The sequence below is a fragment of the Hordeum vulgare genome, chromosome 3H (assembly GCF_904849725.1).
Source record: "Hordeum vulgare subsp. vulgare chromosome 3H, MorexV3_pseudomolecules_assembly, whole genome shotgun sequence".
NCBI classification, from domain to species: Eukaryota; Viridiplantae; Streptophyta; class Magnoliopsida; order Poales; family Poaceae; genus Hordeum; species Hordeum vulgare.
In genome coordinates, this window is record NC_058520.1 from 81,113,942 (window position 1) to 81,186,030 (window position 72,089).

At 44.1% G+C, this 72,089-nt stretch overlaps 1 protein-coding gene across 2 annotated transcripts; it reads right to left on the reverse strand.

The window, feature by feature from the left end:
* Window positions 1-26,465: 26,465 nt before the first annotated feature.
* LOC123443057 (NADPH:adrenodoxin oxidoreductase, mitochondrial-like) lies at window positions 26,466-32,980 on the reverse strand. 2 transcript variants are annotated; one of them, XM_045119296.1, is made up of 14 exons: window positions 32,569-32,980; window positions 32,382-32,405; window positions 32,186-32,290; window positions 31,790-31,903; window positions 31,620-31,673; window positions 30,110-30,226; window positions 29,548-29,657; window positions 29,373-29,446; window positions 29,134-29,195; window positions 28,018-28,213; window positions 27,883-27,946; window positions 27,722-27,789; window positions 27,488-27,630; window positions 26,466-27,027 (listed from the first exon to the last, which is right to left on the reverse strand). In XM_045119296.1, exons 1-14 carry the CDS (start codon window positions 32,716-32,718, stop codon window positions 26,791-26,793), a joined length of 1,518 nt encoding a protein of 505 aa, XP_044975231.1. In that variant the 5' UTR covers window positions 32,719-32,980; the 3' UTR covers window positions 26,466-26,790. The 2 variants fall into 2 exon arrangements, with proteins under 2 accessions (XP_044975231.1, XP_044975232.1); XM_045119297.1 differs by lacking the exon at window positions 32,382-32,405.
* Window positions 32,981-72,089: the final 39,109 nt, after the last annotated feature.

The following is a 72,089-nucleotide window of genomic DNA, read 5'->3' on the forward strand; positions in this document are numbered from 1 at the left end:
CCTATTGGGCCAAAGCTTAAATCATCAAAGGATGAGTCGCCCACTTGGTGACCCGGCCCAACTAGGGCGGGTCACACCGCAGATAATATCCCCAACACACGGGAATTTCTGTCATGCTAGTTCCATCATGTTCATATGATTCGCGTTCGTTACTTTGATAGTTTGATATGTGGGTGGACCGGCGCTTGGGTACTGCCCTTACTTGGACAAGCATCCCACTTATGATTAACCCCTCTCGCAACCATCCGCAACTACGAAAGAAGAATTAAGACAACGTCTAACCATAGCATTAAACTAGTGGATCCAAATCAGCTCCTTACGAAGTAATGCATAGACTGGGGTTTAAGCTTCTGTCACTCCAGCAACCCATCATCTAGTTACTACTTCCCAATACCTTCCTCTAGGCCCAAATATGGTGAAGTGTTATGTAGTCGACGTTCACATAACACCACTAGAGGAAAAGACAACATACAGCATATCAAAATACCGAACGAATATCAAATTCACATGACTATTATTAGCATGACTTATCCCATGTCCTCACGAACAAAAGTAACTACTCACAAAGCATAATCATAATCATGATCAGAGGTGTCATGAATAGCATCAAGGATCTGAACATAAACTCTTCCACCAAGTAATCCAACTAGCATCAACTACAAAGAGTAATCAATACTACTAGCAACCTTACAAGTACCAATCGGAGTCGCTAGACGAAGATTGGTTACAAGAGATGAACTAGGGATTGGAGAGGAGATGGTGCTGATGAATATGTTGATGAAGATGCCTTCCCTCCGACGAGAGGAGTGTTGGTGATGACGAAGGCGACGATTTCCCCCTCCGAGAGGGAAGTTTCCCCGGCAGGATCGTCCTGCCGGAGCTCTAGATTGGATCTGCTCAAGTTCCGCCTCGTGGCGGCGACGAAACCACCAAAAAGCTCCCGAATGATTTTTTTTCTGGAACGAAACCCTTCATATAGCAAAAGAGGGGGGCCAGTGGGCCGCCAGGGTGCCCACAAGCCTTGTTGCCGCGGCTAGAGGGTAGGCCACGGCAACCAGGCTTGTGGGCCCCTGGTTGCTCCCCTCTCACACTTCTTTCGCCCAGTATTTTTTATAAAATCCAAAAAAAATCCACGTTGATTTTCAGGGCATTTGGAGTTGCGCAGAATAGAGCACTCAGACTTGCTCCTTTTCAAGTCCAGAATTCCAACTGCCGGTGTTCTCCCTCTTCAAATAAACCTTGCAAAATAAGAGAGAAAAGGCATGAGTAAGGTTCCACAAAGTATAATAACAGCCCAAAAGGCGATAAATATGAACATGAAAGCATGATGCAAAATGGACGTATCAACTCCCCCAAGCTTAGACCTCGCTTGTCCTCAAGCGAAAACCAAGACCCAAAACATGTCCACATGTTTAGGGATGAAGGTGTCGATAAAACAAAATACGGACATGAGGGCATCATGATCACACATAGAATAGCAATACATCATAGAGATTCTTATGGGAAAGTAACAATTCCTTCACAAAGCAAAGTATGAAACAAAAACCTTACCGAGAAGTAGCCAACAACAGTCCATAGTCATTGAAGCAATTGCAATTTATCATAATATCAGAAAGAGTCAAATAAGAGCTTGTAAAGCAAATCCACATACTCAATCATCTCTTTTGTTTCCCACAATTGTTACAACTCACGTGGTACTCATGGTAACGAAGTTTCAATTGGACACAGAGAAAGATAGGGGCTTATAGTTTGCCTCCCAACCATTTACCTCAAGGGTAAAGTAAACAACAATAAAACATTAGTACTCAGCTCCAAGTTGATATATGAATATAGATCTTTCCCAAGAATATGACGTTCACCAAGAAAAAGGCTAAATAAGGAATTGGTGAAGACCACCATGACTCTTACAAGGGGAAAAGTAAAGGTACAAGATAGGCCCTTCGCAGAGGGAAGCAGAGGTTGTCATGCGCTTTTGAGGTTTGGATGTGTGTCCTCTTAGTGCGGAGGAACGTCACTTTATATTGCCTCCTGTGATACAGAACTTTATTATGCAGTCTGTCGCTTTTATGTCTTCCTCATCACAGGTTCGTACAAAGCTTATTTTCCACACACTAATAGATCATACATATTAGGGAGAAATTTGTATTGCTTGCACCGATGACAACTTACTTGAGGGATCTTATTCAATCCATAGGTAGGTATGGTGGACACTCATGGCAAAACTGGGTTGAAGGTTTATGGATGCACAAGTAGTATCTCTACTTGGTGCAGGAGTTTTGGCTAATATGAGGTGGAAGCAATCATCACATGCTAAGGGATCTCTAATCATATAACATTGTTTGGAACCAAGCAAACACAATTCATTATGTTGTCTTCCTTGTCCAACATCTACTTCTAAGCATGTAATAGTTTGGTGAGTGCTCACAATTATAGAAAGTGTCTAAGATGATGTATTTATATGTGAACCTCTCTTTCCTTATTACTTCTTATTAATTGCAACAATGACTCAGGTCTATGTTGGTCTACTCTCAACAAGTTTCAATCATCATACTTGTTATATGTGAAGCTATACTTTCCATAGGATCATCTCATGATCTTTCATGCTATTGTTCTTTTCATACTTTTGATCACGGCACAAAACAAAGCCCTTGACTAAGATACTCTTTATTGTATAGCTCGCAATCTCGAATACATCGGGGGAGAGACAAAAGTAAAAGACTCAAACTAAAACACTAAAGACTTATTCCACTAAGAGAAGAAATAAAAACTAAAAAGGAAAAAACTAAAACAAAGGTAAAAGCAAAAGATATAACGGTGATATGATACCAGGGAAACTCCCCCAAGCTTGGCAGAAGCCAAGGGGATTGCCCATACCAATGCTTACTTGTCTTCCTTTGGTGGTGATGGTGGTGGTGTTGTTGGAGTAGTCTGATCCTCCGTCTTTGATTCCAAGAGAGCTATCAGTCTTTGATTTATGCCTTTGAGATCTGCGACATGGTTTTCTAGCAAAACAACTTCACGAGAAAGGGAAATATTGCGAGCACGAGTTGTTTCACAAAACCTCAAGAGTTCAATCAAGGATGGAGACACCACATGGAGGAAAGGTTGGAGAAAATCTACTCCTTCAACGTCTTCAATGTTGAACCTAGGTTGAGCTTCCTCCCTAGCTTGGGTTTTCTCCTTAGTTTTGTCCCTGACTTCCGTGACTTCTAATCTTCTTCATGAACTTGAGGAAGATTATTCTCCCCAACAGATTCCTGAGACATCTTTGCTCTAAATCTGCGGCACACAACAGGCTCGAAACGAAAACAGAGGAAAACTGCGTGATACGGAGATCAAAACCCTCGGGCGTATATATAATGATTTTTTCTGGACCAGAAGGAGTGCTCTGCAAGAAAACAGAGTCCGGGAGGCACACGAGCTGCCCACAAGCCCTGTTGCCGCGGCAACCAAGCTTGTGGCCGCCTCGTGCGCTCTCCGGACTGCTTTTTATTTTTCTAATTTTCCATAAATTCCAAAACGGAGAAAAATTCCTATTGGAAAAGTTTCGGAGTCCAATTACTTACCGAAACAGATACCTCTTGGTTTTCAGGGTCTGAAACAGGCTGATAAACATCCCTTATGTACTCCTCTGGAGTTATGATATTGATGATATTGGTCTCAACATTTATGGGAGTACCAGAGATATAATGCTTGATTCTTTGCCCGTTCACCACTCTAGGAAAATTTCCTTCCGTGTTATTGATTTTGATGGCACCGGAACGATATACTTCCTCGACAACGTAGGGACCTTCCCATTTAGAGAGGAGCTTGCCTGCGAAGAATCTCAAACGAGAATTGTATAGTAGGACATAGTCAGCTACATTGAACTCTTGTTTTTGTATTCTTTTATCGTGCCATCTCTTAACCTTTTCCTTGAACAACTTGGCATTCTCATATGCCTGGGCCCTCCATTCATCTAATGAGCTGATATCAAACAACCACTTCTCACCGGCAAGTTTGAAATCAAAGTTGAGCTCTTTGATTGCCCAATAAGCTTTGTGTTCCAGCTCAAGAGGTAGATGACGGGCCTTACCGTAAACCATTTTATATGGCGACATGCCCATGGGATTCTTATAAGCAGTCCTATAAGCCCATAGCACATCGTCAAGTTTGCTAGACCAATTCTTCCGAGATCTATTGACGGTCTTTTGTAAGATCAATTTGATCTCCCTATTACTCAACTCCACTTGACCACTAGACTGAGGATGATAATGAGATGCAACTCTATGGTTGACATCGTACTTAGCGAGCATCTTGCGGAGAACACCATGAATGAAATGTGAACCACCATCAGTCATCAGATATCTAGGGACTCCAAATCTTGGGAAAATGACTTCTTTAAGCATCTTGATAGAGGTGTGGTGATCGGCATTTTTAGTGGGGATAGCCTCTACCCACTTAGTGACATAATCCACAGCAACTAAGATGTGAGTGTACCCATTGGAACTCGGGAAGGGTCCCATATAATCAAAGCCCCAGACATCAAATGGTCCAATGACAAGTGAATAGTTCATAGGCATTTCCTAACGCTTACTGATGTTCCCTATTCTTTGACATTCGTCACATGAAAAGACAAACTTACGGGCATCCTTGAAGAGAGTGGGCCAATAGAAACCTGATTGCAATACCTTATGAGTAGTTCTGTCTCCAGCATGGTGTCCTCCGTAGGCCTCGGAATGACACTTCTGTAGGATTTGTCCCTGTTCATGTTCAGGCACACAACGTCTGATATCACCATCTACTCCTTCCTTATAAAGGTGAGGATCATCCCAAAAGTAGTGTCTCAAATCAAAAAAATAATTTCTTCTTTTGCTGGTAGGTGAAACTGGGTGGTATGTATTTGGCTACAATATAGTTTGCATAATCAACATACCACAGTGCACTATGTGAAGTGCGGATGACATTCAATTGCTCATCAGGAAAGCTGTCATCAATAGGTCGTGGGTCATCAAGGACATTCTCCAGCCTAGACAAGTTATCTGCCACAGGGTTATCAGCACCCTTTCGGTCAACGACGTGCAAATCAAATTCTTGTAGTAGGAGAACCCATCTGATTAGCCTAGGCTTAGCGTCCTTCTTCTCCATAAGGTACTTAATAGGAGCATGATCAGAGTGAATAGTGACTTTGGAGTCAACTATATAAGATCTGAACTTTTCACATGCAAACACGACTGCTAAAAACTCCTTCTCTGTAGTGGCATAGTTTCTTTGGGCAATATCTAGAGTTTTACTAGCGTAGTGAATGACATTCAACTTCTTGTCAACTCTTTGTCCTAGAACAGCACCAACAGCATAATCACTAGCATCGCACATGATTTCAAAGGGCAAGTTCCAGTCTGGTAGTTGAACAATAGGTGCGGTTTGTTGGAAATATGCCCTAGAGGCAATAATAAATTAGTTATTATTGTATTTCTTAGTTCATGATAATCGTTTATTATCCATGCTATAATTGTATTGATTGGAAACACAATACTTGTGTGGATACATACACAAAACACTGTCCCTAGTAAGCCTCTAGTTGACTAGCTCGTTGATCAAAGATGGCCAAGGTTTCCTGGCCATAGGCAAGTGTTGTTACTTGATAACAGGATCACATCATTAGGAGATGCTTTGTGTGTATCAAACGTCGCAACGTAACTGGGTGACTATAAAGATGCTCTACAGGTATCTCCGAAGGTGTTCGTTGAGTTAGTCTGGATCGAGACTGGGATTTGTCACTCCGTGTGACGGAGAGGTATCTCGGGGCCCACTCGGTAATACAACATCACACACAAGCCTTGCAAGCAATGTGACTTAGTGTAAGTTGCGGGATCTTGTATTACGGAACGAGTAAAGGGACTTGCCGGTAAACGAGATTAAAATAGGTATGCGGATACTGACGATCGAATCTCGGGCAAGTAACATACCGAAGGACAAAGGGAATGACAAACGGGATTATATGAATCCTTGGCACTGAGGTTCAAACGATAAGATCTTCGTAGAATATGTGGGATCCAATATGGGCATCCAGGTCCCGCTATTGGATATTGATCGAGGAGTCACTCGGGTCATGTCTGCATAGTTCTCGAACCCGCAGGGTCTGCACACTTAAGGTTCGACATTGTTTTATGCGTATTTGAGTTATATGGTTGGTTACCGAATGTTGTTCGGAGTCCCGGATGAGATCAAGGACGTCATGAGGGTTTCCGGAATGGTCCGGAAACGAAGATTGATATATAGGATGACCTCATTTGATTACCCGAAGGTTTTCGGAGTTACCGGGAATGTACCGGGAATGACGAATGGGTTCCGGGTGTTCACCGGGGGGGCAACCCACCCCGGGGAAGCCCATAGGCCTTGGGGGTGGCGCACCAGCCCTTAGTTGGCTGGTGGGACAGCCCAAGAAGGCCCTATGTGCCATAGGAAGAAAATCAAAGAGAAAAGAAAAAAAAGGAGGAGGTGGGAAAAAGGGGAAGGACTCCTCCTTCCAAACCTAGTTGGATTCGGTTTGGAAGGGGAGGGCTCCCCCCCTTAGCTCGGCCGACCCCCTTGGGGCTCCTTGAGCCCCAAGGCAAGGCCCCCCCTCTCCCACCTATATATACAGAGGTTTTAGGGCTGATTTGAGACAACTTTGCCACGGCAGCCCGACCACATATCTCCACGGTTTTACCTCTAGATCGCGTTTCTGCGGTGCTCGGGCGGAGCCCTGCTGAGATTAGATCACCACCAACCTCCGGAGCGCCGTCACGCTGCCGGAGAACTCATCTACCTCTCCGTCTCTCTTGCTGGATCAAGAAGGCCGAGATCATCGTCGAGCTGTACGTGTGCTGAATGCGGAGGTGTCGTCCGTTCGGCACTAGATCGTGGGACTGGTCGCGGGATGGTTCGCGGGGCGGATCGAGGGACGTAAGGACGTTCCACTACATCAACCGCGTTCACTAACCTGTGCGATCTACAAGGGTACATAGATCAAATATCCCCTCTCGTAGATGGACATCACCATGATAGGTCTTCGTGCGCGTAGGAAAATTTTTGTTTCCCATGCGACGTTCCCCAACAGTGGCATCATGAGCTAGGTTCATGCGTAGATGTCTTCTCAAGTAGAACACAAAAGTTTTGTGGGCGGTGATGTGCGTTTTGCTGCCCTCCTTAGTCTTTTCTTGATTCCGCAGTATTGTTGGATTGAAGCGGCTTGGACCGACATTACTCGTACGCTTAGGAGAGACTGGTTTCATCGCTACGAGTAACCCCGTTGCTCAAAGATGACTGGCAAGTGTCAGTTTCTCCAACTTTAGTTGAATCGGATTTGACCGAGGAGGGCGTCTAACTTGTAAAACATGCAAAAACAAAATTCATATATCTCCGTTGTGGTGTTTGCGTAAGTAAGATGCGATCCTACTAGATACCCATGGTCACCACGTAAAACATGCAACAACAAAATTAGAGGGCGTCTAACTTGTTTTTGCAGGGTATGCTTGTGATGTGATATGGCCAACGATGTGATGTGATATATTGGATGTATGAGATGATCATGTTGTAATAGATAATATCGACTTGCACGTCGATGGTACGACAACCGGCAGGAGCCATAGGGTTGTCTTTAAACTAACGTTTGTGCTTGCAGATGCGTTTACTATTTTGCTAGGATGTAGCTTTAGTAGTAATAACATGAGTAGCATGAAAACCCCGATGGCGACACGTTGATGGAGATCATGGTGTGGCGTCGGTGACAAGAAGATCATGCCGGTGCTTTGGTGATGGAGATCAAGGAGCACGTGATGATGGCCATATCATGTCACTTATGAATTGCATGTGATGTTAATCCTTTTATGCACCTTATTTTGCTTAGAACGACGCTAGCATTATGAGGTGATCTCTCACTAAAATTTCAAGACGAAATTGTGTTCTCCCCGACTGTGCACCGTTGCTACAGTTCATCGTTTTGAGACACCACGTGATGATCGGGTGTGATAGACTCAACGTTCACATACAACGGGTGCAAAACAGTTGCACACGCGGAACACTCGGGTTAAGCTTGACGAGCCTAGCATGTGCAGACATGGCCTCGGAACACATGAGACCCAAAGGTCGAGCATGAATCGTATAGTTGATATGATTAGCATAGAGATGCTTACCACTGAAACTATTCTCGACTCACGTGATGATCGGACTTGAGATAGTGGATTTGGATCATGTACCACTCAAATGACTAGAGAGATGTACTTTTTGAGTGGGAGTTCTTAAGTAATATGATTAATTGAACTAATTGTCATGCACATAGTCTAATGGTCTTTGCGAATTACGATGTAGCTTGCGCTATAGCTCTACTGTTTTTTATATGTTCCTAGAGAAAATTTAGTCGAAAGTTGATAGTAGCAAACTTTGCAGACTAAGTCTGTAAAACCAAGGATTGTCCTCGTTGCTGCGCGGAAGGCTTATGTCCTTAATGCACCACTCGGTGTGCTGCACCTCGAGCATCGTCTGTGGATGCTGTGAACATCCGACATACACGTTTCTGATGACCACACAATAGTTCAGTGCAAAATACTTAATGGCTTAGAAGCAAGGCGCCGAGAACGTTTTGAAACGTCACAGAACATAAGTGATGTTTTGAACAGATGAAATTGTGATTTCATGCTTGTGCCCTTGTTAATAGGTACGAGACCTCCAACAAGATTCTTTGTCCACAAAGTAAAGGAGAAAAGCTCAATCATTGAGCGTGTGCTCAGATTGTCTGAGTACGACAATCGCTTGAATCAAGTGGGAGTTGATCTTCCAGAAGAGATAGTGATGGTTCTCCAAAGTCACTGCCACCAAGCTATGAAGAGCTTCGTGATGAACTATAACATATCAAGGATAGATACAATGATCCTTGAGCGATTCGCGATGTTTGACACTGCGAAAGTAGAAATCAAGAAGGAGCATCAATAGTTGATGGTTAGTAAAACCACTAAAGTTTCAAGAAAGGCAAGGGCTAGAAGGGATACTTCGTGAAACGGCAAAACAGTTGTTGCACTAATGAAGAGACCCAAGATTAAACCCAAACCCGAGACTAAGTGCTTCTGTAATGAGGGGAATAGTCACTGAGGCGGAGCAACTCTAGATACTTGGTAGATAAGAAGGCTGGCAAAAGTCGAAAGAAGTATATTTGATATACATGATGTTGATGTGTACTTTACTAGTACTCCTAGTAGCATGAGGGTATTGGATACTGGTTCGGTTGCTAAGTGATTAGTAACATGAAATGATAGCTACGGCGTAAACGGAGACTAGCTAAAGGCGAGGTGACGATACGTGTTGGAAGTGTTTCCAAGATTGATATGATTAAAACGTCGCACGCTCCCTCTACCATCGGGATTGGTGTTAAACCGAAATAATTGTTATTTGGTGCTTGCGTTAAGCATGAACATGATTGGATCGTGTTTATTACAATATGATTATTCATTTAAAGAGAATAATGGTTACTCTATTTGCTTGAATAATCACCTTCAATGGTTTATTGAATGTCGATCGTAGTGTTACACATGTTCATAATATTGGTGCCAAAAGATACGAGGTAATGATGATAGTACCACTTACTTGTGGCACTGCCGCTTGAGTAATGTTGGTATAAATTGCATGAAGAGGCTCCATGCTGATGGATCTTTGTACTCACTTGATTTTGAATCACTAGTGACATGCAAATCATACCACATGAGCAAGGCCTTGTTTTCATTGAGATGAAACAAGATAGTAACTTGTTGGAAGTGATACATTTTGATGTATGCAGTCCAATGGGTGCTGAGGCACGCAGTGGATATCATTATGTTCTTACTTCAATGACGATTTGAGCTGATACAAGAGTACTTACTTAATGAATCACAAGTCTGAAATATTGAAAAGTTCAATTCTGTTTCGGAGTGAAGTTCGTCGTAACAAGAAGATAAACTGTCTACGATATGATCATAGAAATGAATATCTGAGTTACGAGTTTTGGTACGCAGTTAAGACAATGTGGAAATTGTTTCGCAGTTCATGCCACCTGGAACATCATAGTGTGATGATGTGTCTGAACGTCATAGCCACACACTATTTGGTATGGTGCATGCTATGATGTCTCTTGTCGAATTACCGTTATCGTTTATGGGTTATGCATTAGAGACAACCGCATTCACTTTAAATAGGGCACCACGTATTTCCGTTGAGATGACACAGTATAGACTGAGGTTTAGAGAAATCTAAACTGTCGTTTCTTGAATGTTTGGGGCTTCGACACTTATGTGAAAAAGTTTCAGTCTGATAAGCTCGAACCCAAAGCGGATAAATGCATCTTCATAGGATATCCAAAACAGTTGGGTACATCTCCTATCTCAGATCCGGAAGCAAAGTGTTTGTTTCTAGAAACGGATCCTTTCTCGAGGAAAGGTTTCTCTCGAAAGAATTGAGTGGGAGGGTGGTAGAACTTGATGAGGTTACTGAACCATCACTTCAACCAGTGTGTAGCAGGGCGCAGGAAATTGTTCCTGTGGCGCCTACACCAATTGAAGTGAAAGCTGATGATGGTGATCATCGAGCATCGGATCAAGTTACTACAAGCCTCATAGGTTGACAAGGTCGCGTACTACTGTAGAGTGGTACAATAACCCTGTCTTGGAGGTCATGTTGTTGAGCAACAATGAACCTACGAGTTATGAAGAAAGCAATGGCGGGCCCGGATTCCGACAAATGGCTGGAAGCCATGAAATCCGAGAGAGGATCCATGTATGAAAACAAAGTGTAGACTTTGGAAGAACTACTTGATGGTCATAGGACTATTGAGTAAAGATGGATCTTTAAAAGGAAGACAGACGATGATAGTGATAAGTCACTATTAAGAAAAGCTCGACTTGTCGCAAAGATGTTTCCGACAAGATCAAACAGTTGACTATGATGAGACTTTCTCACTCATAGCGATGCTAAAAGTCTGTTAGAATTATGTTAGTAGTTGCTGCATTATTTATGAAATATTGCACGTAGGATGTCAAAACATTGTTTCCTCGACGGTTTCCTTGAGCAAACATTGTATGTGATACAACCAGAAGGTTTTGTCGATCCTAAAGATACTAACAAGTATGCAAGCTCCAGCGATCCTTCAAATGGACTGGTGCAAGCATCTCGGAGTTGGCATATACACTTTGATGAGATGATCAAAGATTTTGGGTTTGTACAAGGTTTATGAGAAACTTGTATTTCCAAAGAAGTGAGTGGGAGCACTATAGAATTTCTGATAAGTATATGTGGTTGACATATTGTTGATCAGAACTAATGTAGAATTTCTGTGAAGCATAAAAGGTTGTTTGAAAGGAGTTTTTCAAAGGAATACCTGGATTGAGTTACTTGAACGTTGAGCATCAAGATCTATGGAGATAGATCAAAACGCTTAATAGAAGTTTCAACAAGATGCATGCCTTGACAAGTTTTTGAAGGAGTTCAAAATAGATCAACAAAGAATGAGTTCTTGGTTGCGTTGTAAGGTGTGAATTTGAGTAAGACTCAAAACACGACCCCGGCAGAATAAAGAGAATAGACGAAGGTCGTCTTCTATGCCTTAGCCGTAGACTCTAAAGTATGCCATGCTGAGTACCGCACCTGATGTGTGCCTTGCAGCAAGTCTGTTAAGAGGTACACAGAGTGATCCAGGATTGAATCACTGATCAGCGGTCAAAGTTATCCTTAGTAACTAAATAGACTAAGGAATTTTTCTCGATTATGGAGGTGGTTAAAGAGTTCTTCGTAAAGGGTTACGTCGATGCAAGCTTTGACACTAATCCGAATAACTTTGAGTAGTGAAACGGATTCGTATAGTAGAGTAGATATTTGGAGTATTTCCGAATAGCACATAGTAGCAGCATCTATAAGATGACATAAAGATTTGTAAAGAACACACAGATCTGGAAGTTTCAGGACCGTTGACTAAAACCTCTCTCATGAGCAAGACGTGATCAGACCCCATAACTATATGGGTGTTGGATTCGTTGGAATCACATGGTGATGTGAACTGGATTATTGACTCTAGTGCAAGTGGGAGACTCTTAGAAATATGCCCTAGAGACAATAATAAATTAGTTACTATTATATTTCTTAGTTCATGATAATCGTTTATTATCCATGCTATAATTGTATTGATTGGAAACACAATACTTGTGTGAATACATAGACAAAACACTGTCCCTAGTAAGCCTCTAGTTGACTAGCTCATTGATCAAAGATGGCCAAGGTTTCCTGGCCATAGGCAAGTGTTGTTACTTGATAACGAGATCACATCATTAGGAGAATCATGTGATGGACTAGACCCAAACTAATAGACGTAGCATGTTGATCGTGTCATTTTGTTGCTACTGTTTTCTGCGTGTCAAGTATTTGTTCCTATGACCATGAGATCATATAACTCACTGACACCGGAGGAATGCTTTGTGTGTATCAAATGTCGCAACGTAACTGGGTTACTATAAAGATGCTCTACAGGTATCTCTGAAGGTGTTCGTTGAGTTAGTATGGATGGAGACTGGGATTTGTCACTCCGTGTGACGAAGAGGTATCTCGGGGCCCACTCGGTAATACAACATCACACACAAGCCTTGCAAGCAGTGTGACTTAGTGTAAGTTGCGGGACCTTGTATTACGGAATGAGTAAAGAGACTTGCCGTTAAACGAGATTAAAATAGGTATGCGGATACTGACGATCGAATCTCGGGCAAGTAACATACCGAAGGATAAAGGGAATGACATACGGGATTATATGAATCCTTGGCACTGAGGTTCAAACGATAAGATCTTCGTAGAATATGTGGGATCCAATATGGGCATCCAGGTCCCGCTATTGGATATTGACCGAGGAGTCACTCGGGTCATGTCTGCATAGTTCTCGAACCCGCAGGGTCTGCACACTTAAGGTTCGACGTTGTTTTATGCGTATTTGAGTTATATGGTTGGTTACCGAATGTTGTTCGGAGTCCCGGATGAGATCATGGACGTCACGAGGGTTTCCGGAATGGTTCGGAAATGAAGATTGATATATAGGATGACCTCATTTGATTACCGGAAAGTTTTCGAAGTTACCGGGAATGTACTGGGAATGATGAATGGGTTCCGGGTATTCACCGGGGGGGCAACCTACCCCGGGGAAGCCCATAGGCCTTGGGGGTGGCGCACCAGCCCTTAGTTGGCTGGTGGGACAGCCCAAGAAGGCCCTATGTGCCATAGGAAGAAAATCAAAGAGAAAAGAAAAAAAAGGAGGAGGTGGGAAAAAGGGGAAGGACTCCTCCTTCCAAACCTAGTTGGATTCGGTTTGGAAGGGGAGGGCTCCCCCCCTTGGCTCGGCCGACCCCCTTGGGGCTCCTTGAGCCCCAAGGCAAGGCCCCCCCTCTCCCACCTATATATACGGAGGTTTTAGGGCTGATTTGAGACAACTTTGCCACGGCAGCCCGACCACATATCTCCACGGTTTTACCTCTAGATCGCGTTTCTGCGGAGCTCGGGCGGAGCCCTGCTGAGATTAGATCACCACCAACCTCCGGAGCGCCGTCACGCTGCCGGATAACTCATCTACCTCTCCGTCTCTCTTGCTAGATCAAGCAGGCCGAGATCATCGTCGAGTTGTACGTGTGCTGAACGCGGAGGTGCCGTCCGTTCGGCACTAGATCGTGGGACTGATCACGGGACGGTTCGCGGGGCGGATCGAGGGACGTGAGGACATTCCACTGCATCAACCGCGTTCACTAACGCTTCTGCTGTGCGATCTATAAGGGTACGTAGATCGAATATCCCCTCTCGTAGATGGACATCACCATGATAGGTCTTCGTGCGCGTAGGAAATTTTTTGTTTCCCATGCGACGTTCCCCAACACGGTTATCAAGGCCTTCTTAAGTATTTCGAAAGCTTACTCACAATCTTCATCAAAAATAAAAGGAACATCCTTCTGCAAGAGGTTGGTAAGAGGCCTAGAAATCTTAGAAAAGTCTTTAATGAACCTTCTATAGAAACCAGCATGACCTAGGAAACTTCGTATACTTGTGATATCTGTGGGGCAAGGCATTTTCTCAATTGCATCAACCTTAGCCTTGTCAACTTCAATGACTCTATCAGAGATTTTGTGTCCTAAGACGATGCCTTCATTAACCATGAAGTGGCACTTCTCCCAGTTCAAGACGAGGTTGGTATCTTTGCATCTCTGTAAGACTCGATCAAGGTTGCTGAGGCAATCGTCAAAGGAAGAACCATAGACGGAGAAATCATCCATGAAAACCTCAGCAATCTTTTCACAAAAGTCAGAGAATATAGCCATCATACATCTTTGAAAGGTGGCAGGTGCATTGCACAAGCCAAAAGGCATGCGTCTATAAGCGAAGGTACCGAAGGGGCATGTGAAGGTGGGTTTCTCTTGATCAGATTGTGCAACTGGTATTTGCGAGAAACCTGAATAACCATCTAGAAAGCAAAAGTGTGTGTGTTTAGATAGCCTTTCTAGCATCTGGTCAATAAACGGCAAAGGATAATGGTCTTTCCTAGTTGCCTTGTTCAGTTTCCGGAAGTCTATCACCATCCTATAGCCTGTAATAATCCTTTGTGGGATTAATTCATTCTTATCATTAGGAACGATGGTGATACCTCCCTTGTTAGGTACGCAATGTACTGGACTTACCCAATCACTATGAGCAATAGGATAAATGATTCCTGCTTCCAGAAGCTTTAATATTTCTTTTCTCAGAACCTCTTTCATCCTAGGATTTAATCTCCTTTGATGATCAGCAACTGGCTTAGAATCAGGATCGTTTTTAAACTTGTGCTGACATAGAGTGGGACTAATATCCTTAAGATCATCAAGAGTATATCCAATAGCCTCACGGTGCTTCCTCAAAGTTTTTAATAACTTCTTCTCTTCGTGATTCGAGAGGTGAGCACTAATAATAACAGGATATATCTCCTCATCAAGATAGGCATACTTAAGAGTATCTGGTAACTGTTTCAGCTCGAACACACGATCACCCTTTGGTGGGGGAGGATCCCCAAGCAGTTCAACAGGCAGATTATTCTTGAGAATAGGACATTGGTCTAAGACAATTTTATCTATCTCATCTCTTTCTTCCATATGCATATCATTTTCATTCTCAAGCAGATATTGCTCTAAAGGATCCGTAGGAGATAAGGCAATAGAGGCAAGAGCTATGATTTCATCCCTACCAGACGACTCTTTTTCATGAGGTTGTCTTCCAAACTTGGAGAAGTTAAATTCATGAGACACACCCTCGAAACTAACAGTGACAATCTGTTTAATGCAATCAATGTGAGCATTGACAGTGTTGAGAAAGGGTCTATCAAATATGATGGGACAAAAGCTATCTTGTGCAGTACCAAGGACGAGGAAGTCAGTAGGATACTTCGTCTTACCACACAGGACTTCTACGTCTCTCACAATTCCCAGAAGGCAAATAGTGTCTCTATTAGCTAGCGTAATAGTGACATCAATGGGTTCTAACTCAGCAGGTGCAATCTCATCTTTGATTTTATCATATAGGGAACGGGGTATTGCACTAACACTAGCACCCATATCACATAAACCATGGTAACAGTGGTCTCCTATCTTGACAGAAACAACGGGCAGGCCAACTACAGGTTTGTATTTGTCTTTCACGTGAGGTTTAGCAATTCTAGCAGAGTCCTCACAGAATTTGATAACATGCCCATCTATGTCTTCAGCTAAGAGATCTTTGATAATAGAAACACTAGGTTCGACTCTAATTTCCTCAGGGGGTGCAAGTGGTCTAATGTAACCCCTACGTATCACAGTTGGAGCTTTAGAATAATCCTTTATCCTAGAAGGGTAAGGTGGTTTCTCAGCGTAGGCACAAGGAACAACAGGATCACTAAAAGCAATGACTTTCTCCTCAACTAGATTGGTTTTGGCTATGTTGCTTTCTATAGAAGGATGATATTTAAACCACTTCTCTTTGGGAAGATTAACATGAGCAGCAAAAGATTCACATAGAGAAGCTACTATCTCAGAGTCAAGTCCATACTTAGCGCTAAAATCTCTAGAAGTGTTTGTTTCAACAAAATATTTAACGCAATCAAACTGGAAATTCATACCTGACTCCTTACCTTCTTCCAGCTCCCAATCTTTAGAGTTATGTTTGATTATTTCCAATAAATTCCACTTGTGGTCAATATCGTTCTTCATAAAAGAACCTGTACAAGAAGTGTCAAGCATGGTACGATCTTCATGGGAAAGCCGAGCATAAAAGTTTTGAGTGATAATTTCTCTCGAGAGCTCATGATTGGGGCATGAATATAGCATTGATTTAAGCCTCCCCAAGCTTGAGCAATGCTTTCCCTGTCACGAGGCCAAAAGTTATAAATATAATTCCGATCACGATGTACTAAATGCATAGGATAGAACTTTTGATGAAATTCCAATTTCAACCGATTGTAGTCCCATGATGCAGTATCATCACATAGCCTATACCATGTCAACGCCTTAGCCTTCAAAGATAAAGGAAATACTTTCTTCTTTACTTCATCCTCGGGCAAACCTGCAAGCTTAAATAAACCACAAACTTCATCTACATAGATTAGATGCAAGTCTGGATGTGAAGATCCATCTCCTGTAAAAGGATTAGCCAGCAGTTTCTCAAGCATACCCGAACGGATTTCATAAAAGATATTTTCAGTAGGTACCTCAGATTGAGGAACAACTCCTCGTGCTTCCGTTCGTGGTGAAGATACCCCGAACAAACTCCTCAAAGGAACAGTTTCCATAGTGACAAGTGACAATGAATTTCAGCACCGTATATAAACGTTTCCTTACCAAATTCCACTTACCAAAGGCGCTACCTCCCCGGCAACGGCGCCAGAAAAGAGTCTTGATGACCCACAAGTATAGGGGATCAAACGTAGTCCTTTCGATAAGTAAGAGTGTCGAACCCAACGAGGAGGAGAAGGCTCTGATAAACGGTTTTCAGCAAGGTAATAACTGCAAGCACTGAAAGTAGCGGTAACAAGTGATGGTGTAGTGAGGTGAGTCGTAGCGAGCGAAAAGTAACAAGTAACAAGTAGTAGCAATGGTGCAGCAAGTGGCCCAATCCCTCTTGTAGCAAGGGACAAGCCTGAACAAAGTCTTATAAGAGGAAAAGCGCTCCCGAGGACACACGGGAATTTCTGTCATGCTAGTTTCATCATGTTCATATGATTCGTGTTCGTTACTTTGATAGTTTGATATGTGGGTGGACCGGCGCTTGGGTACTGCCCTTACTTGGACAAGAATCCCACTTATGATTAACCCCTCTCGCAAGCATCCGCAACTACGAAAGAAGAATTAAGACAACGTCTAACCATAGCATTAAACTAGTGGATCCAAATCAGCCCCTTACGAAGCAACGCATAGACTGGGGTTTAAGCTTCTGTCACTCCAGCAACCCATCATCTAGTTACTACTCCCCAATGCCTTCCTCTAGGCCCAAATATGGTGAAGTGTTATGTAGTCGACGTTCACATAACACCACTAGAGGAAAAGACAACATACAGCATATCAAAATACCGAACGAATATCTAATTCACATGACTATTATTAGCATGACTTATCCCATGTCCTCAGGAACAAAAGTAACTACTCACAAAGCATAATCATAATCATGATCAGAGGTGTAATGAATAGCATCAAGGATCTGAACATAAACTCTTCCACCAAGTAATCCAACTAGCATCAACTACAAAGAGTAATCAACACTACTAGCAACCTTACAAGTACCAATCGGAGTCGCTAGACGAAGATTGTTTACAAGAGATGAACTACGGACTGGAGAGGAGATGGTGCTGATGAAGATGCCTCCCCTCCGGCGAGAGGAGTGTTGGTGATGACGAAGGCGACGATTTCCCCCTCCGGGAGGGAAGTTTCCCCGGCAGGATCGTCCTGCTGGAGCTCTAGATTGGATGTGCTCAAGTTCCGCCTCGTGGCGGTGGCGAAACCACGAAAAAAGCTCCCGAATGATTTTTCTGGAACGAAACCCTTCATATAGCAAAAGAGGGGGGGCAGTGGGCCGCCAGGGTGCCCACAAGCCATGTTGCCGCGGCCAGGGGATAGGTCGCGGCAACCAGGCTTGTGGGCCGCTGGTTGCTCCCCTCTGACACTTCTTTCGCCCAGTATTTTTTATAAAATCCAAAAAAATCCACGTTGATTTTCAGGGCATTTGGAGTTGCGCAGAATAGAGCACTCAGACTTGCTCCTTTGCCAGTCCAGAATTCCAGTTGCCGGTGTTCTCCCTCTTCAAATAAACCTTGCCAAATAAGAGAGAAAAGGCATAATTAAGGTTCCACAAAGTATAATAACAACCCAAAAAGCGATAAATATCAACATGAAAGCATGATGCAAAATGGACGTATCAGGATGCACCAGTGGGCCACAAGCCCAAGAGGCGCGTCCACCCCCCCCCCTGGCCGCGCCTGACAGGCTTGTGGGCCCCACATGGCCCCCTCCACTTATTCCAGCTCCCATCTCCTTCTCCTACCTCCAGAAAAAAATCATTCCACAGCTCAAACCCGTGTTCTTGCTCTTCTTGCTGCGTTTTTTGATCTCCTTGTGCAAAGCCCCATTCAGCAAACTGTTTTGGGGGAATTGTTCCTTGGTATGTGACTCCTCCATTGGTCCAATTAGTTTTTTCTCTAGTGCCTTATTCGTTGCGTATTTTTGCTGCCTTGGTGACCCTGTTCTTGAGCTTTGCATGTTAATTTTAGTTGGTCCCAGGTAGTTTTGATGCATGATATGGCCTCTAGGCACTTGAAGGAGTAGTTGCTATGAGTTTTGTTGAGCCTTGTTCACTTTTTTTTTATTCACTAAAAATTTCAGAAATTTTCAAAGAAAGAAAAAGGAAAAGATGAGGAGGTTCCTAAGAGGCTCTTCAAGCCGTGACCCCAAAGAAGATGACAATGAGAAGAAGAAACCCAAGTATCCGGTCCCCCGAATTGCAGAAGTTTGAGCGTGCGAGTGGCCAAGCGATGTGTTCTTACGTGCCACCGGTCTTTATGAGGATTTTTATTACTTGGTGGAGAACGCAGGCCTTACCGCATTTGTTGAAGATAAGTGTCCACAATACCTCCTCCTCACTAATATTTTCGTGCAAAGCTTTAATTTCTATCCAAGGAAGAGTCCTCCTATGGTTGAGTTCAAGTTATATGATATCCCCCAGCGCATGTCACTTCAGGATTTTTGCAATGTTTGCAAATTACCTTATGTTGGGGATATTCATGAACCTCGTCCACGGGACTTGGAGGCTTTCATTGATACTATTGTTGTAGGAGAGGAGAGAGGAGTGTCTTGCGCTAGAGTTGCTAGTGTACATTTTCCCGTGCTTCGGTATTTCTCTTTATTCATGGGAAAATGTTTGATTGGTCGTGGGAAAGCTGGGGCTCTTAGCTCCCCAGATCTTGCGGTATTGCGCGAAGCTCTTTATAATGATAAAACTTATAGCTTGGGCGCTATAGTGGCTCAACGGTTGAACACGAACCGTACTAAAGGTGCTATTTATGGAGGTATATATGCTACCCGTCTTGCTAAACATTTTGAGATACCTATTAGACTGTACGAGGAAGAAGAGATGCTTCTTCCTGAGAGATATCTAGATTATCATAGCATGGTTCGCCATGACTTTCTTGATAAAGATATAAATAAGAGGATGATTTTTAACTTGGTATTTAGTCAGGGTACTCGTGAGACTATTACTTTGCATGCACCTTCTTTGTTCAATCTTCATCTACGCAGGTACATTATTATGCCCTCGGACATCTACGCATATTGGGGCATAGCTCCACCGCAGGCGCCCATGTCCGAGCTACGAGTCGAGTACCAGACGCCAGTTTATCAGTGGGAGCCAGAGGAGCTCACCCAGCAGTGGCACCCTCAGTACACTCCGGAGTACCCCGGAGACGGTTATTTCCCTCCATGGGAGTAGACCAACTTAGGCAAAAAGCCTAAGCTTGCGGGAGTACGTGTTCCTCACCGACTTTATATTCATGCTCACGCTTTCACTTTGATAGTCGGTGTTCACACCTTGCCATTGTATCATCCATGCTAGTTTATTTCTTTTTCTCGCTTTCTTCTCGTGTGTTTGTTTAGATTGAGAAAAACAAAAAATAGTTGTAAGTTTGCTTTCCAGCTTGCTTAGTGGTGTTTAAAAAATAAAACCCAAAAAGATTTCCCGTTCTTCTTTTGGCCTAAGTGGTGTTTAGTGGTGTTTAAAAAAGAAAACCTGAAATTATTTATCTCTGTTTTAAAAGCTTGAGCTCTGGCACCTCTGCAAATCAATGCTTCCCTCTGCGAAGGGCCTATCTATTTATGTTTCTGTTGAGTCATCCTCTTCTTTCAAAAAGCACCAATTAGAGAGCACCTCCATCATTTCTATGCTTTGATTTTAATTGATATTAAGTATGATTGTGACTGGATCTTCTTTGCCATGAATTACAATGTTCAGTCGGCCCTTGGTCTTTGAAGAAGCTCTGCATTTATGTTTTGCGGTCTCAGAAAGAGCTAGCGAGATACCATCTGTTCATATTGCTTAATGATTGTTTTGATTGAAGTGTTGACGTTTGAAACTTATTATTGCTCGTTAGTTGATTATGCCATTGATACGAGAACATCTTGAGACCTAAATGTCATTGCTTATGTGGTTAGCTTATGATCTTGCTGAAAATCTGAATATGAGTTAGACATAATTACAGCAACAAGATCAAACAGAGGACAGGCAAGACTTTAAGCTTGGGGGAGTTGATACGTCTCCATCGTATCTACTTTTCCAAATCTTTTGCCCTTGTTTTGGACTCTAATTTGCATGATTTGAATGGAACTAACCCGGACTGACGCTGTTTTCAGCAGAATTGCCATGGTGTTGTTTTTGCGCAGAAATAAAAGTTCTCGGAATGACCTGGAAATTTACGAGGATTTTTTGTGGAATATATAAAAAATACTCGCGCAAGAATCACCGAGAGACGTGGAGCCAGGAGCCCACAAGCCCAGGAGGCGCGACCCCCCTGGTCACGCCTGGCAGGCTTGTCAGCCCCTCATGGCTCCGCCGCCTCCAATTCCAGCTCTATATATTCTCTCTCGCCCGGAAAAAAAATCAGAGAGAAGAGTTCATCGCGTTTTACGATATAGAGCCGCCGCCACCACATGTTCTTCCTCTGGAGGGCAGATCTGGAGTCCGTTCTGGGCTCCAAAGAGGGGGAATCGACGCCATCGTCATCATCAACCATCCTTCATCGCCAATTCCATGATGCTCTTCATCGTTCATGAGTAATCTCATCGTAGGCTTGCTGGACGGTGATGGGTTGGATGAGATCTATCATGTAATCGAGTTAGTTTTGATGGGGATTGATCCCTAGTATCCACTATGTTCTGAGATTGATGTTGCTACTACTTTGCTATGCTTAATGCTTGTCACTAGGGCCCGAGTGCCATGATTTCAGATCTGAACCTATTATGTTTTCATCAATATATGTGTGTTCTTGATCCTATCTTGCAAGTTGTAGTCACCTACTATGGTTTATGACCCGGCAACCCCGGAGTGACAATAGCCGGTACCACTCCCGGAGATGACCATAGTATGAGGAATTCATGTATTCACTATGTGCTAATGCTTTGTTTCGGTTCTCTATTAAAAGGAGAACCTTAATATCCCTTAGTTTCCATTAGGGGCCCGTTGCCACGGGAGGGATGGACAATAGATGTCATGCAAGTTCTTTTCCATAAGCACGTATGACTATATATGGAATGCATGCCTACATTACATTGACGAACTGGAGCTAGTTACATATCTCCCCATGTTATAACTGTTACATGATGAATGTCATCCGGCATAATTATCCATCACCGATCCAATGCCTACGAGTTTTTCCTACTGGTCCTTGCTACGTTACTTTGTCGCTACTGTTGTCACTTCTGCTACTGTTACCGCTACTGATGTCACTGTTGTTACTGTTACCGTTGCTACCGTTGCTATCACACTACTTTGATACTGAAACTTTGCTGCAGATACTAAGTCTTTCAGGTGTGGTTGAATTGACAACTCAATTGCTAATACTCGAGAATATTCTTATGCTTCCCCTTGTGTCGAATCAACAAATTTGGGTTGAATACTCTACCCTCGAAAACGGTTGCGATCCCCTATACTTGTGGGTTATCACTAACATCAAAGGACCCATTCAAAAATGGGTACCTAAAACCAAGCCTTGATCTATTGCAGGAGTTTGCTTCCAGTGGGGTGTCATGGTTGCTCGATAGTGGAGCAACAAATCATATGACCAGAAGCAAGGACTTAGTGGTGGACGTGCATCCTTCCCCATCTATGCCCACCCATGTCCAATTTGCTGATGCTTCAACGTCCAAGATATTGGGATTTGGTAAGGTGGTCATCTCTCAAGAGTTATCTATTGAGAAGGGCGTGCTTGTTGAATCTCTTGCTTAAAATTTACTTTCTGTTCGTCAACTTGCAATTATGGGCTTTGCCACATTCTTTAATCTTGATACTGTGGTCCTTTTGTGGAGCAAGACTCCTAAAGTAGCCTATGTTGGATATGTCGAAAATGCTCTCTATGTGGTGAACTTTTCACAACGACCCACTAAGATTGCGACTTGTCTAATGGCTAAAGTTGATGTGGGCTGGCTTTGACATAGCCGAGTAGCTCATGTCAATATGAGATCTTTGCAAAGTCTCCTCAAAGGGGACCATGTTCGTGGACTGGCGAATGTGAGTTTTGCCAGTGCTCATGCTTGCAGTGCCTGTATTGAAGGGAAGATTCACGAGACTGCTCATTGTCCCACGACTCTCATTTACACTAAGAGGCCTTTGGAGCTCCTTCATATGGATCTCTTTGGCCCTCCATCTTTTGATAGTCTTGGGGGCAGAAAGTATTGTTTGGTGATTGTTGATGATTACTCAAGATACACTTGGGTATATTTCTTCAAGAGGAAGAGTGAGACTCAACAAACCGTCATCAACTTTGCTAGTGAAGCTGAACGTCAACATGAAGCAAAGATTTTGATGATTATAAGTGACAACGGCACCGAGTTCAAGAACTACACCCTGGATGAGTTTCTTAGTGATGAGGGAATCAAGCATCAATATTCAGCACCATACACCCCTCAACAAAATGGTGTGGCGGAGAGGAAGAACCGGACGTTGATGGATGCGGCAATAACAATGATGGCGGAATTCAAATCTCTGTATAAATTTTGGGCCGAAGCCATCAACATAACATGTCATGCATCCAATCGGCTCTATCTCCGCAAAGGCTTGAACAAGACCCCATATGAGATTCTCACCGGAAACAAACCCAACCTCAAGTACTTCAGGGTATTCGGGTGTAAGTGTTTCATTCTCAAGAAAGGTGCACGTTTAGCTAAATTTGATTCTAGAGCTCAAGAGGGCATTTTTGTTGGTTATGCCACAAACTCTCATGTTTACCGTGTCCTCAACAAGTCCACCGATCTCATTGAGGAGACGTGTAACATGGAGTTTGATGAAAATAATGGCTCCCAAGTGGATCAAAGTGGTCTTTGTGATGTAGGTGATAAAATTCCTCCCCAAGCCATAAGAAGAATGGGGTTGGTCAAATACTCCCCATTGAGGAACCCCTTGTGGACGAAGGAGAAGGACAATGCTCTACTCAAGTGGAGCCATCACCCTCGCAAGCCCCACACACTTCTGATGAACAAAGAGAAAACCCTCAACCAGCTGAAATATAAGCACCTACTTCTGTTTTTTCTAAAATATAACACGTAATGGTGTATCATTCTCGTAGAAGAAAACCAAGTGTCTACTACAATATATTTCGGTTGAGAAGGCTAATCCATGGCATTAGCAACCGCTAACATTGTGACTATGATGACAAAGTAGTCTCCTTGTCCAACCTCTAGTCATGAATGGTGAGGATGTGGGACACAAAGCATCATGGTCACATCACTCTAAGGAGTGTGGGTCAACTTAACCCACAATGATGCACCTAGGAGTGAGCTGAGTATGAGACAAGACCTAAGAGAAACTCTAGCAGACCCCGCATAATGCCGGCCCGCAAAACATGTTTGCAGTTCGCGCAAAACCACTTTTGCAGGCCGGCGCGGGGTGGCACAGATGCAGACCCCCCAAACGGACCCGTATAAAAGTATATTCGCCGAATATGTTTTTTTACGGGTCGGCTTCTGCGGGGTCTGTTTGGACACGGCCGCGACGACCCGCAAACAGAAAACGTTCAATTCTCTCATTTGACATAAGTTCACACAAATAAGTTCAAATTCAAACAAACATAACACAGTTTTACGCAGAAATAAAAGCCAAGTTCAGTAGGACAAACGCAAAAGAGGGTCTTGCATCATCTTGGTCGATCTTCACTCCTTGCCATATCATACCATGTTCAAGATCTATCTCCTTGCCATATCATGCCGCCATATGGAGCAGAGTCTTCCATCCTCCTCTTCAAGATCGCTCTCCTTGCCATTTCATGCCATGTTTTGGTGAGGTTGTCCATGTCATCGCGGTTCATTGACATGATCTTGTTCTCTTCGGTGAGCAAGAAAGATTCTTTGTCGATCAACTTCCACTTCTCGCACGTTTGGAGCAACTCCCAACAATGCTCTAGTTTGAAGAATTTGCCTTCCGAAGCTTCCATGTCTTTGTATCTATGTTGGGCAATCTTGTCCTACACAATGTGAACAAAGTGATGTAATCAATTCTCATGATGCAAATATGATGCAAATATAATTACACACAACTTGAACAAAGCCAAAACAAACTCACATAGTCGGACTCCACGGTGCCACTTGAAAGTGCATTGCGTACTTGCTCCAAGCAAGCTGCACATAGGCTTGATATTCTCCCAGCGCCCTTCAAGCGACCTAAATGTGCGTAGAGTCGTATTGGGATACTTTGCCATAATGCGGAAGTATTGATTTTCGATCCTTTGCCAATATCTCTTGGCGGTTTGAAATGTACTCGTGCATACATCAAGAGACACCGCACTCCATGCTTGGATCAAAGTTTGATCTTCCAAGATCGTGTAGTTCTTCGATCTTTGGCTATATTGAGCGATTGACAAGTCACGAGCTATCGCAACAAATGGCGCAAACGAAAGGAAATGACCATGACCGAAGACGCATACCTTCCGGCCATTTCGTCGAACACCTCGCTTGCGGGGTGAGCGACACCGTTGAACGACATCGCCGGGGCATCTCTTTCTGGGATGGAGTGAGAGGATGAAGGAGGAGCCTGAATCCTCTTCCTCTTGACGCTCGCGGCCTTGGTGACCTTCTCCGCCGCCGGCCGAGATCGCACAACAGCCTTAGCGCCCGGAGCGCGAGCCTTCGCGGCGGGGGCTGTCGGATTTCCGCCCGACACGGCGCAGGCGGGGCCAACATGGCCGGCGGCGAGAGCCGGGGAAGGCGCGGCGCTAGCATGAGCGACGGCGGGGCCAACATGGCCGGCAACGGCGGGGCCAACATGGTCGGCGACGAGATCCGGGGAAGGAGCGTGCGCGACCTCGACGGTGACGGGGGGCAGGAAGGAGGCGTCCATGGCGGTGAGGGACGGCCGCGGAGGATGCACCGGAGCGTGCGGTGGCGAGGCAATGGTGGCGGCGGGTGGGGGAAGCGGGAAAGGCCGCGTGGAAATGTCCTTCCCGCCAAATCTTGATGCAGATAGAGGCTGAGCTCTGGTCGGCCTCCCGGCCCGTGAAACTAGAGGTTGAGGGTTTTTGCCGCGCCCCGCAAAAATATTTGCAGGTCGGAACGGGATGCGGGGTCTGATCGGGCAGGTTTTTCCGTCCCGACGCGCACTTTGGCGGTTATTTTGCGGGTCGGGGCGGGATGCGGGGTCTGCTAGAGTTGCTCTAAGGGAGGCATAGTCTAGGAAGTGTCAATGACATTGTACATAACAAGTTGGTGGGACCTAAGAGGATAATAACTCTAGATAGCACAATGATCTCCACACGCAACCCAAGCATCTTCCAAGGAGGCAGCATCGCTATGGTGCCACCATTGCCTAGGCCAATGAACTAGATGTATGGTTTCCCCTAGTGCTCAAGTAAGGGAGGGCATGTGTGTGGAGCATGACAATCACTCCAAGAACGAGACGACCCTCATCGATGCATTGCCAGTGTTAGCCAAGGGAGAGCATGGCTTCCACCCCAGCACATGCCCATCAACACCTGATGATCGCCGGAGTAGGGTAGACGATGGCAGGTAAGCGGGTCATCGGCTATGTCCACCACTGCAAATAGGTGAGCGTTGCGTCCATTTTGCATCATGATTTCTTATTGATAATTGTATTATTCTTAGTCATTATTTCACTTTATGATACAATTCTGTATTTTATCTCTGAATTTACAAAGTACATCATAAAAAAGGAAATTCGGGCTACTTCACGCCCTTGAGAAGCCGAACTGCTGGAGATGCTCTAAGCTTACTGTTTTTTAGTGTTAGTGGTGGACTGAACATGTTCATTGTCAAAAGAAATTCTCATGATTTAGATGAGGTGGCATCTCACGAATACAACCAATTCATGTGGCTTCAGTGGTCGGGCCTTTGGGAATTTCAACCAGCATTGGTACGCTATGATTCATAGCTAAGACGGCATTAGCACTTGACTTTCCTTGGTTCAGTATGTACGTGATTTGCTGTTCTTTCAGTATTCAGATTGTGCCTCGTGGTCTGTTTCTTTGATTCGGTTTACGCCTGAACCAGCAACTCCTTCAGATGCGTATGTGTGGCCCTTCAATTAACCCTCCCTTGCAGCTTCCAGGAGCTCATTCCATCTGGTGATCTTCTCCCTAGGCTTGTTCTTCAGCTCGCCGGCCGCCTTCTCTTTGGAGTCAATCTTCTCCCAGCCATCGAAGGGCACGTAGCGGGCATTCTTCTGTTCTAGAATCTCAAGTAGTCCCCGACGGCCTCGCCTTTTCGGACCAGATGGGTCCGTGAATACACCCTTCCTGTCGTCTTCAAGGATGCTATCCACCTGTTCATCAACTAGTATTTAGAATGATTCCTCAAGACAAATTTTGTCAAGCAACTTACTTGGCAACACCATTATAAATCGACAAATTATGCCATATACCTTGATGCTGAATGAGTTGTTTCCGGCTTGGGTGTGAAATAAAATCACATTTTAATGTTTTCAAACTTTCTGGCCAAATTCCATGATGTATATATTGCGGGGATGAAGCACAAAGCTTCAAACAAACCATAAGCCAAAAAATATGCCGACTTGTGTACTGGGCAGAAAAAGGGAGGTGTCTAATAAAGCATCTGTAAGTGTAGCTAAATTATTATTTTTACAGCAGAGAGATTTGCATGTCCATGCTTCATATCGCGACGTGCACATAGAAATTGTTTGGGAAAAAAAGCAGCCAACAAATACCAAGATATCTTGAGGGCAGTTCCACCATGGTATTATTATTATGATTTAAAGTACATACCGTTTCTTCGGCACAATGGAGATTTGTAGCAACAATCCCAGTTGGTCCTCTCTTCAACCATCCTACCACGTACAGTCCGGGTTCCACCGTGGCAGTCTCTGATTCACTGCACAGAACTCTGCCCCTCAAATTTGGGACAACTCCTGCAACAAATAGAGTGTTAAACAAACATTATTAAAAAAAACTTCTTTATGGATTAGAAAGGGCAGTAAACAAAAAGGCAATAACATGCACCTCTGTATTTGTCGAAGGACAAACCTTCTACTGGCAAGGATTTGTAACCAATACTCTTCAAAACAATTCTAAGAAGAAGATTAGATACTTAAGATGGGCCTTAGAAACCTAGAGTTAATAGGTCACATAAAAATTCAATAAAAAAGAGCTGAAGCACTTACCCACATTTTAGATCTTCAAACTCGCCAGTTCCAACTGCCACCTGCTTTCCAGTTGCTCCATCATCTACATAACCAACAGAACTAATCGTCAAAACTTGTACCCAAAAATAATCAAGAATACTCCCAACATCTGACCTTTTAAGAGAGTCTTTTCAAGTTCCACAGCACCAACCGTGGAGCCATCTTCAGAAGGGAGAAATTTGGTAGGTTTCCTAAAAAACAGAAAGTGAAGCTCCTTTTGGCCATTGTCGTTGTTTTCCTGATGCATGGTAGCAGCTTTTGATAGCAACTCATACACGCGTCTTTTAATTCTACTATTCTTCATCTCCTCCTGCAATGAGATGACAGATTATTTTTTATCACAAGCAAGAAGACCACATCAGAAAAGGTAGAGGGAACATTCAGGAAGTCAATTTAGCAGCATGTTTGCAAATACCATAGTGATGGACATGTACAAGTAACAAGTTTTGTAACTCTGTGGATTAAATAATAGCAAAAGGTTGGTTTGTAACCGTTGAAACCAAGAGCTGTAAAATTTACAGGATCAAACATTTACTGGCCAGTGTCATTCTCAGTACATAAGCAGAATGCAGAATGCTGCTAAATGCTAATTGTCAACTGAATCCCAAAAGTTTTGAGTGCTGCACTTTCCCCAGAATCAGTAAATACACCAACCTTTTATGGGCTCAGTAACATATTCTAGCTAAATAGCTGATTGTATGCATACACAAAACACTTCCAATATTCCTTCACTAAAATTAGTTTCCTGATGTTCTAGTGCTCACAGAAAATAAAGGGAAGTGCGGATTTTTTTATAGATAAATGGTAATCGCTCACGACCCTTCTTCTCTCTGCCTCTCCCCCATCCTAGATGTTGCCTAACAGACCACTCGCACCATGCAATTTCCCTATTGCACCGTACCCTATGCAGTGGGTTTCCACCAACGTGCTTTGTGCTAAAAGAACTAGGTGCCTCGGTTCTAATAACAAAGCTCTCCCATATTACAAGCAACATTTTAGCTAACATGCTCATGTACAAGAATAAGAAGCAAATTTGAGCAGAATCAGCTCAAGCCAGCCAAAAACTGGCCCTAGCTACCACCAGTAAAGAGCAACCCATTCTAATCCCTAAATTTGTCCATTTTCAGAAACTAGGCTAGTCATGATTCATGGGGCAACAAAGCAATAGAAGGTGACCCAGTCGGTCACAAATCACAATATGCAATGCATGCCATACTTCACTGCACAAACCTTATCCGCAGGTGATGTCACAAGATCAGCCTCCTTGATGCAAACATTGACATTTTTTAAACCTACATGATGTCAGTTTTATTAGAATTTAAAATGGGCAATGGAATAAGCCAATAGGAATGTACCAAGATTGCACCTTTGCGGCGTGCTGCTTGTAGTACAAAACGACACTCATATTGATGTGTGTTCAAGAAAAGAAAAGGTATTAAGTCTTAAGACATTTTGCAACATACAAGTACCTAAAATTTCACGTAATTCCTTTGCTGTGCAAGCTGCCTGTACTGGGCCTCGTCGCCCAACCAAGTAAACCTTCCTTTACATAAACCGCCAAATGCAACACAAGTATTTTATTATCATTCTAACATAAAGAAGAGCTGAAAACAATAGAAAGTCTTCTACCAAAATCAGAGATACCTTATTGTGCTGCTACGGAGAGCATCCAAAGCATAACCAGCAATATCAGTGGAAGCCAACTCGGTTGTACAGCGGAGAAGAATGCGGGCAACATCAAGCGCAACATTTCCCTTGATTACAATTAATAGCATGACAAAAAACCAACACACATTACAGTGGGCATATGATGGAACACTCATGTTCATGTTCTCGTAAAAGAACATCTCTTTCAAAAATTTGTGAAAACAAAAATAAAGCACAATACTCACCCCCGAAGAAGGATAATAAACACACTAAATTACGAACTTCCTATAACAGCAACAGAGTTATGACAATTCAAATAAGATTGCTCCTTCGAAGGAGCTTGAATTGCTTTTACCATTTTACATAGTGACATGCTACTTCAAGATTAAATGAAATAATAGCAATCTCTTGATTTAGAATGAAATTATGGACCGGATGTATTTCAAGTTAAGAAAGATTGAGGACTACGTAACTACGAGTTATTGTCGTCAACCCCATGATGTTGATACACTGTTTGAAATTCAAATGGTGATTCCGTTACAAGACCAAAATCATATACCTGTCCAAGGACCACAGCAGAATCTGTGTTTGTCAAGTCAGGTGCCAAGTTGCACATGTCTGGGTGCCCATTATACCACCATACAAACTCTCGAGCAGAATGTATTCCTCTGAGGTCCTATAGATATAAAGAAGATATTAAGAATAAATCAACCCACAGACACGACAAAGAAAAACAACAATGTGATGATACTACAAAAGCTTGCACACTATTGGTGTGTTTGGTTGAAGCCATCAACCGGAATGGCATGGGTCGGACCTGTTCCTAAGCCTCGTTCTAGCGTTTGGTTCATGACTGTAATGGAACGCACTCGTTCCTAGCGAACGAATATTCTGGCCAGATCCGGAACGCAGTGATACCTCCAAATCGGAGGAATCACGCGGAACCGATCATACACTACTCTCCCTCTGGTGCGGCGCCTCCCCTTCGTCTCTCTTCCTCCCTCAATCTGCGCCACCGGGCCACCTCCTTCGATCTGCGCCGCCGGCCACTCCCACCAATCCTCGCGCTAGCAGCGGCCCCGGCCACGTCCCAGCCGGGCACACTGAGGCATCCCCTTCGTTGCGGCAGGCATCCAGCATCAGATCACATGGCCATCCAACTCGTCTTCCTTCTGTCTTTCCGTAGCGGCGGAAGGTGCAATCAGCTTGCCGGTGATGGTCACGCATGGGCAGCAGCAGGGAGCAGGGAGCGGTCGGGGGCAGTAAGCAGCGTACATAGCAGAGAGGAAGCGCCGGCGTTGGCAAGCATTAGCGGCGGCAAGCACAAAAACCGGGACAAGTGAAGCGATTTGTTTTTTCTCGCTTGGTATTGATTGATTGATGCTTAATCTATATGCTCTGTGTTGAGATTGCTGACAAATTTTGTTGTCATTAGTACTTGTGTAATCTAAGTTTGAGACTTAATTAGTATTTGTTGTCAATTCTCTGAAATTTTGCAGCGGTATAAATCCTTTTGCAATTGAAATGTATTTTGTACAATTTTCTGTCAGACATAAAAAAAATTGTAATTGTTCATATTGTACATTTGTATGTTAGAGGTGAAAATGATTCCATTCCAATTCTCAAAACCAAACACTGAAATATAACCATTACATCCACGTTTTATCCCAACCAAACACGTGAACGGAACCGACCCATTCCGGCGGAATGGAACCATGACATTCCATTCCACTTCGTTCTTTAACCAAACACACCCTATATGCTACGCCTGTAGCACATAATAGCCAGTTTAAGTGCACAGTTTGTATTTCCAGTGATACTGTTTCATGTGCAATTATTGATTGATGATTAAGCAAACTTTGGTGGTTTCTTTATTTTGGTGATAATATCAATAGAAGTACCATATGCACTCTACGCTCATGTGGTATACATGATAGATCATTAACGAGGCTACACAAACAAAGTGTCATTAGTGACCAATAAAAGAAAGACTAAATCTAAAATGATGTTTGTGCCCATCAAAATCTGTGGCATAAAAATTAACTAAGGAAGTCAAAAATATGTTATACCTCCCCAGGAATACCAAATGATCTATCACTTTCTGCACCATAAGCAAGAACAACCTGTTAATCAGTAAATATCAAGTCAGCATTATCTCAATAACAAACTCCATGGAGTTATAGCAACAGAAAAAGATAGCTACGTGACAAAAAGGATAGACCAATGGTCATCTGCTTACAACATCATATGTCTTCCGTAGCTCTGATAGAGATACATCACTTCCAAGTGTAACATTCCCAAAAAAAGAGCAGCGGGGATTCGCAGCTACACGAGAAAATTGGTTTACCACAATCTGTTGAAAGAACATGCAAAATTTAATCTTCCAAGGGATTTATTTAGTGCTATAGTAGCCAGCTGAGAAGGCAGGTAAAATCACAAGGTGATAAAGCAACTTGTACAGATACTGGTGGAACCAATGAATTACTTCTTCAAGATAATGCAAGCAAGTACACCACGTGTCCACTTCTAAAGAAAATATGTTTCTTAATTTCTTGCAGTCATGGTAGTAGCTGCTGATAGATTAAAATTTACTGCATTTCAGTTTCACAGTAAGATAACGGAACGGAATGCTCACCTTTGTTTCTGGATGATCTGGAGCCACTCCAGAACGAACTAAGCCAAACGGTGTCGGCAACCTGTCAATAATATCCACTTGCACTCTTTCGTGACCCTTTAGCATCTGTTTAATCAACCAAAAGACCCAATGATCACCAAACAAGTGCGCAGAGAGAATTAAACTAACTCCCGAAACGAAAACCCTTAAGCCACACCAGCTCCACGGCTATGGCTGCACCCTAGCATTCAGATATTCATAGAGCTGAATTCAGGGGAAATTCGCGCAAGTATAGCACAGAAGAAGGCACTGAGACACTAGCACAATGAAGAAAAAGGACATGGGTTAAGCGAAGAAACCCACCCCCAAAGAGAGGCAAGAACAAGGGAACCAGATAGTCGCACCTTTTCGGCCGTGTAGAATCCGGCGGGGCCGCTGCCGACGACGCACACGTGGAGCGGGCCGCGCGAAGAACCGGCGGTGGCGGAGTAGCCCCTCGGCCGCAGGAACAGCATCAGACTCCTCGTGCGGGGAAGAAGAAGCCCGCCGCCCATCTCCGAGCACCCACGTGGCTGGCGACGCGCCCGGAGAGGTGGGAACAGCCGCTGCCGCCGGCGGTGGTGGCGGCAGAAAGGGGATCGATCGAGTCGAGAGCGGGCGAGGCGAATTCGTGCGGGAGGGGAAATCTACCCGTAAGCCCCGTTTGGATTAGCGTATTCGCTCGTTTTCTGACCGGTTAAGATACGGACCTCCTCGCGTCGTTTTCCATTTCAGGCAAAATTTAAATGGTGGCTTGTAACTCACACCTGTAAAACAGATACACGTGTATAAACTTACACCCAATCCAAACGGGCCCTAAGGTTTTCTTTCTTAGCCTTTCCTCTTTGATTTTAGGCATCAGCTCTTTTCCGGTTCAAACGCGCGGACGGTCGGCACTCTTATTTGCCAATTCCAATGCGCCGACCCAACGGACGCCTACTTGATTATGTTCAAAAATTATTAGTGGGCTAATCTGTTCCCCAGTTTTTGTGTATCAAATGAAAAGTTTTAACAAATCAGATCACTATCGCCCCTCCTTTTCATCATTGCCATCGACACTCTGCACCGGCTGTTACAAAAAGCAACTAAACTTCACATGCTTGCACCATTGCCGGGTAGAGATCTCAAGCTTCTAGTTATTCTATATACGGATGACGCGGTCATCTTCGCCAACCCCGACAGGGAAGAGGTCGACGCCTTGTTGAAAATCCTTCGGGATTTTGGGCACGCCACGGGCCTTCACGTAAACCCGGCCAAGTCAACCGTCTCTGTCACCCGCTGCGACGAGATCAACCTCCATGACGTCCTAGCTAACTTCGGTGGACAGACGGTGGGCTTTCCGGTGAAGTGCCTAGGCCTACCATTAACTCTATCTAGACTGCGTCTGGTGCACATCCAGTTCATCCTCGATAGAATTAGGTCCAGGCTGGCAGGATGGAAAGGCAAGCTTATGAACATCGCGGATAGACGGATTCTTGTTCGCAGTGTGCTAATCGCCTTGCCAACTTTCGCCCTGCGCCGAAAAAATTCTTAGACGAAATAGACAAAGCTAGACGGCGCTTCCTTTGGGCCCAGGATGAGCAGATTTCTGTAGGAAAATGCAAAGTCAGCTGGCCTGTTGTATGCTCACCAGTCGACAACGGAGGCCTCAGTATACTAGAGTTGCAACGCTTCTGCAGAGCACTTAGACTTCGATGGCTATGGTTGTCCTGGACTAGTCCAGACAGGCCATGGATCGGCATGCAGCTGCCATGCGACGCCGACGATAGAGCTCTCTTTAGTGCCTCTACGATAGTCACATTACGAGATGGGGCGACGACATCTTTCTGGAATTGCTTCCTCGAGAAAGGATCCGTTTCTAGAAACAAACACTTTGCTTTCGGATCTGAGATAGGAGATGTACCCAACTGTTTTGGATATCCTATGAAGATGCATTTATCCGCTTTGGGTTCGAGCTTATCAGACTGAAACTTTTTCACATAAGTGTCGAAGCCCCAAACTTTCAAGAAACGACAGTTTAGATTTCTCTAAACCTCAGTCGATACTGTGCATCTCAACGGAAATACGCGGTGCCCTATTTAAAGTGAATGCGGTTGTCTCTAATGCATAACCCATAAACGATAGTGGTAATTCGATAAGAGACATCATAGCATGCACCATACCAAATAGTGCATGACTATAATGTTCAGACACATCATCACACTATGATGTTCTAGGTGGCAAGAACTGCGAAACAATTTCCACATTGTCTTAACTGCGTACCAAAACTCGTAACTCAGATATTCATTTCTATGATCATATCGTAGACAGTTTATCCTCTTGTTACGACGAACTTCACTCCAAAACAGAATTGAACTTTTCAATATTTCAGACTTGTGATTCATTGAGTAAATACTCTAGTATCTACTCAAATCGTCATTGAAGTAAGAACATAATGATATCCACTGCGTGCCTCAGCACCCATTGGACTGCATACATCAAAATGTATCACTTCCAACAAGTTACTATCTTATTTCATCTCAATGAAAACAAGGCCTTGCTCATGTGGTATGATTTGCATGTCACTAGTGATTCAAAATCAAGTGAGTATAAAGATCCATCAGCATGGAGCCTCTTCATGCAATTTATACCAACATGACTCAAGCGGCAGTGCCACAAGTAAGTGGTACTATCATCATTACCTCGTATCTTTTGGCACCAATATCATGAACATGTGTAACACTACGATCGAGATTCAATAAACCATTGAAGGTGATTATTCAAGAAAATAGAGTAACCATTATTCTCTTTAAATGAATAATCATATTGCAATAAACACGATCCAATCATGTTCATGCTTAACGTAAGCACCAAATAACAATTATTTAGGTCTAACACCAATCCAGATGGTAGAGGGAGCGTGCGACGTTTGATCATATCAACCTTGGAAACACTTCCAACACGTATCGTCACCTCGCCTTTAGCTAGTCTCCGTTTATGCCGTAGCTTTCATTTCGTGTTACTAATCACTTAGCAACCGAACCGGTATCCAATACCCTCATGCTACTAGGAGTACTAGTAAAGTACACATCAACATCATGTATATCAAATATACTTCTTTCGACTTTTGCCAGCCTTCTTATCTACCAAGTATCTAGAGTTGCTCCGCCTCAGTGACTGTTCCCCTCATTACAGAAGCACTTAGTCTCGGGTTTGGGTTTAATTTTGGGTCTCTTCATTAGTGCAGCAATTGTTTTGCCGTTTCACGAAGTATCCCTTCTAGCCCTTGCCTTTCTTGAAACTTAGTGGTTTTACAAACCATCAACTATTGATGCTCCTTCTTGATTTCTACTTTCGCAGTGTCAAACATCGTGAATCGCTCAAAGATCATTGTATCTATCCTTGATATGTTATATTTCATCACAAAGCTCTCACAACTTGGTGGCAGTGACTTTGGAGAATGATCACTATCTCATCTGGAAGATTAACTCCCACTTGATTCAAGCGATTGTCGTACTCAGACAATCTGAGCACACGCTCAACGATTGAGCTTTTCTCCTTTACTTTGTGGACAAAGAATCTTGTCGGAGGTCTCGTACCTCTTAACAAGGGCACAAGCATGAAATCACAAATTCATCTCTTTAGAACATCACTTATGTTCCGTGACGTTTCAAAACGTCTTCGGCGCCTTGCTTCTAAGCCATTAAGTATTTTGCACTGAACTATCGTGTAGTCATCAAAAACGTGTATGTCGGATGTTCACAACATCCACAAACGACGCTCGAGGTGCAGCACACCGAGTGGTGCATTAAGGACATAAGCCTTCTGCGCAGCAACGAGGACAGTCCTCGGTTTTACAGACTCAGTCTGCAAAGTTTGCTACTATCAACTTTCAACTAATTTTTCTCTAGGAACATATAAAAACAGTAGAGCTATAGCGCAAGCTACATCATAATTCGCAAAGACCATTAGACTATGTTCATGACAATTAGTTCAATTAATCATATTACTTAAGAACTCCCACTCAAAAAGTACATCTCTCTAGTCATTTGAGTGGTACATGATCCAAATCCACTATCTCAAGTCCGATCATCACGTGAGTCGAGAATAGTTTCAGTGGTAAGCATCTCTATGCTAATCATATCAACTATACGATTCATGCTCGACCTTTCGGTCTCATGTGTTCCGTGGCCATGTTTGCACATGTTAGGCTCGTCAAGCTTAACCCAAGTGTTCTGCGTGTGCAACTGTTTTGCACCCGTTGTATGTGAACGTTGAGTCTATCACACCCGATCATCACGTGGTGTCTCGAAACGAAGAACTGTCGCAACGGTGCACAGTCGGGGAGAACACAATTTCGTCTTGAAATTTTAGTGAGAGATCACCTCATAATGCTACCGTCGTTCTAAGCAAGATAAGGTGCATAAAGGATTAACATCACATGCAATTCATAAGTGACATGATATGGCCATCATCATGTGCTTCTTGATCTCCATCACCAAAGCACCGACACGATCTTCTTGTCACTGGCGTCACACCATGATCTCCATCATCATGATCTCCATCAACGTGTCGCCATCGGGGTTGTCGTCCTACTCATGCTATTACTACTAAAGCTACATCCTAGCAAAATAGTAAACGCATCTACAAGCACAAACGTTAGTTTAAAGACAACCCTATGGCTCCTGCCGGTTGCCGTACCATCGACGTGCAAGTCGATATTATCTATTAAAACATGATCATCTCATACATCCAATATATCACATCACATCGTTGGCCATATCACATCACAAGCATACCCTACAAAAACAAGTTAGACGTCCTCTAATTTTGTTGTTGCATGTTTTACGTGGTGACCATGGATATCTAGTAGGATCGCATCTTACTTACGCAAACACCACAACGGAGATATATGAATTGCTATTTAACGTCATCCAAGGACCTCCTCGGTCAATTCCGATTCAACTAAAGTTGGAGAAACTGACACTCGCCAGTCATCTTTGAGCAACGGAGTTACTCGTAGCGATGAAACTAGTCTCTCGTAAGCGTACGAGTAATGTCGGTCCGAGCCGCTTCGATCCAACAATACCGCGGAATCAAGAAAAGACTAAGGAGGGCAGCAAAACGCACATCACCAACCACAAAAACTTTTGTGTTCTACTCGAGAAGACATCTACGCATGAACCTAGCTCATGATGCCACTGTTGGGGAACGTCGCATGGGAAACAAAAAATTTCCTAGGCGAATGAAGACCTATCATGGTGATGTCCATCTATGAGAGGGGATTTCCGATCTATGTACCCTTGTAGATCGCACAGCAGAAGCGTTAAGAAACGCGGTTGATGTAGTGGAACGTCCTCACGTCCCTCGATCCGCCTCGCGAACCGTCCCACAAACCGTCTCGCGATCCGTCCCACGATCCGCTCCGATCTAGTGCCGAACGGACGGCACCTCCGCGTTCAGCACACGTACAGCTCGACGATGATCTCGGCCTTCTTGATCCAGCAAGAGAGACGGAGAGGTAGATGAGTTCTCCAGCAGCGTGACGGTGCTCCGGAGGTTGGTGGTGATCTAATCTCAGCAGGGCTCTGCCCGAGCTCCGCAGAAACGCGATCTAGAGGAAAAACCGTGGAGGTATGTGGTCGGGCTGCCGTGGCAAAAGTTGTCTCAAATCAGCCCTAAAACCTCCGTATATATAGGGGGAAGAGGGGGAGCCTTGCCTTGGGGTCCAAGGACCCCAAAGGAGTTTGGACGAGCCAAGGGGGGCAACCCTCCCCTTCCAAACCGAGTCCAACTAGGTTTGGAAGGAGGAGTCCTTCCCCCTTTTCCCACCTCCTCTTTTTTTTCTTTTCTCTTTGATTTTCTTCCTGTGGCGCATATGGCCTTCTTGGGCTGTCCCACCAGCCCACTAAGGGCTGGTGCGCCACCCCAAGGCCTATGGGCTTCCCCGGGGTGGGTTGCCCCCCCGGTGAACACCCGGAACCCATTCGTCATTCCCGGTACATTCCCGGTAACTCCGAAAACCTTCTGGTAATCAAATGAGGTCATCCTAAATATCAATCTTCGTTTCCGGACCATTCCGGAAACCCTCGTGACGTCCGTGATCTCATCCGAGACTCCGAACAACATTCGGTAACCAACCATATAACTCAAATACGCATGAAACAACGTCGAACCTTAAGTGTGCAGACCCTGCGGGTTCGAGAACTATGTAGACATGACCCAAGAGACTCCTCGGTCAATATCCAATAGCGGGACCTGGATGCGCATATTGGATCCTACATATTCTACGAAGATCTGATCGTTTGAACCTCAGTGTCAAGGATTCATATAATCCCGTATGTCATTCCCTTTGTCCTTCGGTATGTTACTTGCCCGAGATTCGATCGTCAGTATCCGCATACCTATTTCAATCTCGTTTACCGACAAGTCTCTTTACTCGTTCTGTAATACAAAATCCCGCAACTTGCACTAAGTCACATTGCTTGCAAGGCTTGTGTGTGATGTTGTATTACCGAGTGGGCCCCGAGATACCTCTCCATCACACGGAGTGACAAATCCCAGTCTCGATCCATACTAACTCAACGAACACCTTCGAAGATACCTGTAGAGCATCTTTATAGTCACCCAGTTACGTTGCGACGTTTGATACACACAAAGCATTCCTCCGATGTCAGTGAGTTATATGATCTCATGGTCATAGGAACAAATACTTGACACGCAGAAAACAGTAGCAACAAAATGACACGATCAACATGCTACGTCTATTAGTTTGGGTCTAGTCCATCACATGATTCTCCTAATGATGTGATCCCGTTATCAAGTGACAACACTTGTCTATGGTCAGGAAACCTTGACCATCTTTGATCAATGAGCTAGTCAACTAGAGGCTTACTAGGGACAGTGTTTTGTCTATGTATCCACACATGCACTGTGTTTCCAATCAATACAATTATAGCATGGATAATAAACGATTATCATGAACTAAGAAATATAATAATAACTAATTTATTATTGCCTCTAGTGCATATTTCCAACAAGTACCCCCACCAAGACGGAGCTTACGTCGTCTTCACCAGCGAGGGTGATGACAAGCACAACCAGCGACAACATCGGCGTGAGGTGAACGCCACGGTCCCCCCAGTTCCCCAATTCATGCATTGGTTTGAAAATACCATTACGTGGAGCGGGGCTGACCATCCTGTGGTGATGCCGAACCCTGTCTCATACGCGCTCGTCCTCGACCCCACCTTCGCCTCCAATAAGCTCACTTGCCGGTTCTCCCGAGTGTTGGTCGACGGCGGCAGCAGCATAAACATCCTCTACCGCGACACCTACTCAAGCTTGGGCTAAAGGAGAAGGACCTCTAGCCGACCAGCGCTGTCTTCCATGGCATCGTGCCGGGACAGTCCTGCTCGCCGATCGGCAGAATCTAGCTAGATGTCCTCTTCGGCGATAAGGCGCACTTCCGCCGAGAACCAATCTGGTTCGAGGTTGTGGATCTCAACAACCCCTACCGTGCGTTGCTGGCAGGCCGGCTCTGGCCAAATTCATGGCCATTCCCCACTGCGCCTACCTCAAGATGAAGATGCCAGGTCCAAAGGGCATCATTACCATTGCTGGCGACTACAAGAAGTCGCTCGAGTGTGCACAATACAACAGCCGTGTGGCCGACGCCCTGTTGATTGCTGAGGAAAAGAGGCAGATCAACCGGCTCGTGGCTCAGGCTACCGAGCAGCGAGTGATCCCTATTCCACCATCCCAGTCGGCCGGCGAGGGCTCATTGATACGTCTCCAACGTATCTATAAATTTTTATTGTTCCATGCTATTATATTATCAACTTGGGATGTTCTACATGCATTTATATGCTATTTTGTATCATTTTTGGGACTAACCTATTAACTCAATGCCCAGTGCCAGTTTCTATTTTTTTTTCCGTGTTTTTGACCTTTTTCAGATAAGAATATTAAACTGAGTCCAAACGGAATAAACCATTCGGGGTGATTTTTTCCATAAGAGAAGGGATCCAGAAGACTTGAGAACCAAGGCAGAGGGCCACGGAGGAGGCCACGAGCACCCTAGGCATGCCCTAGGGGGGCGCCTAGCAGGCTCGTGGCCCCCCCGTGCCACCTTTGCCCTAACTCTTTCGCCTATAAATTCCCTAAAATCCCCAAACCAACAGAGAGAGCCACAAAAATACTTTTCCGCCGCCGCAAGCTTCTATTTCCGCGAGATCCCATCTGGGGACCGTTCTGGTGCCCTGTCGGAGGGGGATTCGGACACGGAGGGCTTCTTCATCAACACCATTGCCTCTTCGATGATACTAGAGTAGTTCACCATAGACCTTCGAGTCCATAGCTAGTAGCTAGATGGCTTCTTCTCTCTCTTGGATCTTCAATACAAAGTTCTCCATGGTCTTCATGGAGATCTATCCGATGTAACTTTCTTTTGCGATGTGTTTGTTGAGATCCGGTGAATTGTGGATTTATGATCAGATTATCTATGAATATTATTTGAGTCTCCTCTGATTTCTTATATGCATGATTTCATATCCTTGTAATTCTCTTCGAGTTATGGGTTTCGTTTGGCCAACTTGATCTGTAATTCTTGCAATCGGAGAAGTGCTTGGTTTTGGGTTCATACCGTGCGGTGTCCTCACCTAGTGACAGAAGGGGTGGCAAGGCACGCATCATGTTGTTGCCATCAAGGGTAAAAAGATGGGGTTTATATCATATTGCATGAATTTATCCCTCTACATCATGTCATTTTGCTTAAGGCGTTACTCTGTTTGTTATGAACTTAATACACTAGATGCATGCTGGATAGCGGTCGATGTGTGGAGTAATAGTAGTAGATGCAGAAAGTATCGGTCTACTTGTCTCGGACTTGTGATGCCTATATGTATGATCATTGCCTTAGATATCGTCATGACTTTGCGCAATTCTATCAATTGCTCGACAGTAATTCGTTCACCCACCGTAATACTTGCTATCATGAGAGAAGCCTCTAGTGTACACTATGCCCCCTGGGTCTATTTTACACATTATATATTCAGATCTACATACAAAGATACCAAAAATACCTTGCTGCACTTTTATTTATTTATTTATATTTACCTATTATCACTATCAGATCTCACCTTGCAAGTAATCGTAAAGGGATTGACAACCCCTTTATCGTGTTGGGTGCAAGTTTGTTTGTTCTTGCGCAGGTGCCTTGGTGCCTCATCTTGATACTCCTACTGGATTGATACCTTGGTTCTCAAACTGAGGGAAATACTTATCTCTACTTTGCTGCATCACCCTTTCCTCTTCAAGGGAAAACCCAACGCAAGCTCAAGAAGTAGCACTCATTCAAGCCGGCCAAGGAGACAAAGCAGGTGTCACTTGACCCTATGAACCCCAAGTAGGGCGTCACCATCGGTGCTAACCTCAGCACCAAATAGGAAGGCGAGCTCGTTGACTTCCTCCGGGAGAATTGGGACGTCTTTGCATGGTCTCCAAAATACATGCCACGGGTTCCAAGGAAGTACGCCGAGCAGAAGCTTCATGTGCGGCTGGATGCCAAGCCGGTGAAACAACCCTTGCGCCGCTTCGCCGAGGGGAAGCGGCGCACAATTGGAGAAGAAATCGTCATGTTGCTCGCAACCGGCTTCATAATGGAGGTTTTCCACCCAGACTGGTTGGCCAACCCAGTCCTGGTGCTGAAAAAGAACAACACATGGCGAATGTGTATTGACTACACGAGCCTGAATAAGGCGTGCCCGAAAGACCCTTTCGCTTTGCCCTAGATAGATCAAGTGATCCACTCCACAGCTGGCTGCGAATTGTTGTCCTTTCTGGTCTCCTATTCCGGCTATCATCAAATCAAGCTGGATCTGGCGGATTGACTGAAGACCTCCTTCATCACGCCCTTCGGGGCCTACTGCTACACCACCATGACGTTCGGTCTGAAGAACGCTGGTGCCATGTTTCAATGCTGCATGCAGCAATGCCTCCTGCCGCAGATCGGCAGGAACATCCACGTCTATGTGGATGACATCGTCATCAAGACCAAGCAACATTTCAGTCTCCTTGAAGACTTGCGAGAGACATTCACTAACCTGCGCGAATATAAGATCCGGCTCAATCCGGAGAAGTGCGTCTTCGGGGTGCCAGGAGGCAAGCTCTTGGGGTTCTTCGTGTCCACTCGTGGCATTGAAGCGAACTCTAAGAAGATCGGAACCATCGGGCAGATGGTGAAGCCGGCTCGAATCCTTGACGTCTAGAAGTTCGCCGGCTGCCTGGCGTCCCTTAGCCGGTTCGTCAGCCAGCTAGGCGAGAAGGCGCTTCCACTGTATCAACTAATGAAGAAGATGACCAAGTTCAAGTAGAATGACCAGGCGGACGAAGCCTTCCGCGACCTCAAGCGCGTCATCTCAAGCCTGGCAATCTTTGCGACGCCGGCTGAAAGGGAACCCATCCTCATATACATTGCAACGACCACTCGCGTGGTCAGTGTGGTTCTGGTAGTAGAGCGCAAGGAGGAGGGCAAGGCACTGTTAGTGCAATGCCCTATCTATTACCTCAGCGAGGTCTTGTCCGCCTCTAAGCAAAACTAACCACATTATCAAAAGATGTGTTATGGTGTTTACCTTGCCGCAAATAAGTTGAAGCAATACTTCCAAGAGCATGCCATCACTGTGGTAAGCATTGCTCCACTTTCAGAAATCATGGGCAACCGTGATGCCACGGGCAGGATTGCCAAGTGGTCCATCTACATGGCGGACCACGACATCCGCTATGAGCCGCGCACTGCCATCAAGTCCCACATGGTGCCCGACTTCCTTGTCGATTGGGCTGATACCCAGTTCACACCGCCGCCTCCAGACTCCACTCATTGGCGGATGCACTTCGACGGCTCAAAAATGCAAACTGGTCTAGGAGCCGGCATTGTCTTGACGTCTCCGAAACGAGACCAACTCAAGTATGCTCTCCAGATAAACTTCGCCGCCTCCAACAACGTCGCCGAGTACGAAGCACTTGCTCATGGCGTTCAACTTGGCACAGAGATTGGCATCCGGCGGATCCTTTGCTTCGGCGACTCGGATCTTGTGGTGCAGCAAGTCTCTAGCGAATGGGACGCCAGGGACGCCAACATGGCGAGCTACCGCTTCCTCATCCAGCATCTCAGTGGCCCTTTCGAGGGCTGCGAGTTCCATCATGTCCCGAGGGCAGACAACGAGGTGGCTGACACCTTAGCCAAAATCAGCTCCACAAGGCACGCAATCCCAGCCGATGTCTCCCTTGAACATTTGCACGTCTCCCTTGAACATTTGCACAAGCCATCCATCAAGTTGTCTTCGGAGTCGGCATCGATCTTTGTGCCGGTAGATCCTTCGGTGCCAACGACGCCGGCTACGCCAGTTCCGCTGGCTACATCCACTATACAGGCTACACTGGCTATGCCGACTCCAACTGCTTCACCGGCTACAACAACAACTCCGGCCATGCCAAGCCTCGAATCCTGTCGGCTCGACACCCAGTGGGTGGCCGTCATGGAGGTAGACGGCGTGCCGGCTGCCACAGCGGCATCAGAGACAGAAGGTCTCGAGCTTGCGACTACATCAACAAACGTGGGGGCTGCAGAAGCCCCTGACACTCAAGTCGAGGCGGAGCCGGCTCCTGTGTCGGCTCTGTCATGGGCTCAACCCATCTTGGCTTTCCTTCTTCACGATGAACTTCCCCACGATGAGGCGGAGGCAACGCAGATCCAACGTCGATCAACAACCTACGCCATCATCAATCGCGAGTTAGTTCGGTGTAGCGTGACTGGCGTGTTCCAGCACTGCGTCGAGTCAGGAAGGGGCAGGAGATCCTCAGAGACATACATCAGGATGAGTGTGGGCATGATGCCGCCTCTAGAACCCTGGTGGCCAAGGCATTTCGCCATGGTGTCTACTGGCCCACGGCCCTCGAGGAGTCTGTGGACATGGTCAACAAGGGTGAAGGCTGCCAACGCTTCAGCACGTAGAGCCACATGCCGGCCTCGGCCCTCAAAACCATCCCCCTGTCATGGTCATTTGCTGTCTGGGGGATGAATATGGTGGGGCCATTCAAGACCGCTCGAGGCTGTGCTGCGGCAACAAAAGTCCTTCCTTGGCGCTTAGGAATTCTTCTTGTTACTTCTCTGGTTTGCGTCAGTTTTTCCCTTGAAGAGGAAAGGATGCTGCAGCACAGGAGAAGTAAGTATTTCTCTCAGTTTGAGAACTAAGGTATCGATCTAGAAGAAGGGCCTCGTCAAGTCCAGAGTACCTTTGCAAACACAAACAAGCTTGCACCCAACGCTTCAAAGGGGTTGTCAATCCCTTCAAGATTGTTTGCAAAGTGAGATCTGAAGGCGGAAAGTGCAACGAAGTAAAAAGTGTAAGGCTGAAAATATGGTGTGGAGTAGACCCTGTGGGCCATAGTGTTCACTAGAGGCTTCTCTCATAATAGCAAATATCATGGTGGGTGAACAAATTACTATCGAGCAATTGATAGAACCGCGCAAAGTCATGACGATATCTAAGGCAATGATCATACATATAGGCATCACGTCCGAGACAAGTAGACCGATACTTTCTGCATCTACTACTATTACTCCACACATCGACCGCTATCCAACATGCATCTAGTGTATTGAGTTCATGACGAATAGAGTAACGCCTTAAGCAAGATGACATGATGTAGAGGGATAATCTCAAACCAATGATGAAAACCCCATATTTTTACCCTTGATAGCAACAACATGATGCATGCCTTGCTACCCCTTCTGCCACTTGGTGACGTCACCGCACGGTATGAACCCAAAACCAAGCACTTCTCCCATTGCAAGAATCATAGATCTAGTTGGCCAGACAAAACCCGCAACTCGAAGAGAATTACAAGGATATGAAATCATGCATAAGAGAGATCAGAAGAAACTCAAATAAGATTCATAGATAATCTGATCATAAATCCACAATTCATCGGATCTCAACAAACACACCGCAAAAGAAGATTACATCAGATGGATCTCCATGAAGATCATGGAGAACTTTGTATTGAAGATCCAAGAGAGAGAAGAAGCCATCTAGTTACTAGCTATGGACCCATAGGTCTGTGGTGAACTACTCACGCATCATCGGAGAGGTCATGGTGTTGATGAAGAAGCCCTCTGTGTCCGAATCCCCCCTCCGGCAGGGCACCTGGACGTGCCCCAGATGGGATCTTGCGGAGATAGAAGCTTGCGGTTGCGAAAAAGTACTTTTGATGATCTCCTCATTTTTTTGGGATTTTTAGGGAATTTATAGGCGCAACCCCTAGGTCAGGGGGCGCTCAGGGGGCCCACAAGCCTGGATGGCGCGGCCTCCCCCTGGCCACGCGGTGGGGGCTTGTGGGGCCCCTGAGGCTCCCCCGCCTTGGCTCCCAAGATTCCCAATCTTTTTCCATTCCAGAAAAAATCTTTTCGGGGATTTTCTTCCGTTTGGACTATGTTTCAAAATCTCCTCTGAAAGGGGTCAAAAACATGGAAAAAACAGGAACTTGCACTTGACACTGAGTTAATAAGTTAGTTCCAAAAAATATATAAAAGGCATGCAAAACATCCGAAGTTTGACAAGATAATAGCATGAAACCATAAAAAATTATAGATACGTTGGAGACGTATCAAGCATCCCCAAGCTTAACTCCTGCTCGTCCTCGAGTAGGGAAGTGATAAAGAATGAATTTTTGATGTGGAATGCTACCTAGCATAGTTGTCCTTTGCAACTTCTTTCACGTGGCATGAATGTTCAGATTCGTAAGATTCAAAACAATAGTTTGCTATTGACATGAAAGCAGTAATACTTCAAGCAAACTAGCAAAGTAATCACGAACTTTCAAAATAACAAGGCCAAAGAAAGTTATCCCTACAAAATCATATAGTGTGGCTATGCTCCATCATCTTCACACAACTAATGTAAATCATGCACAACGCCGGTATTGGACAAGTAATTGTTTTCGCACTCTTACTTTCTCAAACGTTTTATAACTATCACGCAATACATGAGCGCGAGCCATGGATATAGCACTATAGGTGGAATAGAGTGTGGTGGTGGTTGTGAGACAAAAAGGAGGAGATGGTCACATTCACTCGGCGTATCAATAGGCTATGGAGATGCCCATTAATAGATATCAATGTGAATGAGTAGGGATTGCCATACAAAGGATGCACTAGAGCTATAAGTATGTGAAAACTCAAAAGGAAAACTAGTGGGTGTGCATCCAACTTGCTTGCTCACGAAGACCTAGGGCAATTTTGAGGAAGCCCGTTTGAATATACAAGCCAAGTTATATAATGAAGATTCCCACTAGCATATGGTAGTGACAAAGCAAGAAGCTCTCAATCATGAAGTGTTGGGGAACGTCGCAAGGGAAACAAAAAATTTCCTACGCGCACGAAGACCTATCATGGTGATGTCCATCTACGAGAGGGGATGAGTGATCTACGTACCCTTGTAGATCATACAGCAGAAGCGTTAGTGAACGCGGTTGATGTAGTGGAACGTCCTCACGTCCCTCGATCCTCCCCGCGAACAATCCCGCGATCAGTCCCACGATCTAGTACCGAATGGACGGCACCTCCGCGTTCAGCACACGTACAGCTCGACGATGATCTCGGCCTTCTTGATCCAGCAAGAGAGACGGAGAGGTAGAAGAGTTCTCCGGCAGCGTGACGGCGCTCCGGAGGTTGGTGATGACCTTGTCTCAGCAGGGCTCCGCCCGAGCTCCGCAGAAACGCGATCTAGAGGAAAAACCGTGGAGGTATGTGGTCGGGCTGCCGTGGAAAAGTCGTCTCAAATCAGCCCTAAAACCTCCGTATATATAGGTGGGAGGGAGGGGACCTTGCCTTGGGGCTCAAGGAGCCCCAAGGGGGTCGGCCGAGTCCAAGGGGGGAGGACTCCCCCCCAAACCGAGTTGGACTTGGTTTGGTGGGAGGGAGTCCCCCTTCCTTCCCACCTCCTCCTTTTTTTTCTCTCTTGATTTTCTCTCCTTGGCGCATAGAGCCCTTTTGGGCTGTCCCACCAGCCCACTAAGGGCTGGTGTGCCAACCTCAAGGCCTATGGGCTTCCCCGGAGTGGGTTGCCCCCCGGTGAACTCCCGGAACCCATTCGTCATTCCCGGTACATTTCCGGTAACTCCAAAAACCTTCCGGTAATCAAATGAGGTCATCCTATATATCAATCTTCGTTTCCGGACTATTCCGGAAACCCTCGTGACATCCGTGATCTCATCCGGGACTCCGAACAACATACGGTAACCAACCATATAACTCAAATACGCATAAAACAATGTCGAACCTTAAGTGTGCAGACCCTGCGGGTTCGAGAACTATGTAGACATGACCCGAGAGACTCCTCGGTCAATATCCAATAGCGGGACCTGGATGCCCATATTGGATCCTACATATTCTACGAATATCTTATTGTTTGAACCTCAGTGCCAAGGATTCATATAATCCCGTATGTCATTCCCTTTGTCCTTCGGTATGTTACTTGCCCGAGATTCGATCATCAGTATCCGTATACCTATTTCAATCTCGTTTACCGGCAAGTCTCTTTACTCGTTCCTTAATACAAGATCCCGCAACTTACACTAAGTTACATTGCTTGCAAGGCTTGTGTGTGATGTTGTATTACTGAGTGGGCCCCGAGATACCTCTCCGTTTACATGGAGTGACAAATCCCAGTCTTGATCCATACTAACTCAACTAACACCTTCGGAGATACCTGTAGAGCATATTTATAGTCACCCAGTTACGTTGCGACGTTTGATACACACAAAGCATTCCTCTGGTGTCAGTGAGTTATATGATCTCATGGTCATAGGAATAAATACTTGACACGCAGAAAACAGTAGCAACAAAATGACACGATCAACATGCTACGTCTATTAGTTTGGGTCTAGTCCATCACGTGATTCCCCTAATGACGTGATCCAATTATCAAGCAACAACACCTTGTTCATAATCAGAAGACACCGACTATCTTTGATCAACTGGCTAGCCAACTAGAGGCTTGCTAGGGACGGTGTTTTGTCTATGTATGCACACATGTAAATGAGTCTTCATTCAATACAATTATAGCATGGATAATAAACGATTATCTTGATACAGGAATTATAATAATAACTATATTTATTATTGCCTCTAGGGCATAATTCCAACAGTCTCCCACTTGCACTAGAGTCAATAATCTAGCCCTCACATCACCATGTGAATTACATTGTAATAAATCTAACACCCATACAGTTCTGGTGTTGATCATGCTTTGGTCGTGGAAGAGGTTTAGTCAGCGGGTCTGCTACATTCAGATCCGTGTGCACTTTGCATATATTCACGTCCTCTCCCTCGACGTAGTCGCGGATGAGGTTGAAGCGTCGTTTGATGTGTCTGGTCTTCTTGTGAAACCGTGGTTCCTTTGTTAAGGCAATGGCACCAGTGTTGTCACAGAACAAGGTTATTGGATTCAGTGCGCTTGGCACCACTCCAAGATCTGTCATGAACTGCTTCATCCAGACACCCTCCTTAGCCGCCTCTGAGGCAGACATGTACTCCGCTTCACATGTAGAATCTGCTACGACACTTTGCTTGGAACTGCACCAGCTTACTGCACCCCCATTAAGAATAAATACGTATCCGGTTTGCGACTTAGAGTCGTCCGGATCTGTGTCAAAGCTTTAATCAACGTAACCTTTTACGGCGAGCTCTTCGTCACCTCCATACACGAGAAACATCTCCTTAGTCCTTTTCAGGTACTTCAGGATATTCTTGACCGCTGCCCAGTGATCCACTCCTGGATTACTCTGGAACCTACCTGCCATACTTATGGCCAGGCTAACATCCGGTCTAGTGCACAGCATCGCATACATGATAGAACCTATGGCTGAAGCATAGGGGACGGAGCGCATATGCTCTCTATCTTCATCAGTTGCTGGGCACTGAGTCTTACTCAATCTCGTACCTTGTAGAACTGGCAAGAACCCTTTCTTGGACTGTTCCATTTTGAACCTCTTCAAAACTTTATCAAGGTATGTGCTTTGTGAAAGTCCTATCAGGCGTTTTGATCTATCCCTATAGATCTTAATGCCTAGAATGTAAGCAGCTTCTCCTAGGTCCTTCATAGAGAAACTTTTATTCAAGTAATCCTTTATGCTCTCTAAAAACTCTAGTTGTTTCCAATCAGTAATATGTCATCCGCATATAATATTAGAAACGCCACAGAGCTCCCACTCACTTTCTTGTAAATACAAGATTCTCCAACCACTTGTATAAACCCAAATGCTTTGATCACCTCATCAAAGCATTTGTTCCAACTCCGAGATGCTTGCACCAGTCCATAAATGGATCGCTGGAGCTTGCACACCTTGTTAGCATTCTTAGGATCGACAAAACCTTCGGGTTGTATCATATACAATTCTTACTTAAGGAAACCGTTGAGGAACGCCGTTTTGACATCCATCTGCCAGATTTCATAATCAAAAAATGCAGCTATTGCTAACATGATTCTGACGGACTTAAGCATCGCTACGGGTGAGAAAGTCTCATCGTAGTCAACTCCTTGAACTTGTGAAAAACCCTTTGCCACAAGTCGAGCTTTATAAACGGTCACATTACCGTCAGTGTCCGTCTTCCTCTTAAAGATCCATTTGTTCTGAATGGCCTTGCGGCCCTCAGGCAGTACCTCCAAAGTCCACACTTTGTTCTCATACATGGATCCTATCTCGGACTTCATGGCTTCCAGCCATTTGTTGGAATCTGGGCCCACCATTGCTTCTTCATAATTCGCAGGTTCATTGTTGTCTGACAACATGATTGATAAGGCGGGATTACCGTACCACTCTGGAGCAGCACGTGGTCTCGTTGACCTGCGTGGTTCGACAGAAACTTGAACTGGAGTTTCATGATCATCATCATTAACTTCCTCCTCAACCGGCGTCGCAATGACAGAGGTTTCCCCTTGCCCTGCGCCACCATCCAGAGGGATGAGAGGTTCGACAACCTCATCAAGTTCTATCTTCCTCCCACTCAATTCTCTCGAGAGAAACTCCTTCTCGAGAAAAGCTCCGTTTTTAGCAACAAACACTTTGCCCTCGGATTTGAGATAGAAGGTGTACCCAACTGTCTCTTTTGGGTAACCTATGAAGACGCACTTTTCCGCTTTGGGTTCCAGCTTTTCAGGCTGAAGCTTTTTGACATAAGCATCACATCCCCAAACCTTAAGAAACGACAACTTTGGCCTTTTGCCATACCACAGTTCGTATGGTGTCGTCTCAACGGATTTTGATGGTGCCCTATTTAAAGTGAATGCAACTGTTTCTAATGCATAGCCCCAAAATGATAACGGCAAATCAGTAAGAGACATCATAGATCGCACCATCTCTAATAGAGTACGATTACGACGTTCGGACACACAATTACGCTGTGGTGTTCCAGGCGGTGTTAACTGTGAAACAATTCCACATTGTCTTAAGTGAGCACCAAACTCGAAACTCAGATACTCACCCCCACGATCAGACCGTAGGAACTTGATCTTCTTGTTACGAAGATTTTCCACTTCACTCTGAAATTGCTTGAACTTTTCAAATGTTTCAGACTTGTGCTTCATCAAGTAGACATAACCATATCTACTTAAATCGTCAGTGAAGGTGAGAAAATAACGATATCCGCCGCGTGCCTCCACGCTCATCGGACCACACACATCGGTATGTATGATTTCCAATAAGTCACTTGCATGCTCCATTGTTCCTGAGAACGGAGTCTTAGTCATCTTGCCCATGAGGCATGGTTCGCACGTGTCAAGTGAATCAAAGTCAAGTGACTCCAAAAGTCCATCAGCATGGAGTTTCTTCATGCGCTTTACACCAATATGACCTAAGCGGCAGTGCCACAAAAATATGGCGCTATCATTGTTAACTCTAACCCTTTTGGTCTCAGTGTTATGTATATGCGTATCGCTATCAAGATTCAATATGAACAATCCTCTCACATTCGGTGCATGACCATAAAAGATGTTACTCATAGAAATAGAACAACCATTATTCTCTGACTTAAAAGAGTAACCGTCTCGCAATAAACAAGATCCAGATATAATGTTCATGCTCAACGTAGGCACTAAATAACAATGATTTAAGTTCATCACCAATCCTGACGGTAACTGAAGTGACACTGTGCCGACGGCGATTGCATCAACCTTGGAACCATTTCCTACGCGCATCGTCACTTCATCTTTCGCCAGCCTTCGTCTATTCCGCAGTTCCTGTTTCGACTTGCAAATATGAGCAACAGAACCGGTATCGAATACCCAGGCACTACTGCGAGAGCCGGTTAAGTACACATCAATAACATGTATATCAAATATACCTGATTTTTCTTTGCCCGCCTTCTTGTCTGCCACATACTTGGGGCAATTGCGCTTCCAGTGACCCATACCCTTGCAATAGTAACACTCTGTTTCAGGCTTAGGTCCAGCTTTGGGTTTCTTCGGCGGATTGGCAACAGGCTTGCTGCTCTTCTTCGAATTACCCTTCTTGCCTTTGCCGTTTCTCTTGAAACTAGTGGTCTTATTCACCATGAACACTTGATGCTCTTTACGGAATTCAAACTCTGCGACTTTCAACATCGCAAACAACTCGCCGGGTGACTTGTTCATCCCTTGCATGTTGTAGTTCAACACAAAGCCTTTATAGCTTGGCGGCAGTGATTGAAGGATTCTGTCAGTGATAGCCTCTTGCGGGAGTTCAATCCCCAGCTCAGCTAGACGGTTTGAGTACCCAGACATTTTGAGCACATGTTCACTGACAGATGAGTTTTCCTCCATCTTGCAAGCATAGAATTTATCGGAGGTCTCATACCTCTCGATCTGGGCGTTCTTCTGAAAGATAAACTCCAACTCCTGGAACATCTCAAATGCTCCATGACGCTCAAAGCGACGTTGAAGTCCCGGTTCTAAGCCATACAAGACTGCACATTGAACTATTGAGTAGTCCTCCTTACGTGTTAACCAAGCGTTCTTAACATCCTGATCAGCCGTAGGGGGTGGTTCATCTCCTAACGCAGCATTAAGGACATAATCCTTCTTCCCAGCTTGTAAGATTAGCTTAAGATTACGAGCCCAGTCTACAAAGTTGCTTCCATCATCTTTCAACTTAGCTTTCTCTAGGAACGTATTAAAATTCAGGATGACTGTCGCGTGAGCCATGATCTACAACACAAATATATTCAAAGTGGACTTAGACTATGTTCAAGATAATTAGAGTTTAACTTAATCAAATTATTCGCTAAACTCCCACTTAAAAAGTACATCTCTCTAGTCATTTGAGTGGTTCATGATCCACCTACACTATCTCAAGTCCGATCATCACGTGAGTTGAGTATAGTTTCAGTGGTAAGCATCCCTATGCTAATCACATCATCTATATGATTCATGATCGACCTTTCGGTCTCATGTGTTCCGAGGCCATGTCTGCACATGCTAGGCTCGTCAAGCTTAACCCGAGTGTTCCGCATGCGCAACTGTTTTGCACCCGTTGTATGTGAACGTTGAGTCTAGCACACCCGATCATCACGTGGTGTCTCGAAACGATGAACTGTAGCAACGGTGCATAGTCGGGGAGAACACAATTTCGTCTTGAAATTTTAGTGAGAGATCACCTCATAATGCTACCGTCGTTCTAAGCAAAATAAGGTGCATAAAAGGATTAACATCACATGCAATTCATAAGTGACATGATATGGCCATCATCACGTGCTTCTTGATCTTCATCACCAAAGCACCGGCACGATCTTCTTGTCACCGGCGCCACACCATGATCTCCATCAACGTGTTGCCATCGGGGTTGTCGTGCTACTCGTGCTATTACTACTAAAGCTACATCCTAGCAAAATAGTAAACGCATCTGCAAGCACACACGTTAGTATAAAGACAACCCTATGGCTCCTGCCGGTTGCCGTACCATCACGTGCAAGTCGATATTTCTATTACAACATGATCATCTCATACATCCAATATATCACATCACATCATTGGCCATATCACATCACAAGCATACCCTGCAAAAATAAGTTAGACGTCCTCTAATTTTGTTGTTGCATGTTTTACGTGGTGACCATGGGTATCTAGTAGGATCGCATCTTACTTACGCAAACACCACAACGGAGATATATGAGTTGCTATTTAACCTCATCCAAGGACCTCCTCGGTCAAATCCGATTCAACTAAAGTTGGAGAAACCGACACTTGCGAGTCATCTTTGAGCAACGGAGTTACTCATAACGATGAAACCAGTCTCTCGTAAGCGTACGAGTAATGTCGGTCCAAGCCGCTTCAATCCAACAATACCGCGGAATCAAGAAAAGACTAAGGAGGGCAGCAAAACGCACATCACCGCCCACAAAAACTTTTGTGTTCTACTCGAGAAGACATCTACGCATGAACCTAGCTCATGATGCCACTGTTGGGGAACGTCGCAAGGGAAACAAAAAATTTCCTACGCGCACGAAGACCTATCATGGTGATGTCCATCTACGAGAGGGGATGAGTGATCTACGTACCCTTGTAGATCGTACAGCAGAAGCGTTAGTGAACGCGGTTGATGTAGTGGAACGTCCTCACGTCCCTCGATCCGCCCCGCGAACAATCCCGCGATCAGTCCCATGATCTAGTACCAAACGGACGGCACCTCCGCGTTCAGCACACGTACAGCTCGACGATGATCTCGGCCTTCTTGATCCAGCAAGAGAGACGGAGAGGTAGAAGAGTTCTCCGGCAGCGTGACGGCGCTCCGGAGGTTGGTGATGACCTTGTCTCAGCAGGGCTCCGCCCGAGCTCCGCAGAAACGCGATCTAGAGGAAAAACCGTGGAGGTATGTGGTCGGGCTGCCGTGGAAAAGTCGTCTCAAATCAGCCCTAAAACCTCCGTATATATAGGTGGGAGGGAGGGGACCTTGCCTTGGGGCTCAAGGAGCCCCAAGGGGGTCGGCCGAGTCAAAGGGGGGAGGACTCCCCCCCCAAACCGAGTTGGACTTGGTTTGGTGGGAGGGAGTCCCCCTTCCTTCCCACCTCCTCCTTTTCTTTTCTTTCCTCTCTTGATTTTCTCTCCTTGGCGCATAGAGACCTTTTGGGCTGTCCCGCCAGCCCACTAAGGGCTGGTGTGCCACCCTCAAGGCCTATGGGCTTCCCCGGAGTGGGTTGCCCCCCCGGTGAACTCCCGGAACCCATTCGTCATTCCCGGTACATTCCCGGTAACTCCGAAAACCTTCCGGTAATCAAATGAGGTCATCCTATATATCAATCTTCGTTTCCGGACTATTCTGGAAACCCTCGTGACGTCCGTGATCTCATCCGGGACTCCGAATAACATTCGGTAACCAACCATATAACTCAAATACGCATAAAACAACGTCGAACCTTAAGTGTGCAGACCCTGCGGGTTCGAGAACTATGTAGACATGACCCGAGAGACTCCTCGGTCAATACCCAATAGCGGGACCTGGATGCCCATATTGGATCCTACATATTCTACGAAGATCTTATCGTTTGAACCTCAGTGCCAAGGATTCATATAATCGCGTATGTCATTCCCTTTGTCCTTCGGTATGTTACTTGCTCGAGATTCGATCGTCAGTATCCGTATACCTATTTCAATCTCGTTTACCGGCAAGTCTCTTTACTCGTTCCGTAATACAAGATCCCGCAACTTACACTAAGTTACATTGCTTGCAAGGCTTGTGTGTGATGTTGTATTACCGAGTGGGCCCCGAGATACCTCTCCGTTTACACGGAGTGACAAATCCCAGTCTTGATCCATACTAACTCAACTAACACCTTCGGAGATACCTGTAGAGCATCTTTATAGTCACCCAGTTACGTTGCGACGTTTGATACACACAAAGCATTCCTCCGGTGTCAGTGAGTTATATGATCTCATGGTCATAGGAATAAATACTTGACACGCAGAAAACAGTAGCAACAAAATGACACGATCAACATGCTACGTCTATTAGTTTGGGTCTAGTCCATCACGTGATTCTCCTAATGACGTGATCCAGTTATCAAGCAACAACACCTTGTTCATAATCAGAAGACACCGACTATCTTTGATCAACTGGCTAGCCAACTAGAGGCTTGCTAGGGACGGTGTTTTGTCTATGTATCCGCACATGTAAATGAGTCTTCATTCAATACAATTATAGCATGGATAATAAACGATTATCTTGATACAGGAATTATAATAATAACTATATTTATTATTGCCTCTAGGGCATAATTCCAACATGAAGAACATGGTGCTATCATGAAGCACAAGTGTGGAAAAAGATAGTAGCATTGTTCCTATTCTCTTTCTCTCTCCTTTTTTTCATTTGGGCTCTTAGGCCTCTTTTTTTCTATTTTTTTTGGCTCTTTGGCCTCTTTTTTTATTTCCTCACATGGGACAATGCTATAATAATGATGATCATCACACTTTTATTTACTCACAGCTCAAAGATCACGATGATGATGACTCCATAGGAAATGCCTCCGGCAGTGTACCGGGATGTGCAACGATCTAGCATGGCATATGACGTTGAAACATATCGCTAGCTATCTTACGATCATGCAATCGCAATATGAGAGTGATGGCACAAGTCATGAGACAGAACGGTGGGAGTTGCATGGCAATATATCTCGGAATGGCTATGAAAATGCCATAGTAGGTAGATATGGTGGCTGTTTTGAGGAAGGAATTTGGTGGGTTTGTGCACCGGCGAGAATTGCGCAGCACTAGAGAGGCTAGCAATGGTGGAAGGTGAAAGTGCATCTATACCATGGGCTCACATTAGTCATGAAGAACTCACATACTTATTGTGAAAGTTTTTATTAGAAATCGAAACAAAGTGCTAAACGCATACTCTGAGGGGAAGGGTTGGTAGGTGTAAACCATCGCGCGATCCCGACCTCAACACAAAGGATGACAATCAATACATCAATTATGCTCCGACTTCCTAAAATAGCGGTTCACCATACGTGCATGCTAGGAGAATCACTAACTTCAACACAAGTATTTCTAGATTCACAACACCCTACTAACATGACTTTTAATATTACCAAATCCATGTCTCAAAACTATTTGAGAGGAATCAAGATTTCTCTTTCTACTCAATGCACATGAAGATGGAGGTTTTTGCATCCTCTTTGGGTACCTATCACATTTGGAACTACTTTCATAGCATAAGCCAACTACCAAATCATGCACCGCCATGCTCTAAAAGATATAAGTGAAGCACACATAGCAAAAGTATCTAGCTCAAAAGATATAAGTGAAGCACTATGAGCATTCTAGAAAAAATCTCGATGAGTGCATGTCTCTCTCTCTCAAAAAGGTATGCAGCAAGGATGATTGTGACACAACAAAAAGAAAAGACTCCTACGATACAAGACACTCCAAGCAAAACACATATCATGTGGTGAATAAAAATATAGCTCCAAGTAATGTTACCGATGGATTGAAGACGAAAGAGGGGATGCCTTCCCACGGCATCCCCAAGCTTAGGCTTTTTGGTGTCCTTGAATTTGGCTAGGGATGCCTTGGGCATCCCCAAGCTTGAGCTCTTTCCACTCTTTATCTCATCGTCCATGAGAACATCACCCAAAACTTGAAAACTTCACAACACAAAATTTAAACAGAAACTCGTGATATCATTAGCACAAGAAAACAAACTACCACTTCTTTTGGTACTGTAGCAAACTTGAATTCCATCTATATTGGTGTTGGGCTACTGTATTATCACTTTTCCATGGCTAGTACCCCCCGATACTAACCATAGTTTCATCAAAACAAGCAACCAACTCAACAAAAACAGAATCTGTCAAAAACAGACTAGTCTGTAGCAATCTGTATACTTCGTATACTTCTGGTACCTCAAAAATTATGAATACTTACGAACGTCTGGGAAAAAGGCATATCAACCAGAAGAAAAAATAATCAACTCAAAATCTCTTTCTGAATAAAAATGAAAAATCATCTCGTGAGCGAAAAGTTTCTGTCTTTTTCCAGCAGGATCAAACAACCATCACCAAGACTAGTCATAAAGCTTTTGCTTGGCTCAAACACAAAAAGAAACTCAAAAGACACAATCATAACAGAATTATGATGGTTTGGATGCAAGAAAACAGAAAGAAAAAGATAAATTCATTGGGTTGCCTCCCAACAAGCGCTATTGTTTAACGCCCTTAGCTAGGCATTGATAATGCAATGATGCTCACATAAAAGACAAGAATTGAAGCACAACGAGAGCATCATAAAGCATGTGAAAATCACATCTAAGTCTAACATACTTCCTATGCATAGGAATTTTATAGGAAAACAGATTGTCAAGACAACCAATAGTTACCAAATGCAAGGAAGAAGAAAGAGACAATAGCAATCTCAACATAACGAGAGGTAATTTGGTAACATGAAAGTTTCTACCACAATATTTTCCTGTCTCATAGTAATTACATGTGGGATCATATTCGAATTCAACAATGTAACTATCACATAGGATATTATTTTCATGATCCACATGCATGCAAAGTTGACGCTCTTCAAAAATAGTGGGATTATCATCAACTAAAGTCATGACTTCTCCAAACCCACTTTCAATAATATTGCAAATATCATATTCATCATGAGGCTTAAACAAATTTTCAAGATCATAAGAAAAATCATCGCCCCATTCATGATCATTGCAACAAGTAGTGGAAATAGCAAAATTAGCATCCCCAAGCTTAGGGTTTTGCATATATTTAGCATGATTGTCACTAATAGAATTTATAGTGAAACCATTGCAATCATGCTTTTCATCCAAGGAGCCCTCGTGAATCACTTCATGAATTTCTTCATCACAATTTTCAGATTCACGCATCTCAAGCAAAACTCCATAAAGATAGTCAGGTGCACTCAACTCACTAGCAATTGGATCAACATAATTGGATCTCTTAAAGAGATTAGCAAGTGGATGAGGATCCATATCAATAGATTTTCAGCAAGCGAAGATGCAAGCATATTGAAGGCACATAGCACACAAGAAAAGTAAAGGCAAACAAAAATGGCAAACGAAGAAAAGGGAAAATTGGTGAAGTGCGGGAGAGGAAAACGAGAGACAACTAGCAAACAAAGTAAATGCAAGAGATGAGTTTGCGACACTTACTTGAATGAGTTCTTGACTTGATCTTCCTCCCCAACAACGGCGCCAGAAATTCTTCTGCTGCGGCAACAAAAGTCCTCCCTTGGTGCTTAGAAATTCTTCTTGTTACTTCTCTGGTTTGCGTCGGTTTTTCCCTTGAAGAGGAAAGGGTGATGCAGCATAGGAGTAGTAAGTATTTCCCTCAGTTTGAGAACCAAGGTATCGATCCAGAAGGAGTACATGAGCAAACACAAACAAGCTTGCACCCAACGCTTCAAAGGGGTTGTCAATCCCTTCAAGATTGTTTGCAAAATGAGATCTGAATTTGGAAGGTGCAACGAAGTAAAAAGTGTAAGGCTGAAAATATGGTGTGGAGTAGACCCTGGGGGCCATAGTGTTCACTAGAGGCTTCTCTCATAATAGCAAATATCACGGTGGGTGAAAAAAATTACTGTCGAGCAATTGATAGAACCGCGCAAAGTCATGAAGATATCTAAGGCAATGATCATACATATAGGCATCACGTCCGAGACAAGTAGACCGATACTTTCTGCATCTACTACTATTACTCCACACATCGACCGCTATCCAGCATGCATCTAGTGTATTGAGTTCATGACGAACAGAGTAATGCCTTAAGCAAAATGACATGATGTAGAGGGATAATCTCAAACCAATGATGAAAACCCCATCTTTTTACCCTTGATGTCAACAACACGATGCGTGCCTCGCTACCCCTTTTGTCACTGGGTGAGGTCACTGATACGTCCATTTTGCATCATGCTTTCATGTTGATATTTATTGCTTTATGGGCTGTTATATTACTTTGTGGTACCATATTTATGCATTTTCTCTCTTATTTTGCAAGGTTTATATGAAGAGGGAGAATTCAGGCAGCTGGAATTCTGGACTAGAAAAGGAGCAAATCTTAGTCCACTATTCTGCACATCTCCAAATGCTGTGGAAATTTACGTGGAATTTTTTGGGACTATATAAAAAATACTGGCCGAAAGAAGTACCGGAGGGGAGCCACCAGGGCGCCACAAGCCCTGCCACCGCCACCCCCCTGGTGGCAGCTAGCAAGCTTGTGGGCTCCCTGACGGCTCACTAGCCCCCCTCTTTTGCTATATGAAGGGTTTCGTTCCAGAAAAAATCAATCGGGAGCTTTTTCGTGGTTTTGCCGCTGCCACGAGGCGGAACTTGAGCAGATCCAATCTAGAGCTCCGACAGGACGATCCTGTCGGGGAAACTTCCCTCCTGGAGGGGAAAATCATCGCCATCGTCATCACCAACACTCCTCTCCAATCCCTTGTTCATCTTTTGTAACCAATCTCCGTCTTACGACTCCGATTGGTACTTGTAAGGTTGCTAGTAGTGTTGATTACTCTTTGTAGTTGATGCTAGTTGGATTACTTGGTGGAAGAGTTTATGTTCAGATCCTTGATGCTATTCATTACACCTCTGATCATGATTATGATTATGCTTTGAGAGTAGTTACTTTTGTTCCTGAGGACATGAGCTACGTCATGTCAATAATAGTCATGTGAATTTGATATTCGTTCGGTATTTTGATATGATGTATGTTGTTTTTCCTCTAGTGGTGTTATGGAAATGTCGACTACAAAACACTTCACCATACTTGGGCCTAGAGGAAGGCATTGGGGAGTAGTAAGTAGATGATGGGTTGCTGGAGTGACAGAAGCTTAAACCCCAGTCTATGAGCTACTTCGTAAGGGGCTGATTTGGATCCACTAGTTTAATGCTATGGTTAGACTTTGTCTTAATTCTTCTTTTGTAGTTGTGGATGCTTGCGAGAGAGGTTAATCATAAGTGGGATGCTTGTCCAAGTAAGGGCAGTACCCAAGCGCCGGTCCACCCACATATCAAACTATCAAAGTAACGAACGCGAATCATATGAACATGATGAAACTAGGATGACAGAAATTCCCGTGTGTCCTCGGGAGCGTTTTTCCTCCTATAAGACTTTGTTCAGGCTTCTCCCTTGCTACAAAAGGGATTGGGCCACTTGATGCACCATTGCTACTACTTGTTACTTATTACTTTTCGCTTGCTACGTTTCACCTCACTTCACCATCACTTGTTACCGCTACTTTCAGTGCTTGCCGTTATTACCTTGCTGAAAACCGTTTATCATAGCCTTCTGCTCCTCGTTGGGTTCGACACTCTTACTTATCGAAAGGACTACGATTGATCCCCTATACTTGTGGGTCATCAAGACTCTTTTCTGGCGCCGTTTCCGGGGAGTGAAGCGCCTTTGGTAAGTGGAAATTGGTAAAGAAACATTTATATACTGTGCTAAAATTTATTGTCACTTGTCACTATCGAAACTGTTCCTTTGAGGAGTTTGTTCGGGGAATCTTCACCACGAACGGAAGCACGAGGAGTTGTTCCTCAACCTGAGGTACCTACTGAAAATATCTTTTATGAAATTCCTTCGGGTATGCTTGAGAAACTGTTGGCTAATACTTTTACAGGAGATGGATCTTCACATCCAGACTTGCATCTGATCTATGTAGATGAAGTTTGTGGTTTATTTAAGCTTGCAGGTTTGCCCGAGGATGAGGTAAAGAAGAAAGTTTTTCCTTTATCTTTGAAGGATAAGGCGTTGACATGGTATAGGCTATGTGATGATACTGGATCATGGGACTACAATCGGTTGAAATTGGAATTTCATCAAAAGTTTAACCTATGCATTTAGTACATCGTGATCGGAACTTCATTTATAACTTTTGGCCTCATGACACAGAAAGCATAGCTCAAGCTTGGGGAGGCTTAAATCAATACTATATTCATGCCCCAATCATGAGCTCTTGAGAGAAATCATCACTCAAAACTTTTATGCTCGGCTTTCTCATGAAGATCGTACCATGCTTGACACTTCTTGTACCGGTTCTTTTATGAAGAAGGATATTGACCACAAGTGGAATTTATTGGAGAGAATCAAACATAACTCTGAAGATTGGGAGCTGGAGGAAGGTAAGGAGTCAGGTATGAATTTCCAGTTTGATTGCGTTAAATCTTTTGTTGAGACAAACACTTCTAGAGATTTTAGCGTTAAGTATGGACTTGACTGTGAGATAGTAGCTTCTCTATGTGAATCTTTTGCTGCTCATGTTGGTCTTCCCAAAGAGAAGTGGTTTAAATATCATCCTCTTGTAGAAAGCAACATAGTCATAACCAATCTAGTTGAGGAGAAAGTCATTGCTTTTAGTGATCCTGTTGTTCCTTGTGCCTACACTGAGAAACCACCATACCCTGCTAGGATAAAGGATTATTCTAAAGCTCCAACTGTGATACGTAGGGGTTACATTAGACCACTTGCACCCCCTGGGGAGATTAAAGTTGAACCTAGTGTTGCTATTATCAAAGATCTCTTAACCGAAGACGTAGACGGGCATGTTATCAAATTCTATGAGGACTCTGCTAGAATTGCTAAACCTCACGCGAAAGACAAACACGGACCTGTAGTTGGCCTGTCCGTTGTTTCTGTCAAGATAGGAGATCACTGTTACCATGGTTTATGTGATAGAGGATCTAGTGTTAGTGCAATACCCCGTTCTCTATATGATGAAATCTAAGATGAGATTGCACCTGCTGAGTTAGAACCCATTGATGTCACTATTACGCTAGCTAATAGAGACACTATCTGCGCTCTGGGAATTTTGAGAGACGTAGAAGTCATGTGTGGTAAGATGAAGTATCCTACTGATTTCCTCGTCCTTGGTACTGCACAAGATAACTTTTGTCCCATCATATTCCGTAGACCCTTTCTCAACACTGTCAATGCTCACACTGATTGCATTAAGCAGACTATCACAGTTAGTTTCGAGGGTGTGTCTCATGAATTTAACTTCTCCAAGTTTGGAAGACAACCCCATGAAAGAGAGTCGTCTGGTAGGGATGAAATCATTGCTCTTGCCTCTATTGCCATACCTCCTATGGATCCTTTAGAGCAATATCTGCTTGAGCATGAAAATGATATGCATATGGAGGAGAGAGATGAGATAGATAAAATTGTCTTAGAACAATATCCTATTCTCAAGAATAATCTGCATGTTGAACTGCTTGGGGATCCTCTCCCACCAAAGGGTGACCCTGTGTTCGAGCTTAAACAGTTGCCTGATATTCTTAAGTATGCCTATCTTGATGAGAAGGAGATATATCCTGTTATTATTAGTGCTCTCCTCTCAGAGCACGAAGAGAAGAAGTTACTAAAAACTCTGAGGAAGCACCGTGCTGCTATTGGATATACTCTTGATGATATTAAGGGTATTAGTCCCACTCTATGTTAGCACAAGATTAAAACCGATCCTGACTTTAAACCAGTTGCTGATCATCAAAGGAGATTAAATCCTAAGATGAAAGAGGTCGTTAGAAAAGAAATATTAAAGCTTCTGGAAGCAGGAATCATTTATCCTGTTTCTCATAGTGATTGGGTGAGTCCAGTACATTGCGTACCTAAGAAGGGAGGTATCACCGTCGTTCCTAATGATAAGGATGAACTAATCCCGCAGAGGATTATTACCGGCTATAGGATGGTGATAGACTTCCGGAAACTGAACAAGGCAACCAGGAAGGACCATTATCCTTTACCGTTCATCGACCAGATGCTAGAAAGGCTATCTAAACACAGACACTTCTGCTTTCTAGACGGTTATTCAGGTTTCTCGCAAATACCTGTTGCACAATCTGATCAGGAGAAAACCACTTTCACCTGCCCCTTCGGTACCTTTGCTTATAGACGTATGCCTTTTGGCTTATGCAATGCACCTGCCACCTTTGAAAGATGTATGATGGCTATATTCTCTGACTTTTGTGAAAAGATTGTCGAGGTTTTCCTAGATGACTTCTCCATTTACGGGTCTTCCTTTGATGATTGCCTCAGCAACCTTGATCGAGTCTTACAGAGATGCGAAGATACCAACCTCATCTTGAATTGGGAGAAGTGCCACTTTATGGTTAATGAAGGCATCGTCTTAGGACACCAAATTTCTGAGAGAGGCATTGAAGTTGATAAGGCTAAGGTTGATGCAATTGAGAAAATGCCTTGCCCCACAAATATCAGAGGTATACGAAGTTTCCTAGGTCATGTTGGTTTCTATAGAAGGTTCATTAAAGACTTCTCTAAGATTTCTAGGCCTCTTACCAATCTCTTGCAGAAGGATGTTCCTTTTTTTGATGAGGGTTGTGAGGAAGCTTTCTAAATAATTAAGAATGTTTTGATAACCGCACCTATCGTTCAACCACCTGACTGGAACTTGCCCTTTGAAATCATGTGCGACGCTAGTGATTATGCTGTTGGTGCTGTTCTAGGACAAAGAGTTGACAAGTAGTTGAATGTTATTCACTACGCTAGTAAAACTCTAGACAGTGCCCAAAGAAACTATGCCACTACGGAAAAGGAGTTTTAAGAAGTCGTGTTTGCATGTGAGAAGTTCAGATCTTACATAGTTGACTCCAAAGTCACTATTCACTCTGATCATGTTGCTATTAAGTACCTTATGGAGAAGAAGGACGCTAAGCCTAGGCTGATCAGATGGATTCTCCTGCTACAGGAATTTGATTTGCACGTCGTTGATCGAAAGGGTGCCGATAACCCTGTAGTAGATAACTTGTCTAGGCTAGAGAATGTCCTTGATGACCCACAACCTATTGATGTCAGCTTTCCTGATGAGCAATTGAATGTCATCCGCACTTCACATACTGCACCGTGGTATGCTGATTACACAAATTATATCGTAGCCAAATACATACCACCGAGTTTCACCTATCAGCAAAAGAAGAAATTCTTCTTTGATTTGAGACACTACTTTTGGGATGATCCTCACCTTTATAAGGAAGGAGTAGATGGTGTTATTAGATGTTGTGTGCCTGAACATGAACAGGGACAGATCCTGCAGAAGTGTCATTCCGAAGCCTACGGAGGACACCATGCTGGAGATAGAACTGCCCATAAGGTATTGCAATCAGGTTTCTATTGGCCCACTCTCTTCAAGGATGCCCGGAAGTTTCTCTTGTCTTGTGAAGAATGCCAAAGAATAGGGAACATCAGTAAGCGTCAGGAAATGCCTATGAACTATTCACTTGTCATTGAACCATTTGATGTCTGGGGCTTTGATTATATGGGACCCTTCCCGAGTTCCAATGGGTACACTCACATCTTAGTTGCTACGGATTATGTCACCAAGTGGGTAGAGGCTATTCCCACTAAAAATGCTGATCACGACACCTCTACTAAGATGCTTAAAGAAGTCATTTTCCCAATATTTGGAGTCCCTGGATATTTGATGACTAATGGCGGTTCACACTTCATTCATGGTGTTTTCCGCAAGATGCTCGTGATACGTCCATTTTGCATCATGCTTTCATGTTGATATTTATTGCTTTTTGAGCTGTTATATTACTTGTGGTACCATATTTATGCCTTTTCTCTCTTATTTTGCAAGGGTTATTTGAAGAGGGAGAATTCAGGCAGCTGGAATTCTGGACTGGAAAAGGAGCAAATCCTAGTCCACTATTCTACACATCTCCAAATGCCCTGAAAATTTACGTGGATTTTTTCTGGAATATATTAAAAATACTGGGCGAAAGAACTATCGGAGGGGGCCACCAGGGCCCCACAAGCTTTCCCACCGCCACCACCCCCCTCGTGGCACAGGGCAGGCTTGTCGGCTGCCTGAAGGACCACTAGCCCACCTCTTTTGCTATATGATGTGTCCTGACCTGGAAAAAATCATACGGGAGCTTTTTCGTGGTTTCACCGCTGCCACGAGGCGGAACTTGAGAAGATCCTATCTAGAGCTCCGGCATGACGATCCTGCCAGGGAAACTTCCCTCCCGTAGGGGGGAATCGTCGCCATCGTCATCACCAACACTCCCCTCATCGGAGGGGAGGCATCTTCATCAACATCTTCAACAGCACCATCTCCTATCCAATCCCTAGTTCATCTCTTGTAACCAATCTTCGTCTCGCAACTCCGATTGGTACTTGTAAGGTTGCTAGTAGTGTTCATTACTCTTTGTAGTTGATGCTAGTTGGATTACTTGGTGGAAGAGTTTATGTTCAGATCCTTGATGCTATTCATTACACCTCTGGTCATGATTATGATTATGTCTTGTGAGTAGTTACTTTTGTTCCTCAGGACATGGGATAAGTCATGCTGATAATAGTCATGTGAATTTTATATTCGTTATGTATTTTGATATGATGTATGTTGTTTTTCCTCTAGTGGTGTTATGTGAACGTCGACTACATAACACTTCGCCATATTTGGGCCTAGAGGAAGGCATTGGGAAGTAGTAAGTAGATGATGGGTTGCTAGAGTGACAGAAGCTTAAACCCCAGTTTATGTGCTGCTTTGTGAGGGGCTGATTTGGATCCACTAGTTTAATGCTATGGTTAGACTTTGTCTTAATTCTTCTTTTGTAGTTGCGGATGCTTGCGAGAGAGGTTAATCATAAGTGGGATGCTTGTCCAAGTAAGGACAGTACCCAAGCGCCGGTCCACCCACATATCAAACTATCAAAGTAATGAACGTGAATCATATGAACATGATGAAACTAGCATGACAGAAATTCCCGTGTGTCCTCGGGAGCGTTTTTCCTCCTATAAGACTTTGTTCAGGCTTGTCCCTTGCTACAAAAGGGATTGTGCCATTTGCTGCACCGTCGCTACTACTTGTTACTTGTTACTCTTTGCTTGCTATGTTTCACCTCGCTACACAATCACTTGTTACCGCTGCTTTCAATGCTTGGAGTTATTACCTTGCTGAAATCCATCTATCAGAGCCTTCTGCTCCTCGTTGGGTTCGACACTCTTACTTATCGAAAGGACTATGATTGATCCCCTATACTTGTGGGTCATCAAGACTCTTTTCGGGCGCCGTTGCCGGGGAGTGAAGCGCCTTTGGTAAGTGGAAATTGGTAAGGAAACATTTTTCTATTGTGCTAAAATTTATAGTCGCTTGTCACTATGGAAACTCTTCCTTTGAGGAGTTTGTTCGGGGTATCTTCACCATGAAAGGAAGCACGAGGAGTTGCTCCTCAACCTGAGGTACCTACTGAAAATATCTTTTATGAAATTCCTTTGGGTATGCTTGAGAAACTGCTGGCTAATCCTTTTACAGGAGATGGATCTTCACATCGAGACTTTCATCTAATCTATGTATATGAAGTTTGTGGTTTATTTAAGCTTGCAGGTTTACCCGAGGATGAGGTAAAGAATAAAGTCTTTCCTTTATCTTTGAAGTATAAGGCGTTGACATGGTATAGGCTATGTAATGATGCTGGATCATGGGGCTACAATCGGTTGAAACTGGAATTTCATCAAAAGTTCTATCCTATGCATTTAGTACATCGTGATCGGAACTTTATTTATAACTTTTGGCCTCGTGACAGGGAAAGCATAGATCAAGCTTAGGGGAGGCTTAAATCAATGCTATATTCATGCCCCAATCATGAGCTCTCGAGAGAAATCATCACTCAAAACTTTTATGCTCGGCTTTCTCATGAAGATCGTACCATGCTTGACACTTCTTGTGCCGGTTCTTTTATGAAGAAGGATATTGATCACAAGTGGAATTTATTGGAGAGAATCAAATGCAACTCTGAAGATTGGGAGTTGGAGGAAGGTAAGGAATCATGTATGAATTTCCAGTTTGATTGCGTGAAATCTTTTGTTGAGACAAACACTTGTAGACATTTTAGTGCTAAGTATGGACTTGACTCTCAGATAGTAGCTTCTCTATGTGAATCGTTTGCTGCTCATATTGATCTTCCCAAAGAGAAGTGGTTTAAATATCATCCTCCAGTAGAAAGAAACATAGCCAAAAGCAATCTAGTTGAGGAGAAAATCATAGCTTTTAGTGATCCTGTTGTTCCTTGTGCTTACACTGAGAAACCACCATACCCTGCTAGAGTGAAGGATTATTCTAAAGCTCCAACTGTGATACGTAGGGGGTTACATTAGACCACTTGCACCCCCTGGGGAGATTAGAGTTGAACCTAGTGTTTCTATTATCAAAGATCTCTTAGCCGAAGACATGGACGGGCATGTTATTAAATTCTGTGAGGACTCTGCTAGAATTGCTAAACCTCACGCGAAAGGCAAGCATAGAGCTGTAGTTGGCATGCCCGTTGTTTCTGTTAAGATAGGAGATCAATGCTACCATGGTTTATGTGATATGGGAGCTAGTTTTAGTGAAATACCCCGTTCTCTCTATGACAAAATCAAAGATGAGATTGCACCTTCTTAGATAGAACCCATTGATGTCACTATCACGCTAGCTAATAGAGACACTATCTGCCCTTTGGGAATTGTGAGAGACGTGGAAGTCCTGTGTGGTAAGACGAAGTATCCTACTGATTTCCTCGTCCTTGGTACTGCACAAGATAGCTTTTGTCCCATCATATTCGGTAGACCCTTTCTCAACAATGTTAATGCTCACGTTGATTGCATATGGAGGAGAGAGATGAGATAGATAAAAATGTCTTAGAACAATATCATATTCTCAAGAATAATCTGCATGTTGAACTGCTTGGGGATCCTCCCCCACCAAAGGGTGACCCTGTGTTCGAGCTTAAATAGTTACCTGATACTCTTAAGTATGCCTATCTTGATGAGAAGGAGATATATCCTGTTATTATTAGTTCTCTCCTCTCAGAGCACGAAGAGAAGAAGTTACTAAAAACTCTGAGGAAGCACCGTGCTGCTATTGGATATACTCTTGATGATATTAAGGGTATTAGTCCCACTCTATGTTAGCACAAGATTAAAACCGATCCTGACTTTAAACCAGTTGCTGATCATCAAAGGAGATTAAATCCTAAGATGAAAGAGGTCGTTAGAAAAGAAATATTAAAGCTTCTAGAAGCAGGAATCATTTATCCTGTTGCTCATAGTGATTGGGTAAGTCCAGTACATTGCGTACCTAAGAAGGGAGGTATCACCGTCGTTCCTAATGATAAGGATGAACTAATCCCACAAAGGATTATTACCGGCTATAGAATGGTGATAGACTTCCGGAAACTGAACAAGGCAACCAGGAAATATCATTATCCTTTGTCGTTCATCGACCAAATGCTAGAAAGGCTATCAAAGCACACACACTTATGCTTTCTTGGCGGTTATTCAGGTTTCTCGCAAATACCTGTTGCACAATCTCATCTAGAGAAAACCACTTTCACCTTCCCTTTCGGTACCTTTGCCTATAGACGTGTGCCTTTTGGCTTATGTAATGCACCTGCCACCTTCCAAAGATGTATGAATGCTATATTCTCTGACTTTTGTGAAAAGATTGTCGAGGTTTTGATGGATGACTTCTCCGTTTACGGGTCTTCCTTTGACGATTGCCTCAGCAACCTTGATCGAGTCTTACAGAGATGCCAAGAAACCAACCTCGTCTTGAATTGGGAGAACTGCCACTTTATGGTTAATGATGGTATCGTCTTAGGACACAAAATCTCTGAAAGAGGCATTGAAGTTGATAAGGCTAAGGTTGATGCAATTGTGAAAATGCCTTGCCCCACAGATATCAGAGGTATACGAAGTTTCCTAGGTCATGTTGGTTTCTATAGAAGGTTCATTAAAGACTTCTCTAAGATTTCTAGGCCTCTTACCAACCTCTTGCAGAAGGATGTTCCTTTTGTTTTTGATGAGGTTTGTGAGGAAGCTTTCGAAATACTTAAGAAGGCTTTGATAACCGCACCTATTGTTCAACCACCTGACTGGAACTTGCCCTTTGAAATCATGTGTGACGCTAGTGATTATGTTGTTGGTGCTATTCTAGGACAAAGAGTTAACAAGAAGTTGAATGTCATTCACTACGCTAGTAAAACTCTAGAGAGTGCTAAAGAAACTATGCCACTACGGAGAAGGAATTTTTATGAGTCGTGTTTGCATGTGAAAAATTCAGATCTTACATAGTTGACTCCAAAGTCACTATTCATTCCGATCATGCTGCTATTAAGTACCTTATGCAGAAGAAGGACGCTAAGCCTCGGCTGATCAGATGGGTTCTCCTGCTACAGGAATTTGATTTGCACGTCGTTGACCGAAAGGGTGCTGATAACCCTATAGCAGATAACTTGTCTAGGCTAGAGAATGTCCTTGATGACCCACTACCAATTGATGATAGCTTTCCTGATGAGCAATTAAATGTCATCCGCACTTCACTTAGTGCACCGTGGTATGCCGATTATGCAAACTATATCGTAGCCAAATACATACCACCCAGTTTCACCTATCAACACAAGAGGAAATTATTCTTTGATTTGAGACACTACTTTTGGGATGATCCTCACCTTTATAAGGAAGGAGTAGATGGTGTTATTAGACGATGTGTTCCTGAACATGAACACGGACAGATCCTGCCGAAGTGACATTCTGAAGCCTACGGAGGACACCATGCTGGAGATAGAACTACCCATAAGGTATTGCAATCAGGTTTCTATTGGCCCACTCTCTTCAAGGATGCTCGTAAGTTTGTCTTGTCTTGTGACGAATGCCAAAGGATAGGGAACATCAGTAAGCGTCAAGAGATGCCTATGAACTATTCACTTGTCATTGAACCATTTGATGTCTAGGGCTTTGATTATATGGGACCCTCCCGAGCTCCAATGGGTACACTCACATGTTTGTTGCTGTGGATTACGTTACTAAGTGGGTAGAAGCTATCCCCACTAAAAATGCTGATCACCACACCTCTATTAAGATGCTTAAAGAAGTCATATTCCCAAGATTTGGAGTCCCTATATACTTGATGACTGATGGCGGTTCACACTTCATTCATGGTGTTTTCCGCAAGATGCTAGCTAAGTATGATGTCAACCATAGAGTTGCATCTCCTTATCATCCTCAGTCTAGTGTTCAAGTTGAGTCGAGTAATAGGGAGATCAAGTTGATCCTATAAAAGACCGTCAATAGATCTCGAAAGAACTAGTCTAGCAAACTTGACGATGCACTTTGGGCTTATAGGACTGCTTATAAGAATCCCATGGGCATCTCACCGTGTAAAATGGTTTACGGTAAGGCATGTCATTTACCTCTTGAGCTGGAACACAAAGCTTATTGGGCAATCAAAGAGCTCAACTTTGATTTCAAACTTGCCGGTGAGAAGCGGTTGTTTGATATCAGCTCGTTAGATGAATGGAGAGCCGAGGCATACGAGAATGCCAGGTTGTTCAAGGAGAAGGTTAAGAGATGGCACGACAAACGAATACAAAAACGAGAGTTCAATGTAGGTGATTATGTCTTGCTATACAATTCTCGTTTGAGATTCTTTGCTGGCAAGCTTATCTCTAAATGGGAAGGTCCCTATGTCGTCGAGGAAGTATATTGTTCCGGTGCCATCAAAATCAATAACACGAAAGGAAATTTTCCTAGAGTGGTGAATGGGCAAAGAATCAAGCATTACATCTCTGGTACTCCCATAAATATTGAGATCAATATCATCAATGTCATAACTCCAGAGGAGTACATAAGGGATGTTTATCAGCCTGTTTCAGACCTTGAAAACGAAGATGTATCTGTTTCAGCAAGAAATTGGACTCCGATACCTTTCCAATAGGAAATTTCCTCAGTTCTGGAATTTTTGGAAAATTAGATAAATAAAAAGCAGTCCGGAGAGCAAACGAGGAAGCGACAAGGGCCCACACTGCCACCACGCCCTGGTGGCGATGGGCAAGCTTGTGGGCACCTCGTGTGCCTCCCGGACTCCATTTTCTTGCGGAGGACTCCTTCTGGCCCAGAAAAAATCAATATATAGTCGCCCGAAGGTTTTGATCTCCGTATCGTGCAGTTTTCCTCTGTTTTCGTTTCGAGCTTGTTGTCTGCCGCAGATTTAGGTCTAGATGTCTTCTCAAGATTCAGAAGAAGAGATCTATTTGGCCGATGATCGTGCTAACTCTAGGATCTATGGGGACTTGGAACCATATGGCTGGACCACTGATGAGGAAGAGGACTATGAGCCCAAGGGGAAGGAGCAAACGAGTTCCGATGAAGAGGAGGCACCTCTACCTCAACCTGCAAACACCCATGTGGAGTTCAAGAAGTCAAGCCTCCCTGATCATAGGAAGAAGTCTAAGACCTTGTTTATCCCTTCTCGTTTCTTGCAGGAAAGTAAGCAGGAACTTTGCCATAGAGTTTTGAAACTTGAGGAGGAAAATGACGATCTAAGGGAGCAGAACTTTTTGCTCAAGTGCAAATTGGACAAGCTCAAGACTGCTCCAACAACACCATCATCATCACCAAAGGAAGACAACTAAGCATTGGTATGGGCAATCCCCTTGGCTTCTGCCAAGCTTGGGGGAGTTGCCCTGGTATCGTATCACCTTTATATCTTTTGCTTTTACCTTTCCTTTTTAGTTTTTATTTCTTCTCCTAGAGGAATACGTCTTTAGTTTTTAGTTTGAGTCTTTTGCTTTTGTCTCCCCCCCCCCCGCGATGTATTAGAGCTTACGAGCTATATAATAAAGAGTGTCTTAGTCAAGGGCTTTGCTTTGTGCCATGATCAGAAGTATGAAAAGAACGATAGCATGAAAGATCATGAGACGATCTTATGGAAAGTGATAACTTCACATATGACAAGTATGATGATTGAAACTTGTTGAGAATAAATCAACATAGACCATAGTCATTGTTGCAATTAATAAGAGGTAATAAGGAAAGAGAGGTTCACATATAAATATATCATCTTAGACACTT

Coding starts and splice junctions, on each gene's coding strand:
- LOC123443057 (XM_045119296.1), bottom strand. CDS start 32,718: ATGGGCGGCGGGCTTCTTCTTCCCCGCACGAGGAGTCTGATGCTGTTC. Junction 31,904..32,185: donor CAGATCATCCAGAAACAAAG/GTGAGCATTCCG, acceptor TTCTTTCAACAG/ATTGTGGTAAACCAATTTTC. Junction 27,790..27,882: donor TTTGAAGATCTAAAATGTGG/GTAAGTGCTTCA, acceptor TCTTCTTCTTAG/AATTGTTTTGAAGAGTATTG.